We start from the raw sequence: 71,068 nt of genomic DNA on the forward strand, positions 1-71,068 counted from the left end.
TACTTAGGAATAAGACTGTAAAACATATCCAGAGTGAAAGGATGTGTGTTCTGTGGTTACAGAGGGTCTCATGGTTTAAATTGGTGATTCCCAGCTTCATTCAATCATTGAACTGTAGTTGCAAGGGACTACAAGGGGCCATCTAGTCCAATACCCTGTACTCCAGGAATCTTTTGCCTCACCTTTTACTCTGCCTTAATGGATGGTCTGGGACGCGGGTGGTGCTGTGGGTTAAACCATTGAGCCTAGGACTTGCCAATCAGAAGGTCGGTGGTTCGAATCCCGCGACGGAGTGAGCCCCCGTTGCTCAGTCCCTGCTCCTGCCAACCTAGCAGTTCCAAAGCACGTCAAAGTGCAAGTAGATAAACAGGTACCGCTCCGGCGGGAAGGTAAATGACGTTTCATTGCGCTGCTCTGCTTTGCCAGAAGCGGCTTAGTCATGCAGGCAAAATGACCTGGAAGCTGTACTCCGGCTCCCTCGGCCAATAAAGCGAGATGAGCGCCATAACCCCAGAGTCGGTCCCTTTACCTTTACCTAATGGATGGTCTGTAGCTTAGTGCCAGAGCACCTGTCTTGCATGCAGAAGGTCCCATGTTCACTCCCCAGCATCTCCAGGCAGGGCTGTCCCTCACCTGAATCCCTGGAGAGCCATTGCTGCTGGTCAGTGCAAACAGTACTCAGCTAGGTGGACCAATGGTTTGGTTCGATAGGTTCCTATTGAAAACCAGCCCTCTTTTTTACAGGACCATGAGGACTAGAATCTTACTTTTAAGGAATGGACCATAGCTTAGGGACGCAGGTGGCGCTGTGGGTTAAAGCCTCAGCGCCTAGGACTTGCCGATCGAAAGGTCGGCGGTTTGAATCCCTGCGGCGGGGTGCGCTCCCGCTGCTCGGCCCCAGCGCCTGCCAACCTAGCAGTTCGAAAGCACTCTCGGGTGCAAGTAGATAAATAGGGACCGCTTACCAGCGGGAAGGTAAACGGCGTTTCCGTGTGCGGCTCTGGCTCGCCAGAGCAGCGATGTCACGCTGGCCACGTGACCCGGAAGTGTCTCCGGACAGCGCTGGCCCCTGGCCTCTTGAGTGAGATGGGCGCACAACCCCAGAGTCTGTCAAGACTGGCCCGTACGGGCAGGGGTACCTTTACCTTTACCTTTACCATAGCTTAGTGGTGGGGACATCTGCTTTGCACACATGCTGGGAATGTCTCTGAAAACCAGTGCTGGATTTACATGTAAACTAAAGCTTAGGGCCCCACTCTCTTGGGGGCCCCCAAAAAATTAAAGGGGAAAAAACTGGATGTACATTCCCAAAATATAAGATAACAAACAAACAAAACAAAACCTACATACAGCAACAGTGCTTTGTGTTGTGTTGGCTGCTATTTGTTATGTGCAAATGGCTTTAGATACCTATTAGGTCCATAAATTACCATATAGCATATATTAAACACAAAAAACGGTGACAATTTGTTGTTGACAAAGGACAGCTGGACATATAAAGGGCCCCACTACCTTAGGGCCTCGTCAAACTAAATCCGGCCCTGCTGAAAACCCTGGAAAGCCATTGGTGTGTCAGTACTAAAGGATCCCCGCTGGGGCAACCCAGCCAGATGATATAAATAATAAAATTATTATTATTATTTATTAGTGGGTCAGGGTCCGACTCGACATTAGGAAGCTTCCTGCGTTTTCAGATGGGCTGCCCGAGGCCCGACACCTCTCCTTCTCCCAGCGGCGCCCATGGCGGCCGGCAGCCAAGGGGCGGAAAGGAGGCGGCGGTGGGTGGATCCCGGGGCCGGCGAGCCTCCTCCCCGTGGGCCGGGCTAGGCCTGGCCGAGGAGGCGGCGCCGCGGCCCCGGCTTGGCCTATAGCCGAGCGCCGGGGTTGCGATCCGGCCTTGCTTGGTGCGCCGCTGCCGAGATACGCGCTTCGGGCCGCCGCCGCCGCGATGGACCTGCGGATCCTGGAGCCCCGCGTGCGGGTGCTGAGCCTGGCTCGCAGCGGCCTCTGGCTCTACACGCACCCGCTGCTCAAGATGCTGCTGCTGCCCCAGCGAAGCAGGTGCCCCACCGGGACGGGGTGGCTCGGGGTCGGGTTCTTAGCGGCGTGTATCCGTGTCGTGCGTACGCACACTCGCGTGTACACCAAGGGGTTGAAGGAGGGAGGACGGAAAGGGGATGCGAGAGTCTCGAGAGGAGAAGGCTTCATTGAGCGAAGATTGCCGAGCCCCATTTTAGAAGCCCGCGCACGTGTAGAGGGGGGTTGTGGGAAGATGGCCCGAGGAGGCGTGTTGAGTGTTGTGGACCGTCCGCAGGGTGAAGCCCTTTGGGGAAGGGGCAGAATTGGTCCCTGTTAGGTGCGCTCACGTGCCGCAAAGGATTGGGTGCATACGGCGAAGTTGTGGGGATGGACCAAGGTGGTATATTGAACGTGTGGATTGGGGTGTAGGGGGGGCACGTGCACATGTGGTCCAAGCGGTTGTGTTGGTGAGCAAAGGAGGGTGTGTGTGTGAGAGAGAGAGAGAGCGAGAGAGCGAGAGAGCTGGACTACATTCTTCCTCTCAAGGGACTGGGTTCCTCCGTGCGTGTATATGAGTCTACTAGGAGGTTGTGGGAATGCACAAACACAAGAGTGCATTGTTTTGAGTGCAAAGTCTCTTTTGTCACTGCAGGATTGGGCCCACCTACCTGAGAGCTGTAGGGAGTGTGTGGAGCATTCTGAGTAAACCTTATTTGGGGAGGGGACTGGGTCCTCTGTGCTTGTACCAAGGGATCGTGCTGTTGAGCCAAGAAGGGTCGTGTGTGGTGGCAGATGCAATCCTGACCCCACTTGGACATAGCAAGGATTACTCTTGCTTTGCATGGGATCTTATAGGATAGGCAGGGTGCTTTGCTGCAAACTCCACTCAGGGAATTACTGAAAACACTTCTGTTTCTTTATCTGGGTTAAATGGAGTGAGCCTTCTTTGGGCAGCAGGTATCTTTGCTCAGCATCTTGTAACACAGAACGTGCTACCCTGTTTAAAACCCAGAGGACGAGTAGCTGAAGACCCAACCCTACCTCAAACAGGCAAATCTGGTCTCTGTGTGCCTCTTCTCCCAAACTAAGGGTTCAAAGCTGAGTGTTGGATGAGCAAGTAGTAATATTCCTGTAGTTACAGCGGACTATTCTTGCTGGCGTTTGAGCCCGTGGGACTCTCCTTCCTTCTCCTGTTTTTCAAAGCAAGCCTTTCAATGCCTTCAAATTGCAGGCCAAGGTTTTAAATATGTTCTGCTTATAAGCACTCCCACACTTTGTGCTTGGAGTCAAATGTGGAAAAATATGTGTTTTTTTAATTAAAGAAAAAAAAAAGGAAAATCCTCCCTTTTCTCAGGATTGAAAATGGACACCACTTTTTCCTCCTACAAAGGCTGGCAAAAACAACCTAACTAACACCCTCCGCTTACCCGCCTTGCAGAGAATAAGCAAACAATTACAGGGTGTTATTAGATCAGCCCTTCCAACTGGATCTCACAGTGGTCTGGCAGCCCCTCTGTTTCCAGTATATATAAATGCACACAGGGGCTTTCTCTGCAATTCCAGAATCCAAACACACTGGGTGGGGGGACTCTTGCAAGTGTGGAACTTCAGAAGTCGGTCACCACAGGGAAATATTTCTGGAGTTTCACACGTGCGAGAGCCCCCCCCCCCCCCCGCTTTTGGATTCTGGAATTGGATAGAAACTCCCTGTGTTGCGCTGAGTCTTTCAGTTAAAGGAGCTGTTTCTGAAACAGGAGGTACTGCCCCCTATAGGGAGTCCCCGGGAGGTGGTGTTTTAAGGCTCCTGCTAAGTGACTTAGAATCAGAATGGTAGGGTTGGAAGGGATCGCAAGGGTCATCTAGCCCAACCCCCAGCAATGCAGGAATTTTTTGCCCAGTGTGGGACTCGAATCCGTGACCCAGAGATTAAAAGAGTCTCATGCTCTGCTGAGTGATCTATCCCAGATGTTGGGAAACTGGGTATCCCTTTGTCAAGCCCATCTATCGCATTAAGAGTTTGCTGAGCAGTGAAGTCGTTAACTAAAGATGGTAATCTAAGCCTCTTATCTAAGACTTGCTAAATGATTGTCAGACTCTGGGAGGCTGGTATCGCTGGGTCAAGTTTTATCAGTTGTGTTGAATTAATTAAATTTAGTTTAAATCGGATTGTGAATGAAGCCACGATTAACTGCTACTGTTTTGGATGTTATTGTGCCGTTATCTTTCTTAGTGGGTCATGCAAAACCTGTGTTCTGAATAATGCATTTTATAGGGTGCTGAATCATCGAGTTGAAAGGCATCATCTAGTCCAGTGCAGGAATCTTTTGCCCAGCCTGGGGCTCGAACCCATGATTTTGAGATTAAGAGCCTCCTGCTCTACCGATGGAGCTATCCCTCAGGGGCACTGGGAGTGAGTTTATGGTGGCTTGAAAAAGTTTGGGAACCGCTGATCTGAAGCAAATAATTTCATTGCTCACGTTCTGGTTTCTTAGTCCCATAACCCAGCCCAGCCCAAATAGGTCACATCAAGATTTAGAGTCTCCAACGCTGCAGTTGGGGTGTGTGAAGTTAGCCAAGAAATAAAAATTCTTCAAACACCACCATTGTTAAATTTTTGGTCTCTTGACAATCAAGGGCTGTTTATGTTGCCTTTTAAAATCCCGGTACTTCCCCAAGTTCTGTTAAAATCCTCAGGATTGAGTTCTGCCTTGCATAGTATCCCTGTGCATTTAAAACTCACCCATGCATTTAAAACTCACATGGAATTAGGAGGTTTCTGTAGTGAAATAATCTGAATTTCTTCCATGCAGAGTTGCGGGGAGCGGTTTTCTCTTCTGCAAAGTACCAATGGATTTACTGTAGTTCTACAGCAATCAGAACGTTTATTTGCCATTCATAATATTTTACCTTAATTTCTTAGTATGTTACAATTTTAACTTCTCGGCTGTCAGGAGTTTCTGTTACATCTCTGAGGTTGCATCAGTGTAAACAGTGGTTTGTTTGTTTTTAAACTGTGTTTTGTTGAAATGGTACATAACTTGTAGCAACCCTCTAGGGTTTCTAAACAAGGGTCTGTCTTCCCTAGCCAGACCTGGGGATGCTGGGAATTGATGCTTCACTGTTGAACTAACATCCCTTCACTATACTGAGTCAGACCCTTTGTCCATCTAGTTCAGTATCGCCATCACTGACTGGCAGCAGCTCTCCAAGGTTTTAGATAGGAAATCTTTTGCCAAGGAGTCCTGTGTCTTCCCAGAACGATATCTGTACATTTCCAATCCTTTGGAGACTGTATGTGGTGACAGCAGTCACGAAATTAAAAGACGCCTACTCCTTGGGAGAAAGGCGATGGCAAACCTAGACAGCATCTTAAAAAGCAGAGACATCACCTTGCCAACAAAGGTCCATATAGATAAAGCCATGGTTTCCCCAGTAGTGATGTATGGAAGTGAGAGCTGGACCATCAAGAAGGCTGATTGCCGAAGAATTGATGTTTTTGAATTATGGTGCTGGAGGAGACTCTTGAGAGTCTCATGGACTGCAAGAAGATCAAACCTATCCATTCTGAAGGAAATCAGCCCGGAGTGCTCCCTGGAAGGACAGATCGTGAAGTTGAGGCTCCAATACTTTGGCCACCTCATGAGAAGAGAAGACTCCCTGGAAAAGACCCTGATGTTGGGAAAGATGGAGGGCACAAGGAGAAGGGGATGACAGAGGACGAGATGGTTGGACAGTGTTCTCAAAGCTACAAACATGAGGCTGACCAAACTGCGGGAGGCAGTGGAAGACAGGAGTGCCTGGCGTGCTCTGGTCCACAGGGTCACGAAGAGTCGGACACGACTAAACGACTAAACAACAACAACAAATGTGGTCTTTATTTGTCCATCCCTCTTGGTAGAAGCAGAACTGAACAGTCACAGTTCTATCTTGGTAATTGATGTTGACTCCTAGAAATGTGAAACAGAATAATAGAATTGTATATAGTACAGTTGGAAGGGAACCCAAGGATCATCTAGAGGCTTCCTCAAACTCTGCTCTCCAGATGTTTTTTGGCCTACAACTCCCATGATACCTAGCTAGCAGGACCAGTGGTCAGGGATGATGGGAATTGTAGTCTCAAAAATATCTGGAGGGCTGAGTTTGAGGAAGCCTGATCTAGTCCAACCCCCTGCAATGCAGGAGTCTCAGCTAAAGCATCCATGACAGATAACAATCCAACCTCTGCTCCAGGGAAGGAGAAATAGATGGAGGTCACGTTTTTCTCCCCTCAAGCTTTTTGCCGTGAGAATTGCACACGCGTCTGCTGGAATTTTGCAAGGGAGAATGGGAATGAGATAATGGGAATAACTAGAATAAGCACAGCTGTAGCTCAGTGGCAAAGCATATGCTTTGCTTGTAGAACGTCCCAGCTTCGATCCCTGGCATCTCCAGGTAGGGCTGGGGGGAGACCTGAAAGAGCGTCTCCACCTCCGTCGTTCTGCCCGGACGCTGAGGTCCAGCGCTGAGGGCCTTCTGGCGGTTCCCTCACTGTGAGAAGTGAGGTTGCAGGGAACCAGGCAGAGGGCCTTCTCGGTAGTGGCGCCCGCCCTGTGGAACACCCTCCCGTCCCTCAGACCTTGTGGGGGGCTGGACTATATTTTGAAAAAAGAAGAATGAATTCCTATGTCACACAAATAACCCAGAGATGCATTTTAAATAAAAGCACACATTCTACTCATGTAAAAACACCAGGCAGGCCCCACAAATAACCCAGAGATGCATTTTAAATAAAAGGGCACATTCTACTCATGTAAAAACACGCTGATTCCCGGACCGTCCACGGCCTGAATTGAGAAGGTGATTGGGTTGGATCCGGCCCCCGGGACTTAGTTTGCCTACCCAAGTACCTAGAGAGATGCTGCCAATCAGTCCAGACTGTGGACAGTACAGAGTTAGATGGGCCAGTGGTCTGAATGTAATAGGCAGGTTCCTGAGTTGATTTTGCCTCCCATTAGCCAGCCATTAGTTGCCCGTAGCAACTGGCACTTGCACTAGGAATGATTTGGAAACAGATGCATGTGGAATAATATATCTGTAGCATATATATATATATATATATATATATATATATATATATATATATATATGTCTCCCTTCAAAGCGCCTCCTCCCTGCCACACCTTGGGCTACTTGAAATTTCTGGGTGCTTTTTTCAAAGGCTAGCAAACACTCATGCAGTTGGCTAAAGATTTAAAAAATGCAATGCTGATTTTTCTTCTTCTGTCTTCCCAGGTGCAAATTCTTCAGCTTGACAGAGACTCCTGAAGACTATACGATCATGCTGGATGAAGAAGGCTTTAAAGGTACCAATGTCCGTCCTTTCTGTGTGTTGACTCCCAGCGTGGCATTGTTGCCGTTTCCAACAGCTGTTGATTCCGTTTAATTTAGGGTTACTTGCATGGAGCTGTGTGAAACCCTCAAGGGGGACGTTAGGGTGAAGGAAGAGCTTATACATGCCAATAAAAGAATAGTTGGGGCTTAAGTTGTTCCTTTTTCAGCCTCAGGGCCACATTCCTTTCTGGGTGATATTCCAGGGGCCACATGTCAGTGGTGGGCAGGGCCAGAGAAAAAAAATGGGTGGGAGCAATGGATGTAAGTGATGCCTTTGTAGGGTAGGCTAGTGTCTACACTCCTCCCACACCCCTCTCTCCTACATCTGGCTGGAGGTGCAGGTTTAATAAAAGATTGTTGCTAGGCAATCATGGAGGGTGTAAAGCAAGGCGGGAGAGGAGGCGGGGCCTGGGAGAGGAGGCGGGGCCTGGGGAGAGTCCCTAGTGCCAGATAGAGAGGAGTGAATGATTCCCCATCCCTGACTTAATGCAATTTTCTGGGTTTAATTTTTGTTTCTTACCCCCCAAAAAAGCCCTTTCTCCGATGCTGAAATGGCCCATCACAAGGTTATTATGCCTTTTGGGACTTAACTGGCACCTTGGTTGGAGTTTACACTTAAGAGCATTCATACGCCACTTTTTTTTTTAAATAAAAAAAAATCTCTTCGCATATGATGTAAGAAAGCTGGACAATATATCCTTAAAACAAAAATGCGTTGTAAAACCAGCCCTATAAAAACACTAGTAATATAAAGAGAAAAATAAAACTGAAATTCTGAGGCTTCCGACGCATGAATCGGAACCCAACCTTCTGGGTCAGGGAACGCCTGGACAAAAAGCAACGTGGGAAAAGGATTTAGGCCCTGCCACTGAGCCTTGGCTGGATTGGAGCAAAAGTTCATCTAGTCCAGGAAGCCCTGAAAAAAGGATGTATTTTAATGGGGGTTGGCAGACAACATCCTTTGATTGCAGACAGACCCTGATTCAATTTCTGGCATCTCCAGTCTTTTTTTTCTTCTTTTTTTAAAAAAGAAAAATATTCTTTCTTAGTATGAGATGCTGCTGGTTAGAGCAGGTGATACAGGCCTGGAGGGACTTAACACACTGATATTTTGCCGGGTGACCCCGCCCTGGACTTAATTTTGAGCATTATCGAGAGAGAGAGAGAGAGAGAGAGAGAGAGAGAGAGAGAGAGAAGGGAAAAAGAAAATCTCCCTGCTGTTCTCTGCTTTTTCCAAGTATAGGAGGGAACAGATGGAGAGCAGATGTTGGTATTGTGCGTCTGTTTTATTTACCCCATGGGGAAGAGGGAGCAGGGCCACAGGAAGGGAGATAGGAAGCCGCCCCGGTCACTGCTGACAACAGCAGCTTTTGTATAACTGCTTCCTGGATGCACTCCAGAATGGCTTTGGCAGGACATTTTTCAGAGCGGATGGAAGGTGTGGCCTTCCCAAGCTGTGATTTCTTTTGGTGTTGTTCCCATGGAAAAGCAACACACACACACACACACGCACACACACACACACACTGGTCCATTGGAGTGATGCAAAAAGGTGGCTACCTGGCTGCTTGTGTGAGAGAAGCTGGAAGGGGCCAGGCAGGTGAAGTCTTGGTTTTTACTCAGCCAAGGGATGGTTTGGGGTTTCCCCCCATTTTATTTATCTCCTATACCGCTTGATTGTAAAACAAACAAGCAGACCTCGGAAGAACTTGCAGAAAGAAGGAAACAATAAAATTACCAGTAAAAAGAAGAATATATTTTAAACAATTTTTTTAATCAGCAAAAATAGATCAAAGCACCTAACATTCTGTGTGCCGTCCATGTCCTGATATAAATGCATAAACAAAAATATTTTAAGCAGGCTCCAGAAAGAGTGCAGTGAAGATGCCTGCCTGGTGTCAAGTGGCAGGGAGTTCCAAAGTCTGGGTGCTGCAGTACTGTATGATGTATAGGCAACCTGGAAAGGCCAGGGGGGGGGGTTCCTTTTCTGGGATCTCCAGTGTTTAGCCTTCTCTCCAGGCAGTGACGGGGATTTACATAACCTTTGATAACTTGCCTCCAAGATGTTTGCTTTCATTCACACCAGATTCTCTTAAAAGGGCCATTCTGACCTCCCGCCCTCTTGGAAGTTGAGAGCAGCTGATTTGCCAGTGCTTTTTTTCCCTCTAGAAGTCTAGAGATGCAGTTTTATTCTCTGGATAAAAAGCTCTGGTGCTTTCTTGGTTGATTTTTTTTTTTTTTTTTTTTGAGAAGTCCTTGCTCTCGTTCCCAGGATTTCTACAGCCTGGTTGGCCATTGTTCTTCTGAACGACTCCATCCTGTTTCCTTGGAACAGAAGCCCCCAAAAGGCCCATTTGAAAGTAACCCTTTGCCTTCCGTTGTGCAGCAAATGACACAACAGCTTTGCTTCCCACCCGCATCGCCCCCTCCCTCCATATATAAATGTAGATATGTGGTTGTGCCTTGACACCGAAGCCAGATGCCCTTTGTGCATTTCCCATGGCACGAGAGGGGGAGCAGGAACACCTTTGACACCCTTCTGTTGAGTTCCTCATGGTCCCACCCATATCTTGTGTTGCGTCTGAATATCTGCAACAGAGGGCAAGTTAGAATCTTAAGATTCTGAGTTAGAACCTTGGGTTAAGTAAGGTTCTCATTTAGAGCATTGTGTAGTGCAGGGTTCTAAACTGGAATGCTCTTCCAATAAAGATTCAGCAGGTATCTTCTATATCATCATTATCATGATTATCAATATTATTATGATTATGATTATCATTATTATTACTATTACTAAATTTATTACCCACTCTTCACCAGCAGGCCCCATGGTGAGTTACAGCAATTTGAAACTTAAAATTAAGAACAGTTAAAACAGGTTACAGCCACAAGAATTGGGTGAAAACACACACCTCAGATTTTAACACCTGAGAAGGTCTGTAATAATAATAATAATAATAATAATTTTTTATTTATACCCTGCCCTCCCCAGCCAAGGCTGGGCTCAGAGCGGCTTACAAGCAATAATAAAAACAAGTTGAATGATTACAACTTAAAAACAAAATTTAAATACAACGCTAAAATATTGAAACATTAAAATATTAAAATGCAGCCTCATCGCAGGAGGAGAAGGAAAAGAAAAAAGAAAGAGAGGGAGGGAATCAAATTGGCTCCAAGCCAAAGGCCAGGTGGAACAACTCTGTCTTACAGGTCCTGCGGAAAGAAATCAGATCCTGCAGGGCCCTGGTCTCGTGAGACAGAGCGTTCCACCAGGCCGGAGCCAGTGTTGAAAAGGCCCTGGCTCTGGTTGAAGCTAATCTAACTTCCTTAGGGCCCGGGACCACTAGGGTGTTGCTATTTATGGACCTTGAGGCTCTCCGTGGGGCAGAAGGAAGCCATCTCTTGGATATTTGTAAGTGTTAGAACCTTGGGCTAAAGTTCTGACTTAGAACCTTGAACAGTGCAGGGTTCTAAATTGTGGGCTGCTCTTCCGATAGAGATTCAGTCTCTTCTATGTTAAGCCTTTTAAAGTTTTGCTTATGAAGGCAGCTTGCTGGAAGCTGCCGGGGCGGGGGGGGGGGGAGAGTGCTCTTGTGTTCGGTTCTTGCTTGCGGGTTTGCCACTGTGAGAAGAGGATGCTGGGCTTGATGGGCCAGTGGTCTAATCCAGCAGCCTCTTCTGTTCTTCCTCCTTGTGTCTTTTGGTCTGGTCGAGCAAAGGCGGTTCATATCTTCTGAATTAACCTCTGGAGTAGCTGAATCAACAAGAATCCTTGTTGGCCGAGAACGCCATGTACGTGCTTCCCTCCTTGACTGGGGACTGTTCCAAGCCCCTTTTTGGCTCTGCTTCATTTTGGAGAGAGAGAGAGAGCGCGCTAAAATCTCTGCATGGAGGGACAGTTTGTCTTAGGTGGGAACGGGTTTGCCAAAGGCATCAGAGCCCATTGGCATGGAAGTGGGGAGGCAAAGGGCTTGGAGTCTTGCAGTAAACTGCTGCTGCTGATTCCAAAACCTCATTGGAACTCAAAATTCTGTGAAGTTCCCTGGATCGTTTTAAAATAAGAGACAAGTTGTGTTTTTTTATTAAAAAACCAACAACTTCCATGTAAAAACTGTAGCACCATTTTGTTTATTTAATTAAAAGTCCCTCTAAACAGCTTAATATTTTTTAAACATTCCTAAGTGCTAAAGACTGTGCAATACAAAAAAAAAAAATATGCTCATTTTGGGGTCACCACCCTGTAATATTCAGTAGGATGCATTGCTGCGAGTAGAATTTCCCAGATCTACGTAACCTTGCAGGTCTGTGCAAGGGTATAAACTTGGTTGTTTGGACAAAATAAAAAAAATTCCTTCCAGTAGCACCTTAGAGACCAACTAAGTTTGTTATTGGTATGAGCTTTCGTGTGCATGCACACTTATTCAGATACCATGAAGAAGATGGTTGTTTGGGTAAGCTTTTATGTAGCTACTAGGGGCTACTGCCCCATTTGTTCTGCTTGCCAGCCCTGCCTACCTGCCAACCCCTTTGCCAGCCCCCCTTCCTTAAACCTTACCCACTTCCTTTACTGTCTTTTCACAGCTTGACCAAAGCCCCACCCCCTTTTAAAGCCCAACCCACTACTCACTAAACCACTGTGAAGTGCTTGCCCCCCTCCATTAAACAGCTCACTTGGGCCACCAGCACTGCTCACTCACTCGCTTGCTTGCCTGCCTGCTGTCCTGTTGTGACGACAGCCTTACGTTCTTATGTATATAGGCAGATAAAGAGATTTAGTTCAGGTTTTGACCTGCGTAGGCAGTTGTGTGTAATTGTAATTTTATCTGACGAACATAAGTTGTACTTCATCAGTAATATTCTATTTTTTTGGAGGGGGAAAACATGAAAGCAAATCTTGGATCTCCCCCCACCTTTGTCTTCCAGAGCTGCCCCCATCTGAGTTCCTGCAAGTCGTCGATTCCACCTGGCTGGTGCTCAATGTCTCATCCAACGGCAGCGCTTCCGCTAACCTCCAGCCTATTGGGGTCACCAAGATCGCCAAGTCGGTCATCGCACCACTGGCAGAGCACAACGTCTCGGTGCTAATGCTCTCCACCTATCAGACAGACTTCATCCTGGTGAGTCTTTTGGGGTGACTCCCCCCCCCCCATCGCCAGGGGAGACAGTTGACCATTGTAAAGGGAGGAGGCCATCTGAGGAAGGGCTGGGTCTTACTGGTCGAGCCCTTTTGTTTTCCCAAAGGCCCGAACTTCAACCCCCAACATCTCTAGATACAATTGGGACTGTGTGCACACGATACATTTAATCATAGCTGTCAACTTACAGATTTGAAAATAAGGGACCAGCATCCTCGAAAATAAGGGATCAGCAGCCAAAATAAGGGATTTTGGCTTAGCTTATACAGAAGTCCAGCACTGATGGAGCCATGCTGCTTTTGCTGCGACTGCCTGTGTTTTGTAGGGGGTTGAACTAGATGATCCTAAGGGTCTACAACTCCGACCAAAGAAGAGTGGCAGACAAAACTGATGAACGACGTCGAGGTGGCAAAGCTTACAGGCAGAATTAGAAACCAGGAAGAGGACCTCTTTAATAAAGAATGGGGAAAGTTTATATTGTAAAGAGTTACATACATTGGTAGGCTTGACAGAAAACTTGTAGTAAAAATTTGAACTATGGATGGACAAATGATTTATAAAAATAGAGTTATGAAAGGGATGCAAAGGGGGAAATCACTACATTAAGATGCTGCACTGGTTGGAGGGCATGCAAAGCAGCACGCCGGGGCTGCCGTCCTGGTGCAAGGAGTTCCATCGGCCCTTCCCTGCCCGAGATGGGGAACGGACGGAGAGAGACTCTCGCACGCCGCCCACGAGCCTGGCATGAGGCGCCGCGGCAGCCGCTGAAGCACCACCCTTTTGCGTCCCTCCCCATCCCCTCCTCTTCCTCCTCCCTCAGGCCGCCTCCTCAGCCGCCGCTGCCTCCAGCTTCCCCTGGCAGTGCGGCGGAAGTCTCACAAGAGAGGGGCTGCCTGCCCGTCTCCTCACAACGCACCCCAGAGGGGGGAAAGAGAGATGGAGACGCAGCTCATGCGCATGCTCTCTCGCGGTGGAGGACCCCGAGCCACTGCTTCCCTCCCGAGCCGGGCGAGCATGAAACCCGGGAAATTTAAGGGACTCCTTATTTGGGTGAGCAACGCAGCCAAGCAACACAGTTGGAGCCTCCCTCCTCCCTGGCCGGCAGGGAGGGAGGGAGAGGAGCTGCTTCCTTTGAAACCCAGGAAATTTAAGGGACATCATCAATAAGGGACAGCAGCGGGACACAGCGCTGGGATAAGGGAGTTTCCCGCCAAATTAGGGACGGTTGACAGGTATGCATTTAATGTGCTGTGATACCACTTTAAACCACCATGGCTTCTGTCAGAGAATTCTGGGAGCTGTGTTTGGTTGAAAGTGCTGAGAGTTTTCTTAGGAGGCCTCACATAGCTACAATTCCCAGAGCTCCTTGAGAAGAGGGATTGATTATTATTATACCACTTGGAGGATTGTTGGGGTCTCCTAATGACTCTCAGCACCCTTAACAAACCACAGCTCCCAGAATTCATTGGGGGAAGCCATGATGGTTTAAAGTGGCGCCATAGTGCTTTAAATTTTTGGTGTGAATGTGGCCGAGGAAAAAAAGACTGTTTTCTTTAGTCAAAGGACAGTGGTGGAGAATTGGTTTCAGGCTGAGGGCCGCATTCTGTTCTGGGCAACCTTTTGGGGGCCACATTCCGTTCTGGGCAGTGTCCGAGGTGAAAGTGGGCAGAGCAATGAATGTAAATTTTACTTTTGTACGGTAGGCTAGTTTCTGCACACACTCCCACCGTCCTTCTCGATCCTCCACTTTCACAAGCAAGAGGCATGATCAGAGTCTAAGGACACATTCCAGCCAGGCAGAACCACTCAAGGAGGCAGAAAGCAAAGTCAATGTGGGGTGCGGCCAAACGGCAAATAGACAGAAGGCCACACTTAGCACCTAGGCCTGAGGTTCCTAACAGTCCTAGACTGTTGATCTTTACATAATAAAAAGAGATTATTCTAAGGGCATCAGATGAGTTTGGCCAGAGCCAGAATTCGAACTACAGACTTTCAGCCTCTTGGGCCACCACCAGTGGAGGCTTGTCAATTAGGGCTAATGGGGCAGTGCCCCACCAACCTCAGCCTGCCTTCTTACAACCGATGAAGGGGGGAGACCCTGCCTGTCAGTTTCCTCCTCCTCCTCCTCCTCCTCCTCTGTGTTCCCCTTGTAGAACTCAGCCAGGAAGAAGAGGATGGGGGACAAACGCTCAAATTGGTTGGCTCTGCTTGCCACTGGCGCCACCTACTGTTGGCCTCCCTGCCTTCCGCTCTACCCATCCCAAAAGGCACCAGCTGCTGCTCTGCACCGGTGACGACTTTGGCTCTCTCTTCCAGGTACGGGAGAAGGACCTCCCTGTCGTGATCCACACCCTGGAAGGCGAATTTGATATTTACAAGGAGGTGAACGGGGAGCCGGTCCCCGCAAGCTGCGACGACGCAACCAACGGGTTCCTCAAGCCAAAGCTGGGTGAGTTTTTTTGGAATGAGAGAGGGCTGCAGTGGAAACCGCCTCTGTAACCTTATGGCCTCCTTTTGGAGGCTTTGAAATTGGATTCCTTGTCTCCATCGCCACCCAGTTTTATCAAAAATATATCAGGCCAGTCCGATGGGGACAAAGTTCATCCATTGTGTTGATGCTCAAAGGAGAAGAAAGTATCTTTTTGTTTTGCTTAGACAATAGGGGGGTTTGTGCTTTAACTTTGCAAACAGCAGCCTTGCAAACAAAGCTGTGGGAGCTGTTGGCTGATTTAAAATATTTTTTTTTCAATTGCCACTCTCTTAGTAGCATAACCAAGAAACATTTAAAACTGTGGAAACATTTAAAACTGTGGTTCCCAACCCTTTTTTTTTTTGGCCATGCCCCACCTAAACATCTTTAAAATCCTGATGTCCCCCCCAGGTGAAATATACCATATTTTTCTGTGTATAACACGCCCCTGTGTATAAGACAGCCCCTTCTTTTTTGGGACTCCAAATTGAGAAGATGGGGGGAGATTGCCCAGAGTATAAAATAACCCCAATTTTTTGGTAGAATTTTTAAATTAAAAAACCTAGTCTTATACATGGAAAAATACGGTAATTCTTATTATTTGAAAAGTGAACTCCTATTCACGTGGAGGAAACCTAAATGGCCATTAACTTGGTCTAAACAAACTTCCAAATCACATGGCACCCATGAAAGAGAAAAATAAAAGAACAAAAGGACAGGTGAAGTACTGAGGAAGAAATCACTAAGAAATTGTTGTTGTTGTAGTAATAATAATAATAATAATATGAAGTGATATGAAAAAATAGCAAATAAAGTTTCAAAACGTATAATAGAAAACCCAAATGCATAAATATAATTTTAATGGAAGCTTTTCCTGTAATACTTTGATCATTTTAATTACTATAGAATAAAATAAGAGGTACCTAACAAATTCAAAATACATTTTGAGCTCACCTCAAGATAAGTAGACTTAAAGTTAGTGAGGTCCTTGCACTTTATGCCAGCTGCAGACAGATTTTATATTAGGTACCAATTTAGTCCACTTCAGTCTCAAGTCTCCTCATTTAGTGACATCCAGTCAATTTATTTTCTTCTCGAATTGCCCCCCTTAAAAATCTACTGCCCCCCTGTGGGGCGTGTGCCCCACATTGAGAACCACAGATTTGAGACATAGAAAAATATAAAGGTAAAATTGAGCAGGCAGTTAAAAGAATCCAGTAACCCGAACTATATGGATCTGAGCAGCGCTTGAAATTCTGGCACTTGACATGTGGACTTTTAGGACTCGCCATGTTTCTGTGATTGCAAGCTTTTTTAAACATGTTCACTGGTGTTTTTATTATTATAACCTGCCATGGGGCCTTATGGTGAATGGGTGGGTTATAACAACAACAACAACAGATTTCAACGATGTTGGATGTCTCCAAATTCTAGTGCAATGAGAGAGGGAGAAAATAAAGATGGCTGTTAGCCAAATGGGCTGTTGCTGCAGGTGTTGTGCAAATGCAATTCAGCCCTGCTCCTCTGCTTGGAAATTCTCCTGTCATTGCCATGGCATTCCCTTGTCTGGTCCAAGCCAATCCCTTAGGAATTCTGCCAGGTGTCTTAACACTTTTGTCTCTTGTCCTTAGACGTGAACCCCACTGTGCACCCTGTGCAGAGCCCCCAAAACAGGTTCTGTATCCTGAGCATCTCTCCAGACTCCTTGCCTGCCATCGCCACAATCCTCATTGATGTCTTGTTCTACTCACACAGGTAAGAGCACAGCAGAGGTGTAGCGGACACCAACCATGTTCTGCTTTCTGTGCAAAGATCAAAACTTAACTGTTTGGGGGGCTTCTGGCTGCGCTCTGCCTTAGTGGAAGCAGGCTCCATGACAGCGGGGAGTTCATTGGCGAAGGAAAAACAAGGATGATTGAGGGTAATCATCCTTGCAAATTCTCCCCAAGGACGGGGGGAGTGGGCTTCACTCGGTACCTGGCTCTCGGTCTGGCATGGAATGTGGGGGGCAGGAAGGCGCTAAGTGTAAAAGCCCTTTGCCTGCCGAAAATCAATGCCACCATTAAGAAGCAGAGGTTTTCCTGTTAGACCTTAATTGGGCTAAAGTACAGGCGCGTGCTAGAAGAGATGAGATCACAAACTGCGGAACAAACCAATTGCAAGGACTTTAAGGTTTGAATTTGAGATAAGACTTCATTCGGTTCAAAGGATGGTGGGGTGGGGAGCCTACAGTTTCTTTATTTAAAGTTTTCTTCTCTACATTTATGATTCGGCAACCCTCCTCTGAATGTTAGTTCAAATTATATTTATACAAATGAGGATGGAAGAAATTGGATTATAAATATGGAATATAACATCAAACGGAATGGTGTGTATAAAAAGAGGAGGGAAGTTCTATTTTGCAAAAGGTTTACGGTGGAAACCTAGAGCTGACTCTTCGTCCTTTCTAATTTATGGAGTGAACTGAATAATGCTAAGAGGACTTGGAATTTAATTTAATTGGGAGTATTATTGCTCAGATATCTTACGCTGGAAGGAAAGATGAAAGGAGTCTGAGAACTGCCAAGAAACTGATATTGTTCTTTATTGAGTCATCTGCAGTTCGACAGACCTCTCTTCTTCCCAAGCTGAGCAGGAAAATAGTGACAACAGTTTATTTACTGGGACAGCGTGACTTTTGCAGTTGTTGTTAAAGTTCTCAGTGCAAAACAACGAAGCATGGGACGGAACGATTGAGAAAATTCTGGAAGCACAATGGGATATCAGTTCCGCCCAAGGCATGACGGATAACAGCAAAAAGGGGAAAGAAAGCCATAATATCTTACAAGGACAGGAAGAAACACCACAGACAGAATAATTCCCGCACACAGGAAGAACAAGGATATAGTTTGAATTCCTCATTTGCAATCTTATAAATCCAATTAATGTGTCAACATGAATAGATGTTGTTAATATTGCAGTTGTTGTATAACGGATCATTATTATGACCGGAATGTAATTGAAACTAATAAGATTTTAGAACGCAGAAATAAATAAAACCGTCAATTCTAGCACCCAGGGGGCCCAACTTTAACTAAATTATATAATTTGGTATTTGAATGATTGGTATTAATAATTGTAATATAAATTGGTATTGTTATAATGAAGCTATTATTGGACTGTAATTGGAAATTAATAGAAATTTATGATTACCCCACCCTCTGTTTTTTAAAAAGCTGGTCAGTTAGTGCTACTCAGTCCTTTATTTTGGCAACTCATGTGTTTTTCCCTCACCCCATTTTTCAGCCCCACAAAAGAAGCTGCTTCAGCCAGCCAGGACCTCGACTCCATTACTTTCTTTGCCTTTTCGCTGATCGAGGGGTATATCTCCATCGTCATGGATGCTGAGACCAAGAAGAAGTAAGTGCCGTCAGGTAGACAGCTTTGCTGCAGGTAGCAGGAAAACTTTTATTAAATTAAATGTTTTCTGAGAGTAGGGCTGCATTCACACGGCGGTTTATTCCATGTCCCTAACGTTTCCCTGGCTCTTAATTTCCCCATTACATTTGAGCTTTTGCATGACTCGGAAGCCGCTTCTGGGAAACGTAGCAGAACATTATGGAAATTTTGTACACATTTTTGTATTAATTGCTTTGGGGGGGGGGCTGTTTGCAACCCTGTTAAATCAGAAAATTGCAAGAGGAAAGTGATGAAATTTGGAGCAGTAAACCAGCTTGCAAGTTCTTCCTTGAGGTTTCCATGGGGGAACAAGAACAGTCATGTGCAGAAAGGATGGAGAATTGGCAACATTGAATGACGTTCATTGAATGGTGTAAATGTGTGGGATGTAATCCACTGGAAGCAGTCAAATACAACATTCCTTGTTTTCCTAGAGTGGACATTCAAGGGAATGTTTGTCCCAGCCATTCGAAACTTCCTGTCTCTCCTGGCCTAGAGCATCCTTCCTTGCATGCGACTAGTGGGTGGGCGTGACCTTTCCAGACCTGGTAAAAGGACAAGGCATCCTGCCACTCTCTTTCTCTCTTCCATTTTCCTTTCGACCTGCGAACTTCCTGGAATGAACTGCTGGCTGCCAGCTAAGCAGCCCCCCAGGTCATCTCCCTTGTGGGATAAACCTGTTAGTATAAGTTTGTAACTTTAAGCCTTATGCCTGCCTTCAGGGATCACACTGTGCTCTGCCTGATCGTAAGCAAACTTTCTTTTTATTGCTTATGAATAAGACTCTGGTGTCTTTATTCTTTTAGGAGGGATTCCAGGGGCCTTACCAGGAAAATATTAGAACACATTTCATTCTGGGCAAGCCAGATTGAATTGCGTATTGTCGTAAGAAACTCACACGAATTCGCAACTGGTTTTCTGCTGTGTAAAGGGGAATGTAAACTCTGCTAAGTGAAGGAACTTGCTAGCGCAAGTTAGGAAGGATATTAATATTAATAACAATATATCCTCTTCTGCCACCCTGAACATTCCCACAAAATGAAATTTAGCACAGCATGCCAGTATATCAGTCAAAAGTCTTACAAGTTCCAGTGTTCTGAGAGAGGGAGAAAATATCTTCGCTGTCTGCTCTTGCCTTGCCATGCATCTTTTAATAAAAAGTTCTACAGTGGTACCTCGGGTTAAGTACTTAATTCGTTCCGGAGGTACGTTCTTAACCTGAAACTGTTCTTAACCTGAAGCACCACTTTAGCTAATGGGGCCTCCTGCTGCCGCCGCGCCGCCAGAACACAATTTTTGTTCTCATCCTGAAGCAAAGTCCTGAGGTACTCTTTCTGGATTAGCGGAGTCTGTAACCTGAAGAGTATGTAACCTGAAGCATATGTAACCTGAGGTACCACTGTATCATGTTGCCTCTTACTTGACTTTTCTCTAAACTTAAAAGTCCCAAACTTTGCAACCTTTCCTCATAGAGAGACTCTGCATCATCCCCTTGATCATTTGTGTTGCCCTTTTCTGAACCTTTTACAAACTCTGCAATATCCTTTTTGAGGTGAGGGGACCAATATACTGCACACACAGTATATTCCAAAAAGGGTCACCAGCGTTGTCTATCACAAATGATGGCAATGTGAAGTGCCAGTCGAAGCATCTCCTGGTGGGGGGTGTCTGTCAGGGCAAGAATCCCCTTTCTTGCTTGAAAGCCCTGCGACAGCATCTTGTAGTTTGCCTTAGGAAATTGCCCACTGCTGTGTTCCTAGGGAATTGCTGGAATTCATGCGGTGGTTTGGCTGAGATTTCTATTTGTCGAATGGCAGTCTTGGGATAAAGGGTCATATCCATGCAGCACCGTAAAAGGACAGATAATGCACCACAGTTCCCAGGGTTATCTGGTTAAGCCGTGTGCTTTATTTATTTATTTTGGATAATTTTATTGTTTATTTAACATAATTGTTACAAAATGTAAGCAAAATGTTACAAATACATACATACATATATATTTCAAATACAGTGGTACCTCGGGTTACATACGCTTCAGGTTACAGACTCCGCTAACCCAGAAATAGTGCTTCAGGTTAAGAACTTGGCTTCAGGATGAGAACACAAATCGTGCTCCGGCGGCGCGGCAGCAGCAGGAGGCCCCATTAGCTAAAGTGGTGCTTCAGGTTAAGAACAGTTTCAGGTTAAGAACGGACCTCCAGAATGAATTAAGTACTTAACCCGAGGTACCACCGTAAGCACATATATATGAAAAAAGAAACAAAAAAGAAAAAATAAGAAAAAATAAAGAGGAAAAAAGAAGAAATAATGTTGGAAGAATTTCTTCCAAGCTTATTCTACAGATATCTCAATATGAAAATAATAAAATTTGATTGACTTCCATCACTTACACTGCACTTCCTATATACATTTTAAGCCAGATAGTATCTGTTGTTCCGTATTTTCCCCATACAATCTCACACAAATGTTCTAATCAATAAGTTTTCTTAATTTCTCATGAATCTATTCTAAACACAACCAATACCTTACATTTAATCCTTGTCTACATAGATAGTCATTTAAGCATTTCCATTGTTTCTGGATTACATTTTTTTGGTTTTTGTCTTATCAAATCGGTCAAGTTTGCTAATTCCAAGTATTTGCATAATTTATTCAACCATTCTTCTTTGGTTGGAATATAAGTATAAGCCGTGTGTTTTAAATGCGTGGTGTGGATGCGATTGTGCTGGTGTGTTGCTGTGTGCATGGGAAACTGAGCCGGAGGGCAGAAAGCACAGAGCATCACTTGGGTGTGGGGCTTTAGAAAAGGTGCCTTGTGGCCGTGACTAAATTCCCCTGTCTCCTTCTCCCAGGTTCCCCAGCGACCTCCTGCTGACCAGCTCCTCAGGGGAGCTCTGGAGGATGGTGAGAATTGGTGGCCAGCCCCTGGGCTTCGGTGAGTGAGTGCACCCTCATGTTCTGAGCTCTGCTTTTCCTTCTGGGCAGCGTTACCGATAGCTGCAGGGACGGCTGTTGTTTTTAATAGTACAAGATGCTAGCCATAAAGTACAGCCTTGCCAATTGCTCAGCTGATCGCCTGTGGCGAGTTAGAATTTCCTCCAGGCAAGCAGGCAGCGAGATCTTGCAAGAGCTGACTCTTTCTGTTCCCTTCCCTTTTAAGCCACGCTTACCTGTACCAGGTAGGGACGCAGGTGGCGCTGTGGGTTAAACCACAGAGCCTAGGACTTGTGGATCAGAATCCCCGCGACAGGGTGAGCTCCCGTTGCTCGGTCCCTGCTCCTGCCAACCTAGCAGTTCGAAAGCACGTCAAAGTGCAAGGGGAAAAGGTCAACAACTCTGGGAAATGGGGTGTGGGGCTCTGGAGGGATCTTTGCACCATGGCGCCGGATATGCTTAAGACGGCCCTGGTCAGCAGTGTTGTTTTTGGCGATTTACCTTCCAGCGGGAAGGTAAACGGCGTTTCCGTGCGCTGCTCTGGTTCGCCAGAAGCGCCTTAGTCATGCTGGCCACATGACCCGGAAGCTGTATGCCGGCTCCCTCGGCCAATAAAGCGAGATGAGCACCGCAGCCCCGGAGTCGGTCACGACTGGACCTAGTGATCAGGGGTCCCTTTACCTTTTTACCTGTACCAGGTAAGCGTGGGTTATCTAGTAAAAATGTGTTCCTTGTGCAGATGGTACAGCCTTTAGTGGGGCTATTTTAAGAGCTATTTTAAGAGCTACCTTACCATGTACGCCCTGCTCATATATATAGTTTGTATATTTTATTGCTCTAAACTGCTTTGAGACCAACATGGTGAAAAGTGGGATATTTTGTGTGTGTGTGTGTGTGTGTGTGTGTGTGTGTGTTTAAATAAATAAAATAAAACATTAAGCCAATGCTGGAATAAAACATCCAAACAATTCTGGGAGCTGTAGTTTGTTGAAGGTGCTGAGAGTTGTTTTGAGGGCCCTATTCCCCTCCCAGGGTTACAGTTCCCAGAGTGGTTTAATGGTCAATCTGTCCTCACAGGGAATTCTGGGAAATGGAATTCTGCGAAACGGGAGGGGAATAGGGCTCTCCTAACAACTTTCAGCACTCTAAAGAAACTGCAACTCCCAGAATCCTTTGGGGGAAGGGGAAACCAGGACTGCTTAAGTACCTTCATAGTACCTTAGATGTGTGGTGTGCATGTGACCAATCAGTGCTTAAGAGAAAGGGAGGATTTTTCTTACTCTTTTTAAAAGGGCACAAGTTTATCACCTGCCTTCTTGCCTCCCCAGACGAATGTGGGATTGTGGCTCAGATTGCCAAACCTCTCGCCGATGCAGACATCTCTGCGTATTACATTAGCACCTTCAACTTTGACCACGCCCTGGTAAGTCGGTCAGGCTGTCTTCCAGATTATGAGCAGCTGCCTACCTATTTTTAGGTTTTTTTTAATTATCATTTTAATGTTTTATTTAGAGGCCATGTTTGTTTGTCTTTTGAACTAAAGCAGCATACAGTCATACCTTGGGTTACAGACGTTTCAGGTTGCCGGAACGGGTTATTTCCGGGTTTCGGTAGTTTTGCATGCGCAGGAGCGCTAAATTGCGCTTTGTGCATGCGCAGAAGTGCCGAATTGCAACCCGTGCATGCACAGACGCGTCGCTGCAGGTTGCAAACGCTGTGGGTTGTGAACTTGCATCCTACACGGATCATGTTCGCAACCCGAGCGCCCACTGTATAAATTTTGTTAAATGAAAAAATATTCTAAATCCTCTTTGAGCTGTACTGCAGGGAGGAGATGCTATTTGGTCCAGCTGGTTTGCTACCCTTCCCCATCTCTTCCAGGTTCCAGAGGATGGCATTGATAACGTCACCCAAGTGCTTCAGACACGGCAGGAGAGTGGGAGATAGCCCCTTGGCTCAGTATGCACGCCGATTTCTGCTGCACCTGACACCTGGTGTTCCCTGGAGCAAGGCAGAAGCCGCTTGCCCTGAGTGTGAGCTGAGCTGTCCTTTTTTCACAGTGTTTTCTTGGAAACGTGGAGCGACTGGTGCGTCTCCCTCCAGCTGGAGGAGAGCTGTTGTTCCTTTGCTCCCAGGAGGGGAGCCCCAACCTGTGCCTTATCTAGACACTCCCCAGAACCCGGTGAATCCGTTCCGATTGCCTGCATCAGACTTTAGTATTCTCCAAACCCCGCTCTAGCCTTCCAGCCCTATCGTTCGGTCCTCGGCCTTGCTGTATCTAGAGCCAAGGAGGGAGATTCCTGCTCCTGATGGGCTCCTGGAGAATCTCTCTTTTTTGCACATTACCTGAGCTTCTCCAATAGGAAGACAAGCCTGGAACTTTTTGTTGTCATTTTTGTTGTGGTTGCTAATTTGTTGGAATTGCACAGTTTACTTCTTATTGTGATTTTTTTTTTGGATCCACAGTGCTAAGATTGGGATATAACTGGGGCCATTCCTTGTTGAGGTGGTTGGCAGAAAGCACACATTCACTCCACAAGTTTAAAGCTCTAGGATACCACTTTAAACAGTCCTGGCTTCTTCCAAAGGATTATGGGAGCTGTAGTTCATTGAAGGGTTGTTAGGAAGACCCTCTCTTTCCCCTCCCAGAGCTGCGTTTCCCAGAGATCGTTGGGGAGAGGGATTGACGGTTATCACTCTAGGAATTGTAGCTCTGGAAGGAGAAAGTGTGTGTGTGGGGGGGTGTGTCTCCTCCAATGACCCTTAACAAACTACAGCTCCCATAATTCTTTGAGAAAAGCTAGGACTGTTTAAATGGGCACCACAGGGCTTTAACTGTGAATGGTGGGACTATGGCCTAAGTGACTGATCATCGTAGAGTTTTTTTAAACTTCAGCCTTCCGCCAAGTTCCCATTTGTAGGTTGCTTGCCCAGTGGCTTTTTTAAGAACCACTGATGCACGTCCTGCACCCTTTTTGCTTTCTGCCGGGACAGTGCCCCCTGTTTTAACAGTATTAAGGTGATGCTCATTCCTCCAGATGTTCCCTCCAGATGTTGCCAGGTTGGCTGGAGCTGATGGGAGCTGGCATCTGTCAACATCTGTGCCGCCACCCCCAATGCATTAATAGACAGGATACTTCGTCCTATCTTTGAGCTGGAGGAGGGTGAGGAGAAGGACTTGAGCAAACCCCCCCTCCCCCCCCATTCCTCTATTTCATGTGGCCTTAAAACCTGAGGGTGCCTTATTGTGCTTTATCATGAAGCATTTATATACTTTTTACAAAATAATGATGTATGAAGTTAGTCACATTCCTCTCGCTCCTCCTTCCTTTGGGCTACGGGCGAAGGAGCTCATGCTGGTACCCTGAGAAATTTATCACCCTCCACCGTGTGTTTGATTTCATTTTATTTTGTGGAGGAGGGGACAAGACAGAGGAGCAGCTGGGCCAGCAGCCCAGTCAAAGGGGCACCCAGTGCCAGAACAGAAGAAGAAGGTGGGGTAAGCTGGAAAGTGGGTTGGTGGTGATCCTATTTTTGGTTGCCCCCCCCCCCCCAGAAGCTGCTCCAAGCAAGTTAAAACTGCCGCCCGTAGCTCTCTCCAGCTTATTCTGCTGTGTATGCAGATCCTGCTTGGAGAGCTTGATTTTTGGGTATTCTTTGTTTTGAAAACAACCAATGCCAAACCAGCTGAAGAACTCCGTGCTGGAGAAGGGGGTAGTCGAGATCATGCAGACCTTTGGAGCTGTTCCAGATGGCAGGTGCTTTGTAAGGAGGGTAGTGCCAAACCTGAGTTGCTGGGGTTCATCTCAAGGAAAAAGGCACCCTCATTCTGTTCTTGTTTGGGGTGAGAGCCCTTTTGTTTCCCCAAAGAGAGCCAGCCAGGTGAAAGACACTGAGGGTCCTTGCCTGCTGAAATGAACCCGCTAGGGAACCAGAGCGAGCTGAAGAATGCTGCCTCCCTTTCTGCTTTGGGGTTGTTGTTTTTTTTGGGGGGTGTTGTTGTGCTGGGCCTTGGGCAATCAGAAGTGCTTAGATGTGAGCCTTTGGCAAGTTCTCGACCTTTCCTGGGTGCTAACTTTTTGAAGCAGCTTTGAATGTAGTTTTCCTGGTTCTTTCCATCACTGGAACTTTCTAATTTGCAAGCTAGCCTAAAGGGAACCTATTCTATTTGTGTTTCTTTTTAATATATCTAAATAAAGCAGGTTGCCAGTACAGTCGAACCTCTACTTACCACCTTATGGTTGTTCCATGTGGCAACCGCGGCAAACCCGGAAGTAACCGGGTGTGCCGCCATTCGCACATGCGCGGTAATCACAGTTCACACAGAAGCTGCGGTTGCCGTTCACACATGCGCAGAAGTGGCCGATCACTGCCTACGCACAACAACACCTCTCCCAGCGACCCATTTCGACCTCCGGACGGACCTCCAGAACAGATTATGGTCGCAAATAGAGGTTCTACTGTATCTGGGCCTGCTAACCAAATGAAGTGCAACCCCCTTTATTTGGGGTAAGGTCTCACAGCTACTTCTGGTTTCAGGTTTATTTCAGGAAGAGCTTTAGGAAAAGGCGTGGCTGTCTGTCATTTGCACAACTGGGTTTCTACGGTTGCCAATTAGCTAGAGCTGACTTGGGCATTGTCAGTCTCTGCCCAAGAGCTGCACAATGTGTTTCCTTTACACTTTCCCCCTTTGTGGCCACCTTTTTGCTCATCCCTAGTCCTCTCACCTGGCGCACAGGTGAAGGGGAAGTAGCACAGCTGCCAAGTGACACTGTCTGTGCTTTCTCTAGGCCATGGTGAAGGGCTAGGTCTCAAGCAGCCCCAAAGGAGTGGTGGGAGCTGGGTAAGTCTAAGAGGGTAGGTTTGATCAGGGCTGGAGTCCTTGCCCTCTGGGTGGGCTGGCCCAAGCCCTGTGTGCCTGCCCTCCAGAGGGATGGTGTTGCCCTCATTTCTCTCCACCCACAGAGCCTGAAATAGACCCTCCCAGTCCAGGATTCCTTTGGAACTTTTGTGCCAGTTTATATAGAGAATGAAGCTTTATGCAGATGCTAAACCCAACCTGAGAACTCCTGCGCAGCCACCCAGCACTGTTGGAAGACCTCTGGCAGAACGCAAGGGAACAGAGACCCGTGATGGCATCCTTGAAATTATTTTTCAGTATTTTAATACAGGGCTGAGAATAGGTGTGATCAGATAAGGAGATCGCCTCCTATGTAGATCTCAAGAAAGCGAAGGGCTCTCATAGGGGGGTAACTCACAGCTACTGACATTCCTCATTTTGGCTGCTAGTTCCAGATTCCTGGCTCAGTTCTAAGACGAATTACCTGGTGAAACTTCTTTTCAACACTACACCAATGAAAGCCAGTTTGCGTGCCGCGAAAATGCAAAGTCCTTTACATTATTTGTGTGTGTTTGTGCGTGTGCGCATAGTTTTACATTTTGTCAATAAAGGTCATTTATTTCTTGCAAATAATGCTTGTGGCAGGTGATTGTGTCTAATCAAGGCTGGAATAACCATTCAGCAAAACAGGCACATGGTTAGGGCATCAAGGGAAGCGGGCGGCGGTGGGGAACCACAGAAATTTTCCCTTGCCAGATTTTTAACATTAACAGACACAAATTGCTCAGCCAAGTGTTCGGCTACACCCATGGCTATAGATAAAAAGATAAAGTACCTCTGAACGGTTAAGTCTAGTCAAAGGCGACTGTGGGGTTGCGGTGCTCATCTCACTTTCAGCCCAAGGGAGCCGGCGTTTGTCCGCAGACAGCTTTCCGGGTCATGTGGCCAGCAGGACTAAACCACTTCTGGCGCAACAGGACACCATGACGGAAGCCAGAGGGCATGGAAATGTCATTTACCTTCCTGCTACAGTGGTACCTGTTTATCTACTTGCACTGGTGTGCTTTCAAACTGCTAGGCTGGCAGAGCTGGGACAGAGCAACGGGAGCTCACCCCCATTGCACGGGATTCGAACTGCTGATCAGAAGGTCAGCAAGCCCAAGAGACTACAGCACCACCCATGTCCCTCGGAGTGTTCCCAGCTGAGTGTTTAGCTATGTTCTGCCTCCAGATCTGGATGTAGTAATGCTTCTGAATGCCAGTTGCTGGAAACCACAGGATGTGAGAGTGATCTTGTGCTCAGATCCTGCCTGCCAATTTCCCAAAGGCATCTGGTTGGCTGCTGTGAGGACAGGATGCTGGACTAGATGGGCCAGGGGCCTGATCCAGCGGGGACTGTTCTTACGTTGTATAGATTATCACAGCCATCCCATGTGGGATTTATCATAGTAAAAGGTTGGGATGACAGCCTTGGAAAACAGAAGCCCAAAAAATGAGACACCAGTCCTGTTCAGCAGCTGTCGGCAAGGAAAACGGGTGGTGAGAAACTGGGCATTAAAGGAACAACAACACCCGGACTTGAATTTCCTGTCAGCAGAGGAATTTCTTTTACAGCTTTTATTGAAGGACGGCTTCTTCCTGACAGGGAACAGGGCCTGTGGGAGCTCTGCAGGAGCTGTTTATGTGGTAACGCTGTTGAGACACGGGTAATAAATTTTACATTCACAGCCCAGAATGTAAATCTATCCGAGGGATGGAAGAGCCGACTGAAAAATCATCATGACGCATAAAAGACACGAGCCAAAATGTTGATACTTCTTTCTTTGCTTCCCCCTGAAGAAAGAGGATGGTATTTTCCAGAATATTCTCTGGAAATAATAATAATAAAAAATCAGAGTTAGAAGGGACCACAAGGATAATCTAATCCAAAACACTGCAGTGCAGGGATATTTTGCCCAACTTTTCACAGTCGGAATTTGGGGGGGAAAGTGAGGCTTATATTCAGGCCAATATGGTAATAATGCAACAGAATCCAAAACAATAACAACAATAATAATTTATTATTTCTACCCCACCCATCTGGCTGAGTTTCCCCAGCCACTCTGGGCGGCTCCCAATCAAATATTAAAAACAATACAGCACTAAATATTAAAAACTTCCCTAAACAGGGAATTGCACATTTGTTCAAAATGCAGTCGAAATGATTTAATTTATAATTAATTCAGCAAAATGGATGAAGTTGATCTGATGATACCAGCTTTTCAAGGTCTTATAGTCATTTACCCCTCTGGCCCTGTCGCCTCTCCTTGCCTCTTTGTGCCCCCGCTGCATTAGATGCTTTCAAAGAGCCGGGTCCCAAACTTCACCCCTGCTTTCTCTTCATCTCATAATTTATTTCACAAACTGCTTGATTGTAAAACCACCACCTCAAAGCATTTTTGGTAGACTCATTTCCTCAGAAGCTGCTGTATCATTTCTCCTGCCTTTGGAGAATATTTTCTAAAATTATGCACCTGGTTTTGCTGCTTGAAAATGAGAATTTTGAGAGGCTTTTGGGTTGTTGTTTTTCCTTCTTCCAGAGTTGAAATAGTTGGCTAATGTGAAAATGACAGGGTTGGTCAACAGAGGGAGCCAGACTCTTGCTTTTTGAGGGAATCTGTTTCTCCTTTTTATGTACTGGAGAAACACAGCTAATGTTAAGTCCAATCAGGGAGAAATGTGGGTTATGAATGAATGAATGAATGAATGAATGAATGAATGAATGTTGCTTTGATAGTTTTCCAGTGGAACGGTCTCCCACAAGAAATGGTGGACTCCTTCGTTGGAGGTTTTCAAACAGAGGTTGGAGATCCTGATAGGATTGCCATATCTTGAAGAGCGGAAAAGAGGACAGCCTGAGCTGCTGCCAGCCTGTGCCAGGAAAGAGGTGTGTGGGGCTGCCGCCGCTGTGCTTGCATGCTTCTTTCCCCAGCTCAGGCTGGCAGCAGCCACGGCATGCAGAGCAGCCCACACCCGAGCCCAAGTCAAAAAACACAACCCTCCATCCATCCATCCATCCATCCATCCATCCATCCATCCAAAATCCCAGACATTTCCTTTAAAATGTAAAACTCCCACCAGAGGGGCATGTTGGCTCCCACAATAGAAGACATATCCTTTGCTCTTTGGGCATCTAACAAGAAGTTGGGATTTGGGCTGCTGTTATTTTGATGTGTAAAAGACATTTTGGGGGGTATTAATTTTCTCATTGATTCATGTGTTCCATTTTCAGTCACTTTCCATGAGGCATCATGAAGCAATTTACAATATAATTACATATAAAACAGAAATATACACACTTAAAACAATTGCAATCTTCACTGGAATTATGTTTAGCTCTCTTAAGGGTTTCATTATTTGTGTGTTTGCTACCTGGGCTTCTTTGGAAGTACGGTGGGATATAAACTTGATTAATAAAATAAAACAAAATATTAAATATTTGTTATATTATAATATAATAATATAATAACTCATAAATATAAAAACCCATTCCTAAAATCCAAGTCAAACACCAACCGAGATAAAGATTATAGAAGGCTTCTCAAAAGAGGAATTACTTTTCAAAAATATGTGCATTAGATTTTAATTTGGATGTTTAATTTGATTTTAATGTTAGGCACCTTTCACAGTTTTCCCATACTGTGAAAGGCAGGATAGGAATGCATTCCTACGAAACTAACATGAGATAACTTTCCACCAGAGGCTAGACTGGTATCTATTATGCCTCTGAATACCAGTTCCTGGTAACTGCAGGAGGGTGGGAAACGGCTGCTGAGTTCAGACCCTGCTCCTGGGCTGCCCAGCAAGAGGCATTTGGTTGGCCACTGTGCGAACAGGAATGTCAGACGAGATGGGCCCTTGATGCAGAAAGTCTCTGAAATCTAGTTGGATGACTAATTCAGGGATGTGAACAGACCTGCCCCTTGCTGATTAAAAAGAGCAGGCCTTTTTTGTCCTTTCCCTCCTAACGAAACAGGAGACTTAAGTAAAACTACACAAATCTGCAGCGTTCCAGAAAGGACGGATGTCCTTAGCAGATGATTCCTTGGGCCAATGGAGGAACAGGCGAATGACGTCACTTGGCGTATTATTGGGCTGGCCGTCACACGTACGATGCTTCCAACGGCCCTTGCCCTGAGGTCCTCGCTCGGCTCTGCCTCTGCCCTTCGTGACTGGAAAGTGGCAGGATGTGACTACATACTGGGATAATCCCTGGTAACCTGGAAGAAGGCTCCACCCAGAGCTACCAGATCTTTGATGCTGCTCCACATCACTGCCTCCACTGTATGGCCGTGAATCACGGAGGCATTCCTCAGGTCCCTACAGGCTGAAGTCACGTGGCACATTATCCCTTCGGATGCCATTCCACTCATGCAATGGAGTCGCAGGGTGCATTTCTAACAAAGGGGACACGAGGCGGCGCACGACCACACTCCTCAGCAAGCTGTTCTTTATTCTGAAAATCGGCTCCTGCAAGGGGGACCTGCTGCAACAAAATGTTGCACCGTATGCCTTTGCCCCCGCAGGATGCAGCCCTATTTTTAAAAAACTGGGTTTCATTTTTTAAAAAATGAAAGTGGTAGTTTGCATTGTTATTGGTTTCTATTCTAATATTTAGAATCCTTCCCCCACCCTTCAAAATTAGGAAATATTCCAGGAAAAATAAATATGCTTTATCTGAGTACACAGAACAATCCCGAAGCCATCTTGACTCTCTTAATGACCCCAGATATTTCCTCTGCAGTAGAAGTATCTCAGAAAAAAAAAACTTTCCCAATAGTTCCTTTTTGCTTTCAGATCCTTCAAATGCTGTCAAAAGAGCATATTTTGTGTATGGATAGGGGAGGTCTGCTGTGACAATGGTTTCAGAAACTAGGGTATTTGCCAAAAGACAGCCCAGATCATCAGGATACTGAGCATTATATTGACAAACAGGAGACAAGCCACACTCTCAAATTTCTGTTCTACACCGCTTCTTTCTGTGATGCTCATGTGATACTTTTGGGTGGTCTTTGGTTAAGGGGTTGGGCAATTTCTAAAGCCTTTAAAAGCTGTTACACACCTTTGTTTAGGGTCCTCACCTCCTTGCAGGGTGAGCGGGGCAGGGGCGGGAAACCTTTGTTGCAAAAGAAAAAAATAAAGATCTTCCTTGCTTTTCTTCTACTGTTTTCTGTCTTCATCCATTCTTCTCAGACAGATAATTGACGGGGAGTGGGGAGACTGAGTCCATTCACGAGCTGGGCTGTAAAAGCCAACCCAGACATTTCGTACACTGAGTCAGACCACTGGTCCACCTAGCTCAGGGGTCAGCAACCTGTGGCCACTGAGGGCTGTTTAACTGGCCCCCGAACCGAGCCACCTGTTTGACGAGTCCCCGCATGCTGCGCTAAACCAATGATGGACTTTTCGGAGCTTTCTGACCTGACTGGAAGAGTCCGCGACCAGAAGGAGGAGGAATAGTACCAGAAGGAATGGATGAAATTCAAAGACTATTTAGACTATATGCTAAGATAATTTAATTGGAAAAAACTTGCAAATACCAGATAGGCTTAGGATTTAAATATGTGATGTTAGAGAATAATATGTTTAAAGTTAAAATGAAAAGAAAGAATGATGTTAAGTGATTAAGTTAATTTGATGAGAAATTTGGTTTTGGAAAACTGTTACAATGATATACACTGAAACTCAGCCAGGGGGATTTGAGGAAGTCACTTAACAATATTACTAAGATTGGATTAAGTACAGCTAAGATTTATGTTTGTTTGTTTGTTTGTTTGTTTAAAAATTCTGGAAAATCAATTTAAAAAATTGGAAAAAAATAAAAATAAACCGGTGCGGCGACAGAAATCGCGTCTGCACATGCACAGACACTTGAAATTGCGCATGTGCACAATCCGGCCCATGGAGAGATCTCCGCGGAACTTGACCAGCCCAGGCAGGTAAAACCTTGCCGACCTCTGACCTATCTCAGTGTTGGCAACACTTACAGACAGCAGCAATCCAGAGTTTGGGATGGGGGGGCTGGTGGGTTAATCTCCCAGCCCCCTGGGCCATTTCCTTCCCTCTCCTCCAGCCATATTGAACACAGCTGGGGTCATGCAGAAGACCATGGCATTCACGTGGCAATGTTTCCATCTTGGCAAGCAGTTTTCGAACTGCCCAGCACCGCCGGGGACTTGCTTCGGCAGGGCAACTCTTGAGAAGTTCTAGTGAAGCTTAAGGCTGCCTCCCTTGCAATGCCCTCCTGCTTTTTCCCGAATCATGAGGCCACAGTGACGTCTATTGAAGAGCAAGTAAGATTAAGAAACCACAGACCGTGATAGTCTACAGCCAACCACAGAGGCTATTTTTAAACCGAGTTCTGTGTAAAGTGTTTCCTCTTATCCTTTTCCAGTGAATTTAAGGGGCAAAGCCAAGGCCCTTCCAAGCCGGGGAGAGCCCCTCAGAACTCCCCCCCCCCCCAGTCATTGCTACGCCAGCAGTGGTCTGGGATTCCCCAATGCCCACTCGTCTTTTTTTTAAATCTCGCTTGGGTGAGACAAATAATATTCCTTTTTTCTCACTGTGTCCGGCCAGCTAGAATGACGTGGAAGTTCAGATCTCCTGATCTTTTTTTAAAAAAAAGAAATGCATTTCTGTAAAAGCAGTGGCAGGGAAGGGAAGGGCTATGGTGCTGGGGCACAATTTTTTTACAAGTTATTGATTCTAAGGGTTTTTTCCCCGCCGAAACTCTCCATAACTCAGTTCCGGCACACCTCCCCATTGTAAGAGAACAAAGGAGGCAGCATTCATGGTGAGTTCCGGAACCTCTTTCTAGAAAATAATAGCACCGCCTCGTATCCGTTTCTTATATTAAAATATTTATTTTTTTAACTATCATTTTTGTTGAAGCTTTAAAATGATAAATGGAAAAAATTACAGAAGGAAAAGAAGATACCAGAAGAAAATCACTACGCAGCATCAGGGCAGATATGGAACATGAACGCAGCCTAAATATTATTGTGGCTTAAGAAACACGCCTGCCTATTTGAAAAAGAAAATGACACGGCAGTTACCAATATGATGAACGTGTGAGGAATCAAGCAAAAATGTTAATCTTAATTCCCTTGCTTTCTTATCAGGTGTACACCATATGAACAGAGATGTCATAAGAATAAAATAAGATAAAATGAAAGAGCATGGATGCGTTGTATCTTATTGATTGTATTTTCCTGTAATCCATACTGCAGCATACCGTATTTTTCGCTCTATAACACGCACCTGACCATAACACGCACGTATTTTTTAGAGGAGGAAAACAAGAAAAAAATATTCTAAACAAAACAGTGGATGTATGATTTTTGTGGTTCATGCTGTGGCCACAGACATGTGATCTGACGGTGAGTTTGGGGTAGCCCAATGCAAAAATCCTGAGGATCCATGTGGATCCATGCTTTGTAACCACGTTTTTGCGCCATTGCGGCCCCAGGAAACAGTGGGTGCGTGTCTGTTTTTTGGTGCAGACTGTAGCCATGGACATGCTGTGTGATCTGATGGTGAATTTGGGGTGACCCAGTGCAAAAATCCTGAGGATCCATGTGGATCTGTGCTTTGAAACCACGTTTTAAGTGGGGAGGGAAGGAAAAGCACTCAAGGGACAAGGAGCACGCGTGGGGTGTGTGGAGAAGGAGCTTTTCGGGGAGCTGAGTGGGGAGGAAAAGAGCACTGTTGCTTTAAAGGTATACTTAAGGTATTTGCCCTGTGACTGGGGTTTTTTCCATTTAACAGTTTGCAGCCTGTTTCTTCCGCTCCTTGTTTTGAGGCAGAATAGATTTGAGCAAGTGAGGAGGACTTGGATTGCAGGGGATTCGCCATTAGCTGTGTAAAAGTGCTCCTCCTTGCAGCCTTCTACTTTGTTTGTACATGTGGCTACTGGTATCAGGTTCAGTTTGAGTGATAAGCAGCCACCAGCAGCAATAGAATGGAGAACAAAAAGGCGATAGGGGCACTAGGACCCAGACAATGCTCAAATCTATCCTGCCTGAAAACAGCTGAGAAGCGGGGGATTTGCCTAGTTTTCCCCTCTCCCTCATCCCGTGCCTTCCCCAGCCTTTTTCTTTTACTTCCTGGTTTTCACTGTGCTCCTGGCTGAGAGCTCCAGGTTGGTTTTTTTTTTGTTTTTTTTTTTGCTGCTGGTTGCTTAAATTTTATCGTTCCTGATCCAAGCCCTTCTGTGCCCTGCTGTCCCTCTGCAGCCCCATTGCTCCGTTTAGAGAGCGCGCGGACCTTTGCTAGCTGAGGCTGCAGCAGCTGTTGCTGGCTACTTTAAAAATGCCTGCTGGCTTTGAACCGCCTGCCTCCTCCCGGCTCGCTATGGCTCCCGTCTGTCCCTCCTCCCGTGTAAGCGGCTGCTGCCCGCTTTGCTGCCATGGCTCTCCTTCCCTCCCTCCTCCTCGGCTCCTCCCCCTCCTCCTGGCTGTAAAGAAAGCAAAGCTAGAGCCGTGTAGAGCGTGTAAGCGGCTCCCACTTTGCTTGACTGACGGCAGCCATGGCTCCGATCCAGTGCATTCGCTCCATAACACGCACAGGCATTTTCCTTTACTTTCTAGGAGCAAAAAAGTGCGTGTTATGGAGCGAAAATTACGGTAAATTGGACGGAACATCCATCCATAGGATGCCTTATTCAAACCACACTTCATAAAATCTTTCTTTCTTTTTTAAAACTAGACCCCCCCCTAGAGACATTCAGTTTAAGGGAAGTTTTTTTCTAACAAGGCTATCTGGTAGATCCCTGAATACCAATAGCCCAAATTAACTAGATCGAACGTACAGTGGTACCTTGGTTCCCGAACAGCTTAGTTGCTGAACAAATCAGATACAGTGGTACCTCAGGTTACAAATGCTTCAGGTTACATATGCTTCAGGTTACAGACTCTGCCAACCCAGAAATATTGCCTCAGGTTAAGAACTTTGCTTCAGGATGAGAACTGAAATTGTGCTCTGGCACCGTGGCAACACAGGAGGCCCCATTAGCTAAAGTGGTGCTTCAGGTTAAGAACAGTTTCAGGTTCAGTACAGACCTCCGGAATGAATTAAGTACTTAACCCGAGGTACCACTGTAGTTCAAGGTGGCTGTCATATCATCTCTTGGCCTTTTCTTCCCCAGAATAGATATACCCAGATCCTTCAACCATTCCTCACAAGGCTTGGTTTCTAGACTCTTGCTAATCTTAGTCATATGTCTCTGCCCACTTTCCAGCTTGTAACTAGCTATCCTTCTTAAACTCTGGTGCCCAGTACTGAACGTTTGATCTTGATCCGGAAAAAGCTAGAATTATTTGGCTCTGCCTGTCATTGTCTCTGGCTCCACCCTGTTTAACAACAACAACAAGAACGACAACGACTTTATTATGTGTACCCCACCATCTGGCTGGCTTCCAACATATATAAAAACATAATAAAATATTAAACTTTTTTGAAAAAAACTTCCCTGTACAGGGAAGACACCTTCAGATGTCTTCTAAAGGTTGTATATTTACTTATCTCCTTGACATCTGATCGGAGGGCGTTCCACTGTTTGGGCTCCCTGTGTTCCACACTATCAGTCCCAGAGAACACCAACCACCACTGGAAAGTTGAAACAGCTCTAGAGGCCTGTCAGCATAAAAAGGTCTTCAAGGGATGGCCTTAGGTTAACAGTGAGGGATGTGAATCTCTGCTGGGAAGCTGACATGCGACTAGCAATGCTAAACGCCCAAGTTAAAGCCCTTTGGGCTTCTGTAACATTGATGGTTGTGGGGTCCCTCCCCCACAAAAAGAAACACATTTTCTGATCCATATTGGTTCAAAAGGCCTGAGTATCCACTCTAGTGGGAAGAGGTGGGACATCTGCCTTGCATGCAGAAGGACCCATGACATCTCTTGGTTGAGTTGGAACTCCATATCGGAAACTTGCGGGGAGCCGCTGCCAGTCAGCAAAGTTTTTCAGCAGGGGGCCGGTCCACTGTCCCTCAGACCTTGTGGTGGGCTGGACTATATTTTGGGGGGGGGAAATGAACGAATTCCTATGCCCCACAAATAACCCAGAGATGCATTTTAAATAAAATGACACATTCTACTCATGTAAAAACACGCTGATTCCCGGACTTCCTGCAGACGGATTTAGAAGGCGATTGGGCCGGATCCGGCACCCGGGCCTTAGTTTGCCTACTGAGCTAGATGGACCAATGGCAACACTTTGTTCTGAGGCTGCTTCCTAGGTTCCTTGCATGCTGAGAGCAGATGTGCAGGGCAGCATGAATTCTCACCCCCAGCAAGATATGCAGGGTGGACCCTATGAGAAAGCATTTCAGAAGCGCATGCAAGCAGATACGCAAGTAACGGACTAGGAACATTCCTCAGAAGAAGCAGGTTGTTGCTTAGACGCAACCACAATAAGTGATGACGTCGGAGCAGAGGAAGCTGTTGCCAGCCTTCCATAGAGGCCCAAAGGAAATGCTAATAATTATTTCAGATTGACACCGGAGCACAAAGTAACTCCATTCCTGAGAGGAAATACAGTTGCACCTTGATTTTCGAACAGCTTAGTTCTCGAATGATTTGGCTCCCGAATGCCAGAAACCTAGAAGTGACGGTTCCGGTTTATGAACTGTTTTTGGAAGCAGAACGTCCAACAGGGCTTCTGATTGGCTGCAGGAAGCAGAAGACACGTTTTGGTTTCTGAACATTTTGAAAGTCAAATGGACTCCTGGAACGGTTTCTCTACAAAAACTCTACAAAAGAATACCCTAGACCCTAAGAAAATGATTCAAGGCAATTGATGGCATCTTACCTGAGCTTTTCCGCAAGGTCCCAGCGGTATAAAAATATAACATTAAAATAATAATTATAATGATTAATTGAATTTATTTTTATTACTTTTTTGCCATGGTAAGTCACTTTGACAGAAAACATGCATACATATAGGAGAAAATACATTAAAACTCTCCAGGGAAACATCCCACCAAAATTGCTCTGCCCCCTCAAAATGGGGGGGGGGGGCTGAACCCCATCCCAGCGGACACTGGGGGGGGGGGACATCAAGGCCTCAGCCCCATAGAGTTGGTGTGCCTGCAAGAGGGTCAGTGGGAAAGTAGGTATTTGATATTTGAGAGCTCAAGTCATTTGGGGGCTTTAAACACAAACCTGCGCACCTTAAATTGGGCTCCAAGGGAGCTGCTTTAGAAATTCTAAAAGGGAACCTCGGCGAACAGTCAGTCAAAGTTGTACTGGCCATATCAATGAAGCTAGGAATGCAGGAGGCTTCTATGAACTAGGTCAGATTGTCCACCCTAGCCCTGGCACTATCTAATCCAGCAGTGGTTCTCCTTCAGGCAGGTGGGCGGGGGAAAAATATTTTCCCCCAATCCTCCTTTTAAGTATTGGATGCCAAAGGTTGAAGCTGGAATCCTTGGCATGTAAGCTCATGCTTTGCCACTGAGCTGTAGTCCTTCTCATTAGCAAGATGCAGAAGGAGTGTCCCCCACACCCACCCACCCACCTGGATGGCAATAGAGGGCAACTGTCAAAAATGCTGCAGAAATGCAATCTCTGTGTGGTAGATAAGCCAGCTATGTCAATATCAGCCCTCGAGAGACCCTGCAGTCATTAAACGTGACAAAAATCTAATCACAAAGCATCAAAGGGGGTCGTGGTGACTTGCTTGAGGCATAGTTGGGTGCTCCCAGACTGAGCCTGCTGGAAAAAATGATGATCCCTTGTGGAATGCTAAGGGACTATGGGTTAAACCACAGAGCCTAGGACTTGCCGATCAGAAAGTTGCCGGTTCGAATCCCCGCGACGGGGTGAGCTCCCGTTGCTCGGTCCCTGCTCCTGCCAACCTAGTAGTTCGAAAGCACGTCAAAGTACAAGTAGATAAATAGGTACCACTCCGGCAGGAAGGTAAATGGCATTTCCGTGTTTCCATGCACTGCTCTGGTTCGCCAGAAGCGGCTTAGTCATGCTGGCTCCCTTGGCCGGTAATGCGAGATGAGCACCGCAACCCCAGAGTCGGTTACGACTGGACCTAACGGTCAGGGGTCCCTATTACTATTACCTAAGGGATTGTTGGGAAACAAAACTGCCAATATCATAAGGCCATTATACAAATCTACGGTACATCGTACAAATCTCTGGTGAGTTCCGGCAGCCACCCTTCAAAAAGGACATTGGAGGTGGAAAATGATGGAGGAAGGAAAAGTTGTAGCACTGGGGATTCTTTTAGTCTAGAAAAAAGGTGATTAAAACATGACATGATAGAAGTTTATAAAATTATGTATGCTTGCATGGAGAAAGTGGGTAGAGACGTTTTTCCCTCTCTCTCAAAACACTGCATGGCCAATGACCAGGGATGACAGAAGGAGAAATGAGAAAATGTCCCAATTCCAATTTCTCTCAGTTTCTCATCCACCCCCCCCCCCCAGTCTTAAGTTTAGCTCTCCAGATGCCCATATCAGTTTGCAAAGCAATTTCCCCAAATAGAACAGATTTTTTTTGGTATGTTCTTTTCATTAATATATGCATTTTAATGTGCATTCTACCCAACTGTATGCATTTTTTGTACACATGACTTGGCTGGAGAGCTAACTGCGTAGCAAAATTTGGAGAGGTTGCAATATTTTGAAGATGGCTGCGTTTCAGCTTGCAACAGTGTTCTGCACATTTGAAAGGTTCGCTTTCGAGGGGGGAGTTGTACTCCAGAACATCTGAAAGGTTGGAGAAGTCTAAATCTACAAAAGACAGGACACAAAAGGAAAATGGGTTGGGAGGGAGGAGGAAATGAGCAAGCTCAGGTACAAAATCATAGCTGCAAGATCTTCTAAGGAGCACCTGGGGAGGAAAAGGTCAGGAGAGGAGGGGAGTCAAATGCTGTTGTTCCCTCTATTGTGTCAATGTAGTGGCTTTCCATCCCATATATGCCAAGCCAGCAAAACGATGCCCTGATAGATAAAAGAACTGTTTGCCATTGTGGCAGGGTTGTCAGAAATTTCATGAGTATATAGACGGCTGCCTAGTCAGAATGGAAACAGACCACAAACCGCCGGGGAGTCTTTTTGTTGCATCTCTCACCTCAGCTTTACCAAGTCTCCCAGTGTGAGATTCTGAAACTGCATAGAACCAGTCCATGAGTCAAAACAACTGTTTGGAAAAGAGATCCCGACAGCAGATTTGCTGTCTTGCAGTTTTTAAGAAACTGGACCAGTGGAGGAGGAACACCTACCTGCTTCCGCCATCAGGCTGGTGGAAATGTCAAAGCAGACAGTAGCGTTGCACTCATTTCCCCACAGTACAGGCAGGAAAGCTCATGCAGAGGCGATGGAGGAGGACTCCAGATTACCTCAAGGCAGCCCTGTTTAGGGAAGCTTTTAATGTTTGATGCATTACTGTATTTTAATATTTTGTTGGGAGCTGCCCAGAGTGGCTGGGGAAGCCCAGCCAGATGGGCGGGGTATAAATAAATTATTATTATTATTATTAAGCATCCATCCTCATTTGTTTGCAGGGAGATTAGATGAAGTTAGCTAGTTAATGTGCATTCACTCTGGTTTGTTTGCAGGGAGGCTAGCCAAACATTGTGTCAAAGCAAGTGTCACCCTACACTTCCCAGTGCATAAAAACTTTAAGAAGAGCCTGCCGGATCAGGCCAATGGCCCATCTAATCTAAGCATCCTGTTCTCACTGTGGCCAACCGGATGCCTGTAGGAAACCCGCAAGCGGGACCCGAACAGAAGAACTTTCTCTGCTCCTGTGATCGCCATCAACTGGTATTTAGAACCATTATTGCCTCCAACCATGGAGGGAGACCATAGCCATCATGACTAGTAAAGGTAAAGGGACCCCTGACCGTTAGGTCCAGTCGTGGCCGACTCTGGGGTTGCGGCGCTCATCTCGCTTTACTGGCCAAGGGAGCCGGCGTACAGCTTCCGAGTCATGTGGCCAGCATGACTAAGCCGCTTCTGGGGAACCAGAGCAGCACATGGAAACGCCGCTTACCTTCCTGCCAGAGCGCTACCTATTTATCTACTTGCACTTGCTTTTGAACTGCTAGGTTGGCAGGAGCGGGGACCGAGCAATGGGAGCTCACCCCGTCGCAGGGATTCGAACCGCCGACCTTCTGATCGGCAAGTCCTAGGCTCTGTGGTTTAACCCACAGTGCCACACGCGATCATGACTAGTAGCCGCAATTAATAGCCTTATCTTCTTCCATGATTTAGTTGAAAACCATTCAAGTTGGTGGCCAACAGCAGACAGAGAGACGAGCTCAGTCTGACTCCTTACGTTTCTCCGAACTGTTTCCCTTCAAGTTGATTATTCTAAGAACTTAAGAACTGGGGTCCGAGTTCCTTGTTTTCCTCTCTTCTCCCTTTTTCCTTTTGTGTCAGTTTTTTAGACTGTGGGCCTTTAGGCAGGGACTGCCTTGTTTGTTATTGATCTAACGTAAAACTGCTACAGGAGCCTTTTGGGCTGAATGGCAGGGTAGAAATACTTTAAAATAAGTAAGAACTGTCTATTTGTTGTGGTCTGTTACCACTTTGAGACGATGCGACTATAAATAACGCATGCAAGCGCTGTAATAAATCACACCGAGTCTATATTTGATAATATAGTGGGTAAGTTGAGCTTAGACAATGGGTCTCAATACAGTGCTTTTTGGACTACAATTTCCATCAGCCTCAGCTAGCATGGCTGTTACGATGGGCGCTATAGTCTAAATTTGACATGCTGGCTGGGATGATGGGAATAGCTGGTCCCTTGGTTGGCAAAAGTCAACCACTGCTTTGAGCTATAACCGCCTGCCCACCCCCCTGGTTTTGACACCAAATCATTGGATCCCTGCTACCATGAGAAGTGGGGTTGGGTAACCCAGTTAGACACTGGCAAGATAACTGTCTTGGATAGCTGGCACCCAGGAAACACGATGACCTTGAGGAACTTAATTCGAAGACCCGGGGGCAGGATGTGTTTCCTGTGGGAGACCGCACATTGAGAGACTCATTGAGGCTGGTCCACAGCGCTTCTTCTTTTTCTCGTGTTTTTTTTCCTTCTTCTCTTTTCTTTCCACCACGCAATGTCACACCCTAAAAGCAGTGTTTGGCTAATCAGCAAGCGGGGTGGGGTTGGGAGGAAGAATCAACTTCCACCTTCATTGAGCCATTCGTGAAGGAAGCAGTGGCTGGCGGAACAACCCCGTGGCGGTCTGAGCATGGTGTTGAAGCCCCGGGTGATTGCCGTTTGTCTCGGTAGGTGGTGAATCTCGCTCTCTCCTTCCTTTCGCCTGGGATGCTGGCCTATTCTGTGTCTTCTCTTTTCCCTGCTCTTGTTCAAGTTCCTCTTTCCATGTGTGCTACTCAGTTCTAACAGTTATTTTGTGTTGGTTTGTTAATGAGGTGACAAGACAGAGCTAGGCAGATAAAGGGAATGGCTGAAGTACAGAGGGTTGTAGCCAAAGCTAGTCCTGCACAGAGCAGACCCACTGATATTAATGCGCCTAGGTTAGCCATGTCCATAAATTTCAATGGGTCTACTCTGAGTAGGACTGGCATGGGGTACTGCATTGTTTCGTTCCCAGCATCTGGTCTGCTCCTCTGTGTGTCGTGGCTGTTTACCTCTAAGACGCTGGAAACAGAATCCATGGGGAACCAGCACTGCGCCCAGCTTTTGAACGCACCTTGACCACTCTTCCCCAACCTGGTGCCCTCTAGATGTTTCGGACCACAACTCCCATCAACCACAGCCAGCAATGCAGATATATATATGGAAGCTCAGCGTTTTCACACCCACAAGTGCCCAATCAGACAAATAGCAGCTCTCTAGGGTTTTAGGTGCAGAGAGGGGGACCTTCTGCATGCAGAGGTATTTAAAGCACATTTCTCCCACCCCACAGAGAAACCTGAGAACTGTAGTTCTGGGAATTCTAGCTCTGCGAGGGTAAACTATAATGCCTGGGATTCTTTTGGGGCAGTTGCGTGCTTTAAATCTATGCTATGTATGCCGCCACTGTTTTTAATTGCCACTTTTGCTTTATTTGCAAGCGCAAATTATTCCAGTAGAACAATCAGTATGTGTGTTACATGTATATTACACACATGTACACACACACACACACACACACACACACACATGTGGTGTAGTGGTTAGAGCATTGGACTGGGACCTGAAGCTCACTGGGTCCAACACTCACTCTCAGCCTAACCTACCTCACAGGGTTGTTTGGATAAAATATGGGGAGGAGGAGAACAATGGTGTACATAACCTTGATCTCCTTGAAGGAAAGGTGGAATATAAAAGGAATATATATACATACAAGGGATGCGGGTGGCGCTGTGGGTTAAACCACAGAGCTTAGGACTTGCTGATCAGAAGGTTGGTGGTTCGAATCCCCGCAATGGGGTGAGCTCCCGTTGCTTGGTCCCTGCTCCTGCCAACCTAGCAGTTCGAAAGCACGTCAAAGTGCAAGTAGATAAATAGGTACCGCTCCAGCAGGAAGGTAAACAGTGTTTCCGTGCACTGCTCTGGTTCGCCAGAAGCGGCTTAGTCATGCTGGCCACATGACCCAGAAGCTGTACGCCGGCTCCCTTGGCCAGTAAAGCGCCGCAACCCCAGAGTCGGCCACGACTGGACTTAATGGTCAGGGGTCCCTTTACCTTTACCTTTATATACATGTAATATTTACATACATGTAATATTTACATACATACATGCATACAACATGCATCCACCAACACACATCTTGAGACCTTAACCCATTATTCCTTTGCAGAGAAATGCCAACCTGCTTTAGAAATATCTAATGACCCCCAACAGTGGGCCAGCCAGAAACTCTTATGCCAGAAACTCTTATGCCGTGGCACCCTAGGGCGCTTTGAATGATGGTCAGGAGTGCCGTGGGCAACACTAGCCTCTGTCCTTTTTCTTCCCTCCCTCCTCTGACGCCCTCTCGTGTCCCCAAAAGCTTGCACGACTCTTCCTTGCAACAGCCCTGGCTACAAACTCTCCAGGAAAATGGTGCCTCGGGGGCTGGTTGCCAGGAGCTGAGGTGGCCTCGGAGTAAGCAAGCAGGTGGGCAAGGGAGCCCAGCCAGCCAGTCTGCCAGCCCTTGCTGTCGGGAATGGACAGACAAGTGGGAGACCGGGCAGGCAGGTGCTGTGCTGGCTTTTCTTGCCCTGGCAAGGCCTGCCTGGGAGCTGAGTGCCCGGTTCTGAAGGGGAGCCTTTCCGCCATGCAGGCCTTGGCAGCGCCCGCTGCTGCCACTGCTGCCTCCCAAGGTAAGGTGCTGGCCTCATGTTTACCTTTGCCCAGTCTCCTTTGGGCCACTAAGGCTGGGGGCATCCTCTTCCTAAGCCCCTGTGGGGCAGTGTGAGGAGGCATCGCTCTTTGGGGCAGAGTGGGAGATTAGCTCAGAGACCAGTGACAGTGGTGGCAGCTGCCCAGAGGACTCCCAAGGAGAGGGGAGAAGAGAGGAGGCTGAGGGAACGCTCCATGGGGGGGGGGTGTTCAGAAAAGGTCGAGGGGCTGCAGGCAAGGGGTGACAAAACTGGGCTCCTGAGCCCCACAGGGGTGCCACAGAAAGTTCAAGGGAGCCGTGGACTCAAAAAGGTTGAAAGCCTCTGCTCTTGTGGATAAATTCAAAAGATTGCTTGGATGATGTTGTGCTCATGGAGGAACAATGCTTGCCTGATTATTTTTAATGGCAAAAGCTTCTAATTTTTGTGCAAAATGCATTTCCATATACAGTGGTACCTCAGGTGAAGTACTTCATTCGTTCCGGAGGTCCGTTCTTAACCTGAAACTGTTCTTAACCTGAAGCACCACTTTAGCTAATGGGGCCTCCTGCTGCCGCTGCACCGCCGGAGCACGATTTCTGTTCTCATCCTGAAGCAAAGTTCTTAACCTGAAGTACTATTTCTGGGTTAGCGGAGTCTGTAACCTGAAGCGTATGTAGCCTGAAGCGTATGTAACCCGAGGTACCACTGTATCGTTGAATGACTCGCAAGTCTGCTTGCCTTGGGAGTTCAGAGACAGCCGTCTTCCGTGGACCCTGCCTGTCTCACTTGCTCCTTGTTCCTATCTTCTCATCCAGTCGTGGTGACCCCACTCCTTCTTCTGGGTGTGACGCCGGTGAATTCCAGCTCCAGCTCCTGCCAACTCTGCTTTGCTGGTTCAGAGACCCTCCTCCAAACAAAGCGACTGGTTATGTCGATGAGGAGGCCTGCACGGAAACTCTACAAGTCCTATGTAAGTAAACTGGGATTTATTCACTCGGACATCCTACAAGGGGATCTAACAGAGCAATGTCTACACAAAAGTAGGGGTGTAAGAAGGAATCACTTGCTATCCTACCCCTGCATTCCTCACATACAACTCTGTTTACATTCTGCTGCAGTTTGCCTTCTGCAAAAACGATGTTATCTGCTCCGCTGCGGCGGAATTACATAATTTAGATCATTTGTGTGCTCAGTTAGTTACATAAGATACACCTCTTTACCCTGACTTACGACACTTGAGATGGATATTTTTAGAACCCACTTCATTTCTGGTGTTGTAAGTTGTTTTCAACATGCAGTTTTAGTTGTTGGGCTTCAGGGTGAAGGGCAGGCTGTTAATATTATTCTTAATTATTATTCAGTATAGTGGGTCATCTTCTAATTTTGCACGAAACACATTTCTGTATGCCACTGAACGGCTCCAAGCTGTCTTCCATTGTCATAATAATAATAATAATAATAATAATAATAATAATAATAATGTTGTCATTAAGTTATTCCACCACATCAATTTCAGTGCCAATGAAACAATGCAAGTGTGTTGGTGGTGAGGAATGTAATCAAACAAATCTTGTTTTTCGGACTGAAACCAAACTGTAGCAATTTCCACTCCCTGTTTCCATCAGAATTTCCCCACACCCCTCTTCAGAAGTCAGTCCTATTGAATTCAGTGGGGCTTACTCCCAGATAAATGGGGTTAGGACTGCAGTCCAAATCACAGTTCCCCAGTCTGGTGCCCTCCAGATGTTCTGCACTTCCAGAAAAGCACCAGAAAGAAACATTTCTTTGGCAACCAATAATACAGGTAGCTGGGTTTTATTTCAACCCTGCGGACAGGATACTGGGTTGTAGTCAATGTTAGTCCCCCTCAGAGTAGACCCATTGAAATTAACAATATTGACAGACATAGGTACATTAATTCCAATGGGTTTGCTCCAAGTAGGACTAGCATTGGTTACAACCCACTGGATGCAGCAGGCCAGAACATACAAATCAGAGGAGAATGGATTAGGAGGAGCAAGAAGCCACTACTGTTGCCCTCCAGAATCTGCCGCCAGAGGCGGTTGGCTCACTTTGCCTAAGGATAGGGCCGGCCCTGCTACTTCTGTTCACTTGCATGCCCGCACAAAACTGTCAACGTATGCAACCCACACTTGTGTTTTGACACAAATCTGTGGGACAGCCTGGCACTGAAGGTCACATTGTGTCACACCACAACAGGAAGTTGCTATTCTATGACATACTTCCTACTGCCCTTCCTGTTTGCCTGTTGCTGCTGCTCATTCCAGCAACCCGTGGTAGAGAAATCCTGCCCTCTTCAGTTTTTTTTTGCTTTGCCCTACATTTTGGCGATATCAGCTGTTTGAATCAGTGATGGCTGGCGCCCAGTGGGATTGGTGTAGGTAGGAAGACAGCACAGTCAACAGCAGGTGGCGACAGAGCCAACAACAGGTGGAGCCAACTAATTCTAGTTTCGTCCCCCACTGAGGACTCAGCTATACAGCTGCGAATAAAACGTTTTAAGCGTGTTTTGAGTGCAATATACAATGTGACACTAGATGGCGATGGTGAGCCGTATGGAAAATTCAATGTATTTTTTAAAAGCGCATTTTCAGAACGGTTTTTATCTGTGTGTAGATTCCACCTGAGTCCTACAAGGGCAACCCTGAGACTAAGGCCACATTCAAAAGCACTATGATACCACTCAGACAGACACAGCTTCCTCCAGAGGATTCTGGGAACTGTAGTTTATCAAGGGCAGGGCCAGCTGAAGACATTTTGCTGCTTAAAGGAAAAGAGAAAATCTGCCACTGCTGCCTATATCTCTGCTGCCACCTGAGGTGACTAGGTGGCCCAGGAAAGCCCTGGCACATTGATGGTAGCGGGGAAGAGAAAAGGAGGCTGAAGGGGAGTTGGCGGTATTGGCCTTGCTCTTGCCACGTGGCGGCGAATGACACACTCCTCTGAGGGCCTTCAGAGCAGCAGAAGAGGAGAAATCTAATCTAGGCAGGTGGCTACAGAGGCTCCTCAGATCTGCTGTACACCCAGCTGTTCCCAGCCTGCCGCCTGAGGCAACTGCCTCAGCAGGTCTAATAGGTGGGCCGGCCTTGGTGAAGGATGATGAGAGTTGTTGGGGGACCCATATTCTCTTCCCAGAGCTACAATCCACAGTGGTTTAACAATCAGTCCCTCTTCACAGGGAACTCTGGGAATTGTAGATCTGAGAGGGGGACAGGGAGCTTCCTAACAACTCTCAGCACCCATAACAAACTACAGGTCCCAAACCCCTGGATTGGTTGCAAATAAGCAGGGAGACAGGCGGGTGCTGGCTGAGGACAGACTGAAGTGGAGAGGGAAGCACCCTATTTGCCTTAATAGAATAGAATTATAGAATTGGAAGGCACCATGAGGGTAATCTAGTCTAATCCCTTACAATGAAGGTATCTTTTGTTGAATGTGGGGCTCGAATCCATGACTCTGAGATTAAGGGTCTCATGCTCTACCAGCTGAGCGATCCACAGGGCTGTTGGTTTGAATTAAAAGACATACACAAAAAATGGCTTTTTGAACTTTTTTATTTTGAATTTTTGTTATAAACAAGAGCACGTAGGCACCGAAAAAGCAGGTAGGTAACAAAGAAAACGGGATGCGGGTGGCGCTGTGGGTTAAACCACAGAGCCTAGGACTTGTCGATCAGAAGGTCGGCTGTTCGAATCCCCACGGCGGAGTGAGCTCCCGTTGCTCGGTCCCTGCTCCTGCCAACCTAGCAGTTTGAAAGCACGTCAAAGTGCAAGTAGATACATAGGTACTGCTCTGGCGGGAAGTTAAACGGCATTTCCGTGCGCTGCTCTGGTTCGCCAGAAGCGGCTTAGTTATGCTGGCCACATGACACGGAAGCTGTACGCTGGCTCCCTCGGCCTGTAAAGCGAGATGAGCGCTGCAACCCCAGAGTCGGCCACGTCTGGACCTAATGGTCAGGGGTCCCTTTACCTTTAACAATGAAAAAGCAACGTAGAGTTGCAGGATGAAATATAACAGCAGCAAACCTGCACGCCAAATTACAATAATACTTCACTGAATATCAGGTGGGATTTAAATACCGCCACCGTAGTGAAGAACAGGAAGTCAGAGGGATATTGGAAGATAATATATTCAAAGAAGCGAAGCCAGTCTTCATCAATATGCCAATAATTGACATGCCTCTGATTTTGTCTCTAGTTGACCCATATGGGCTTGATGCTAGATGTGGACCAGCTTTGCAGCACGACGCCAGTTCCCTGGTTCCCAGATAGCAATATCGCTAGGAAACCGCAGAATCTTATGCTGCAGGAGTTGTACAGGACAGCACTCTGTTTGAAAGACTCCCTCTTGCTCATCAGAGAGCAGCAAAGCAGACTGACTGGTCCCCATGAGGCGTTGCACCGCCAACTGGAAAAAGCCCAGCAGCAAGTGAGTGGCCTGGTCACCAATACTCAGTGCACCCTCTGCCTGCAGGGCCTGACTCTGCCCGCCGTCACCCTCCCAGCGAGACCCACGGACCCATCGGCCTTCCAGCAAAAGATTGACGGCTGCCGGGTGCTCCGGAACTACTCCAAGCTGATTGGCGGCTTGGCAAAGGCCTTCAGAAAGCACCTAGCTAAAGGGAAAGGGGCAGAGCGTCAGAAAACGAGAAACAGGACTAAGCCGGCTGCAGCTTTCTGACTGACTCATCAAAAGCGTGTTCTTTTTCAAAAAGGAAAAGAAACATGGAATTTCATCAGCCTCCCCCGAAAGACAATAATAACTCAGAAGGCATCTGCGTGCAAGACCAGCCCAAATGCAGAAGCGGTGCCCTCAAGACATGAAGAGGCCTTTGGGTGACTTGTTTCAAAACACAGATTATGGCCCTTTGTTGCTGACTTAGGGACACAGTGGACTGCCTTATAGCGCAGGCCACCTAGCTCAGTATTGTCTACACTGACTGCCAGCAGCTCTGCAGTGTCTCAGACTAGGTCTCTCCCAACTTTACCTGAAGATGGCGGGGACTGAACCTGGCGTCCTCTCCATGCGGGGCAGATGCTCTAACCACTGAGCTAGGGCGCTTGTTCTTCAGTCTTGCCTCACAGCTTTTGTTTCCTGTCTCCAGGCTCTGCGCAGTACAGGCTGCTGCCAGGCCTGAGATCCAGAATTCAAGGAGAGTGGAACAGAAGGCAGCATTAAGAAGAGGAACAATATAGGGGCAGAGATTTGCTGCCTTTTGCTCAGCTGGCACTTTGCACAAAGGGGCCTCCTATATTTCCTGCTGAGGAAACGTGTGTGTCGCCGACACAGAATGTACTTTGCACAAGGACAGGGACACTCTGGCCTTGGGAACTTTGCACATGGACAGGAACACTTTTCTCTTGGTTGGTATGCTACACTTTGAAACGATATCATCTATACACATGGGCGTAGCCAGGATTTTTGTTAGAGGACAGGCTTTTGTTAGGGGTGGGCAGAACCTCAGATTTGTATTTTTTATTGAGTGGGGGGGGGCAGCTGAATTAGGGAGCGAGATAAGATTGCACAAATTATAAAATGGGGGGGGGGGCAGCTGAATTAGCATTTGAAGGGCTGTTGCTGTTTTGATTGCAGCAATAGATCCCTGGGAAGGATCCACTTCAGAGGTTACTCCAGGGCATCAGCAGAGGCCAGCTGAGGCTGGCTGTCCATCATAGCCCAATGATTTTCCCGCAGTGATTCAATATCCCCTGCCTGACTAAATCGCTGCATGTTGCAGAAGGAGCAGAAGCCCCACAGCTGACGGCATGTGATTTTGACAGGCAAATGCTCTCTTCCCTTTGCTAGGCAGAAGTTGTTTCTGTGATCTAAAGGGGGGGTGAGCAGGGCTCACCCATTCACCTGTTTACTTCCAATCCAAGTTGTGGCTTTCCCATGGGAACGAAACGGCAGCTAGTCGTAGAACCACAGAAAACTATAGGGCTGGAAGAGGACCTAAAGGGTGATGTGGTCCAGTCCTCTGCAATGCATAAGAGAGAAAGGAAAGGGGCTACATTTGCCGCCCCCTCCACAAAAAAAGGTTGGTAAACTCATGGTTGCAGGTGACACTCTTTGGACCATGTCTCAGGCTGCAGTCAAGCTGCCTACTCCCATTGGAAAACCATCACTGGAAGCTGCAGAAAACTGAGCCAGCTTTCATTTGCATGGTCCCTCCTCTTCATCTCCATAACTCCACCCCCGGGTTCTATTTTCCTGGTATGTCACTGGACCGTGGAATCTACACCTTTCAGGAGGTAGATGATGCTGGGAGTTGCCTGTGGCATATTTACAACAGGGGGATTTTCCCAGTGTAGAGCCACTGCCCCGGGGAAAAAGTTTTCAGCACTAAGCCTTAATGAATCTGTCTTGCCTGCAGCAAATTACCTGTAGCCACGGCTTTACTCAGGGTGACTCCCCGATGAGGAATGTTTGCAGCGCTTTGGAATTTTCAGTTCTGAGAAAAGGCAAGTCAGAGGTGACATAATAGGCATTTAGAAAATTCTGTGAGAAAGTAGACAGAGAAAAGAAGTATTTCCCCTGGCCTCGAACTCATGGACAACCGGTGAAGCTGAGTGTTGGGGAGATTCTGGACAGATAAAAGACAGGACTCATTCGTGCAGGCACATATCTCATTTTAGTCCAAAAGCCCGGAGAGATCTCCTTGGGCGTGGTTTTCCTTTTAGGGGGCGATATACTGCCCTCCCTTATGTGTTGTGCTTTCATAATTAAAGGCGGGTTTATCTCTGCCTTTACCTGGAGGTTATAGGGATGTGGGTGGCGCTGTGGGTTAAACCACAGAGCCTAGGATTTGCTGATCAGGAGGTTGGCGGTTCAAATCCCCACGACGGGGTGAGCTCCCGTTGCTCGGTCCCTCCTCCTGCCCACCTAGCAGTTCGAAAGCACGCCAGTGCAAGTAGATAAATAGGTACCACTTCGGCGGGAAGGTAAACGGCGTTTCCGTGTGCTGCTCTGGTTCGCCAGAAGCAGCTTAGTCCTGCTGGCCACATGACCCGGAAGCTGTACGCCGGCTCCCTTGGCCAATAAAGCGAGATGAGCGCCACAACCCCAGAGTCGGCCACAACTGGACCTAATGGTCAGGGGTCCCTTTACCCTTTACCTTATACTGCCCTCCCTTACGTGTTGTGCTTTCATAATTAAAGGCGGGTTTATCTCTGCCGTTACCTGGAGGTTATGTGGATGACAATCTGCTGAGTTATATTCCTGTGTAAGAATCATTTTGGAGGAAATTTCCCAGATGCAGGCACATCTGGAACTCTCTGCCACATGAGGCTGTGATAGCCAGCAACTTGGTTGGCTTTAAAAGAGGATTGGGCAAATGCATGAAGGATAACAATATTGTGCATGACCATAAATGATCCTGTGCTCTGCTTCCACAGTGCAAGGCAGTAAGGCTTCTGAATACCAGTTGCTGGAAGCCCCAGAAAAGGAGAGTGCTCAGGACCTACTTGCCTGGTTCCCAAAGGCATCTGGGAGGCCACTGTGGCTACAGGAGTCTGGAACAAATGGGCCTGATCCAGCAGCCTCTTCTTATGTTCTTACATAGTGCCTCCCAGGAGCTATGCACAGGGATGACGTCCATTGTTGTTGTTGTTTAGTCGTTTAGTTGTGTCTGACTCTTCGTGACCCCATGGACCAGAGCATGCCAGGCACTCCTGTCTTCCACTGCCTCCCGCAGTCTGGTCAAACTCATGCTGGTAGCTTCGTGAACACTGTCCAACCATCTCGTCCTCTGTCGGGCTGATTTCCTTCAGAATGGATAGGTTTGATCTTCTTGCAATCTCAAGAGTTTCCTCCAGCACCATAATTCAAAAGCATCAAAAGCATCAATTCTTCGGTGAATGATGTCCATAAATAAGTACAAATCTACAGCTAAGCTGCTACAGATCAGAGATTTCAACACCCTAAGTTTTTTGGGGGTGGGGTGGGGGAGGACAGCTGCACTGTCATAGAAAATCTTTCAGAAATGTCACCGCCACACCTGAGTTCTTCTGCAGGCAATTGGACATGGAGAGGGTTGACTGAAGATATTTACAATGCATATATATTTAAATTAATATGCTACTGGGTTGCATCCAAGGCTAGTCCCAGTGAGAGGAGACCCACTGATACCAGTGGAGGTAAGATATAGTCGTGTTCATTAACTTAAATGCATCTCCTTTGAGGAAGACTGGCTTCGGAGACAACACACTGCCTTTTTATTTTTAGACTTTCAGCAGCCAATGTGCAGTATATAGAATTCTTTCTATTTCCGATGTTAAGGTTCTATTATTTATTGAAACTTCACTTTTAGGAGAGCACCTTTGCACTGGGAAAGCCTATTTAAAACGTTGCAGTCAATATTTATATAACATGTACATATTTGTAAAAGTTAACTTAATAACACATTGCTGTCCTGCAGATGGGACTTGTTTTCTCAGGTTTATTTATTCTTCCAGAGTGGATGACGTATGTTTGTATAAGTAAAAGCATTCAGCCTTGGTTGTATGAGTGTGACTTTGTGGAATGATAATGTTCCACCTGCACTGACCTGTTTTCTGATATTAATATAAATCTTGGGGTTTTTTTTGTATTTTCATAAAATAAATAATCTTATGATTTGCCATTGTACATCCAGTTTCACTTATTGAGTTACTCGCCTTTGAGGTCAGGTGGAATATAACTACAGTGGTACCTCGGGTTAAATACTTAATTCATTCCGGAGGTCTGTTCTTAACCTGAAACTGTTCTTAACCTGAAGCACCACTTTAGCTAATGGGGCCTCCCGCTGCCGCCAAGCCGCTGGAGCACAATTTCTGTTCTCATCCTGAAGCACTATTTCTGGGTTAGTGGAGTCTGTAACCTGAAGCGTATGTAACCTGAAGCGTATGTAACCCGAGGTACGACTGTATTTTAAATAAGCAAGCAAATAATTGTCTTCTTTTTTTTTAAAAGGAACTTCAGCAATGGCTCCATATTTACAGCCCAAGACCCAATGCCAAAGAACTGGCTGTTAGTTTTCAATTGAAATGTGCAATTCAGATAATGTGAAATACAGAGTAAAATAAAATTATGCAGAGCACGTAGAGAGTGGGCATAGAAAACATTTTTCTCCCTCTCTCATAGCACTGAAGCTTGTGGACCTTCTAAGAAGCTGAATGCTGGAAGATTCAGAACAGATGATCGAAAGGTCTTCTTCACAGAAAGCATAGACAAACAGTGGAACTCACTCCCATAAGGGGGCAGTAATGGCCACCAACTTGCAGGATTTTGAAAGACAAATTCATGGAGGAGAATCATAGAGTTGGAAGGGACCCCATGGATCATCTAGTCCATGCCCCCTGCAATGCAGGAATCGTTTGCTCAACATGGGGCTCGACCCTGAGATTAAGAGTCTCATTCTCTACCCACTGAGAGGACCACCAAAGAGGACCACCAATGGTTACTAGCCATGGTAGCAATGCCTTACCTTTACAGTCACAAGGGAGATCATTGCTTTTGAATACTAGTTGCAGGAAGCCTCTGGAGGGGAGAGCGCTCTTGTGCTCAGATCCTGCTTGTGGGTTTCCAGCAGTCATCTGGTTGGCCACTGTGAGAACAGGTTACTTAGACTAGATGGGTCATAGGCCTGATCCAGGAGAGCTCGTCTTTATGTTCTTGGAGTTACATGGGAACATAGATGGCTGCTTTATACGTCAGACCAATGAACCATACAGTTCAGTATGGGACGCAGTTCCATATCTATCTATCTATCATCTATCTATCTATCTATCTATCTATCTATCTATCTATCATCTATCTATCTATCTATCTATCTATCTATCTATCTATCTATCATCTATCTATCTATCTATCTATCTATCATCTATCATATCTATCTATCTATCTATCTATCTATCATCTATCTATCTATCTATCTATCTATCTATCTATCTATCTATATCTCTATCTATCTATCTATCATCTATCTATCTATCTATCTATCTATCATCTATCTATCTATCTATCTATCTATCTATCTATCTATCTAACTATCTATCATCTATCATATCTATCTATATCTATCTATCTATCTATCTATCTATCTATCTATCTATCTATCTATCATCTATCTATCTATCTATCTATCTATCTATCTATCTATCTATCATCTATCTATCTATAAATCTATAAATCTATAAAGGTAAAGGACCCCTGACAGTTAAGGCCAGTCCGGACGACTCTGGGGTTGCTGCGCTCATGTCACTTTACAGGCCGAGGGAGCCAACGTTTGTCCACAGACAGTTTTTCCAGGCCATGTGGCCAGCATGACTAAGCCGCTTCTGGCGAAACCAGAGCAGCGCACGGAAACACTGTTTACCTTCCTGCTGGAGCGGTACCTATTTATCTACTTGCACTTTGACATGCTTTCAAACTGCTAGGTTGGCAGGAGCTGGGAGTGTCCTGTTGTGCCAGAAGCAGTTTAGTCATGCTGGCTGCATGACCCAGAAAGCTGTCTGTGGACAAACGCCAGCTCCCTCGACCTGAAAGCAAGATGAGCGCCACAACTCCATAGTCGCCTTTGACTGGACTTAACCATCCAGGGGTCATTTACTTTTTTTTACAGTTCAGTATTCTTAACACTGAGCAGCAGCAACTCTCTTAAGGTTTCAAAGAGGTGTCTCTCCCAGCCTTACATGGAGATGATGGGGATTGGACCTGGGACTTGATGCATGCTTGGCAGATGGTCTACCAATGAGCCACAGCCCTTCCCTTAAGATACAGGGACATAGGAAGCTGATTCCAAGCCAGGGCAGCTGAGTCATCTAGCTTAGCATCATACAATGACTGGCAGCAGCACTCTAGGGTTTCGGGGGGGGGGTTGTCTCCCAGCCCCACCTCAAGATGCTGAGAACTGAACCCACGGGAGACTTGTGGGGAAAGATGCAGAGAGGTGAGGAAGCGCAGGAGAGCTCCAGCTCTTTGCATGCAGAAGGTCCCAGGTTGGGCTGAGAAACCCTGGAGAGGTCACTGCCAGTCAGTGCAGACAACATTGAGTTAGATGAACCAATGGCCTCATTCAGTAGAAGCATAGGAGTCACCTCCTAGGAGCTATGGGGGCTTCTACCCCCACAATGAAATATTTCAGGGGGCCGGGCCTCCACAAAGTTGATGGGCGTTCCTATTCAAATGGTGTGTGTGCCCTTTGTCATGTGATTGATTATGCAAGGTCAGGCTTACCTGGGTCCCCACAATATTTTATTTCATTAGAAGGCAGCTGCCTATGTTGCCTAATTTGGTAATCATTTGAATTCTGCATATATTTGCATACAAAGGGGGAGAACACACACCACATTTCCGTAGTTTCCAGATGATGAAGGTCTGAGTCATAGGAGGCAAGCTCTGATATTAAGCACAACTTTGATATGTTTATATCCACTGGGCAGGTCACAGAGAGGTTGGGAGGTTGAAGGACATTTTTAGTTGCTCAAATGGTTTTTAATCAATTAAAACCTAAAAACCTAGTCCGCTTAGTGCAGTGGTGTCCAAACTTTTTTCAAAGAGGGCCAGATTTGATGAAGTGAAGGGTCGTGAGGGCCAACCAAAGTTGTTGACCTTTTTTTTAGGATTGAAGTTGTTAAGGGTTGTTTTAGGATTCTACCCCAGAAAATAAACTGCCACAGGGGCTGGATTAGGCCCCCAAAACTGACTTTGGACATGCCTGGTTTAGTGGCTGCTGTGGAATCCCTATTACAAAAAATTTGTAACTGAAAATTCTAAGTGTTAAAGAAAAACTTAAGAAGCATTTCGATTAAAAATGGTTTTTTCTTTTGCAATTAAAATTCACTGACGAATTCAATGACCATTTCCTGACTGATCAATTCACTGACCATTAAAATTCACTCACCATTTTATTTGATCAAATGCTTTGTAATCTAATGAAGTCTAATCAACTCATTAATGTTTAGCTCTGCTTTGGTTAATGCGGGAAATTAGCACAGAGGATAGCTCAGTCGGGAGAGCATGAGTCTCTTAATCCCAGGGTTGTGGGTTTGAGCCCCACAATGGGTGAAATATTCCTGCATTTCAAGGGGTTGGACTTAGATGACCCTTGTGTTCCCTTCCAACTATGATTCTATGATCAGCCAAGGACCTAGGAATGGCTGAAACTCTGTGTGAATGTGGGTTGTGCATTGGCTACCATTTTAATAGGTGAAATGGTCCTGAGTTTCCCTATATACGGTATTTCACTGATTCCTCATTCTGTGACTGCTGGAGATTTTACTCATCGAATACTCTCACTTCTGAGATCTCATGTCATGCATTGCCCACACACTCTCAACCATCTCTTGCACTTACTCATAAGGACTAGAAACTTGCATTTTTAAAAAGGAAACAGAATTCTGTGGCCAGTCGCACATTCTGGGTTTTCTCTGCAACTGCTATAGAATAATAACACAACCATGTTGACGAGTAACCATGAGAGGAACTGAAGCCTGTAGCAAGACCCCTGAACCTGCTCAAATCAATATATAAAAATATATCTCCCATGTGACAAGCAGGAGCCTAGAAGGTGGAATGCAGGTGTGAAGGCAACCCACCCAATTTTGTGCAATGCTGTGTGGATAGGGAGCACCCACACTCCGATGTGCTTTTTAAGTCCTGATCCAGCAGATGCTATGCACATTTAAGCAGCCACATTCATGAAGCTCTTCACTGGATCAGGGCAAAGCTTTCCCATAGTTTCAACAAATCAGTGATATCTTGCAGGTTAGTTTCTATTGGGTCATCTGGCTGTGTTTCCCCAGCCACTCTGGGTGGCTTCCAACAGAATATTAAAATACAATAACCTATGAAACATTAAAAGCTTCCCTAAACAGGGCTGCCTTAAGATATCTTCTAAAAGTCTGGTAGTTGCTGTTCTCTTTGACATCTGGTGGGAGGACATTCCACAGGGTGGGTGCCACTACTGAGAAGGCCCTCTGCCTGGTTCCTTGTAACTTGGCTTCTCACAGTGAGGGAACCGCCAGAAGGCCCTCGGCGCTGGACCTCAGTGTCCGTGTAGAATGATGGGGATGGAGACGCTCCTTCAGATATACTGGACCGAGGCCGTTTAGGGCTTTAAAGGTCAGCACCAGCACTTTGAATTGTGCTCAGAAACGTGTTGGGAGCCAATGTAGGTATTTCAAGACCGGTGTTATGTGGTCTCGGCGGCCGCTCCCAGTCACCAGTCTAGCTGCCGCATTCTGGATTAGTTGTAGTTTCCGGGTCATCTTCAAAGGTAGCCCCACATAGAGCGCATTGCAGTAGTCCAAGCGAGAGATAACCAGAGCATGCACCACTCTGGTGACGCAGTCCGTGGGCAGATAGAGTCTCAGCCTACTTACCAGATGGAGCTGTTAAACAGCTGCCCTGGACACAGAGTTGATCTGCGTCTCCATGGACAGCTGTGAGTCCAAAATGACTCCCAGGCTGCGCGCCTGGTCCTTCAGGGGCACTGTTACCCCATTCAGGACCAGGGAGTCTATGTGGCTTGGGCCCTTGCTAGCTGAAAGATTATATCTTCCCAAACTTTGGTCTCCAGCTGTTTTCGGACTACAGCTCCCATCATCCCTAGTTAGCAGGACCTATGGCCAGGGATGGTGGGAATTGTAGTTCAAAAAGAGCTGGAGACCCAAGTTTAGGAAACCTTGCCCTACAGGAACCTGCCCTGGTGCCACGATCCTTGGGTGGGCATATTCGCTCTGTCTCCTAGGCATCAGAGGCACAACTGTTGGTGACCCGAGAGAGAGAGCCTTTTCTGTGGCTGCTCCCAGATTGTGGAGTTCCCTCCCAAGGGCAGTTAGACTGGCTCCCTCTCAGGCTCAGATCTCGCTGCTGGGCTTCCCCCTCTGGTTGGCCACTGCAGGAACAAGGATGCTGGACTAGACGCGCCATGGGCCTGATCCGGAAGCCTCTTGTTCTTATGCCCTCGATTTTCCATTATGTTCGGAAATTTTAGGTGGCCTCGCAACCATCTCCATCTGGTTTAAGCTATCTCAAACGAGATTTGCCTCTGTTTCACAATGGCGTTTGCAGAAATATCTCCCTCCCTGATTTCCAAACCTCATCCGGTAACTTGCAGCAAAGGGAGGTGAGAGGTGAGCTTCGCTCCTCTTGAGGAATGCCTGCAGCAGTGGCGGAAACGGTTGCCAGATCCTTGGGGTGATCAGAGATCCAGCTGGAAGCCTTTACCAGGCAGGGTAAAGCCCGTCACTTACAGGTATGGAGAATGACGCTTTCTATGGCTCCTGGTCACAGTGGCTGTGTTCTCCCTCCACTGCTGGAGACAGTATGCTTCCAAGAGCCTGAGAATTAAAAGGAGGGAGAGCACTCTGATCTTACTACTGGGCTTCCCATGGGAACACCTGGCTGGGCACTGTGAGAACAGGACACTGGACCAGATGGGCTACTGGCCTGATCCGTATGTTCTTCTATCAGGAACTAGGAAAAGTTCAGAAAGGGATAGAAAAGGAGAACTGAGAAAGTCTTGGGTGTCCAGGTACACCCTATAGGGAGGGTGGTGTGGCAGTAGAAAGCATACCCTCCAACATTTCTCCGATGAAAATAGGGACGTCCCATTCCATAATGATAATTTTAACTATTTATACCTCACCCATCTGACTGGATTGGCCCAGCCACTCTGGGCACCTTCCAATATAGATAAATAGATAGGTAGGTAGGTAGATATAGATAGATAGATGATAGATATAGATAGATAGATAAACACATAAAACATTAAACACCCTTCCCTATACAGTGGTACCTCGGGTTAAGAACTTACTTTGTCCTGGAGGTCCATTCTTAACCTGAAACTGTTCTTAACCTGAGGTACCACTTTAGCTAATGGGGCCTTCTGCTGCTGCCGCGACGGCAGAGCACGATTTCTGTTCTCATCCTGAAGCAAAGTTCTTAACCCGAGGTACTATTTCTGGGTTAGCGGAGTCTGTAACCTGAAGCATCTGTAACCTGAGGTACCACTGTACAGGATTACCTTCAGACGGCTTGGGGGTCGGATAACTCCATACCCTCCAGCATTTCTCCAATGAATATATGGACATCCTAAGGAAAAGTGGGACATTCCGGGGTCATATCAGAAACCGGGATGGCTTCTCTGAATCAGGGACGTCCCTGGAAAATAGGGTCACTTGGAGGGTCTGAGAAAGTGATCTAAAGTGACTTACAAACAACCAATTAAAACCCAAAAAAGCTTTTTGATCTGTTTTATATTTGTGTTATGGTTCTCTTTTGTAGGATGTCTTGAATATCTAGATTAATAAAATAAAGTTCATACAGCCGTACCTTGGTTAACAAACGCCTTAGCAGTCGAACGTTTTGGCTCTGAACGCTGCAAACCCAGAAGTGAGTGTTCCAGTTTGCGAATGTTCTTTTGGAACCCAAACATCCTGCGGGGCTTCCGCGGCTTCTGATTGGCTGCAGGAGCCACGCCCCCAGATGCATACCACACCCCCGCCTGCTCTCCACCCCTCAGTGCCGAAGCATGAAGCTCCACCACTGTTCAGGACTAAGAACCCTGCTGAATGAGACCAATGGTCTATCTAGTCCATCTCACAGTGGCCAAACAGGTGCCCCGGCATACTGCCTCCAACAGTGGAGGTAGAATACAGCCACTTGCCTGCTGTAATCATAGAATCGTAGGGTTGGAAGGGACCACAAGGGTCATCTAGTCCAACCCCCTGCAAATGCAGGAATCTTTTGCCCAACGTGGGGCACGAATCCACAGCCCTGAACATTAAGAGTCTCATTCTCTCCCGACTGAGCTATCCCTATGGGGCTGCAATGGTGTAAGGCGAACGAGAGCCTCATGGAGTCCAAAAACCCCCCTGAGGCATCCACTGTCTGGTCATGAGATCAAAGACAGTCAGTCGTTCCCCTCTCACCGGACCAGCCTCTGGGCACAGCCCAGGATGGAGAGCAAGAATCAGCTGGATCAGTGAGTCAGTCTCTCTTGGAGGGCTTTGCTCTTCAGAAGGCAAGTGGATCTGAGCTCCTTTTGCCCTTCTACCCCAATTTGGTACAATAAGGCGGGTGGCCTAACCAATGGATTACCCATAGATGAGGCTTGTGGCAGCCCCAAGAGGTGGATTCTCAAGAAGGTCTTGGAAAGATAAAAGAGGGTCTTCTCTAAAAGAAGGAGTTCTTCCGACATCTTGCTTTGAAGTGACTCAAATTACACATCCGGCTTCAACGGAGTGTGAATCCAAGTGCCGTTTGACATCTCCTCTGTTTCTCTGCTGATCTGAGTTCCATCCAAAGAGAACACTGGAGAGTAAGGTAATGTTTTGATGCAATCCAGCAAGGCACTGAATGGTGTTGTGTGTGCAGAATAGCTCAGTTGTTGCTGTGTTTGGGGCGCAAGCTACAAAAGATACTGAACAGCTGAAGTGAGAGCTTTGACTAGACTTACATTTTTGTTGGCAGTGGGATTAAGAATGTGCACTAGGCAGAGGTCCCTGCCACAGGAACTCCTTGCCACTGGAATGTTTGCATGCTCTTATTGTAGGAAGACAGGGAAATTTGAGTTAACGGCACCTAGGCACTTTTTCAAGGCACCCAGTCCCTGAGGCAGGCGTGGGAACTTCTCCCGAAAGTAGCACTAGGCCCAGCATAGGTTGTTTATACTTCATGCAAATGATCTTTTTCCAATGGATAGAAAGGGGACCCTGGAAAAAGTGTGAATGGATTTTCCTAGGGTTCCCACATATAGATGGGAAATGGCTATGTATAGTGAATACTTATCTACTTTTAAAAATTTTCACCTATGATCCTTTTCTTTTACTTCTTTTTTTTGTTTTGTTCTCCCCCCCCCCCTTTTTCTGATATCTTATCTTTCATTTCACTCCTTTGTTGTGAATAGCATTTTATAGAGGTATAAATAACTGTAAATATGAAAAGAGGCAAAGTATTCTCTACTTTTTTCCCTTGGTTATATGTATTTTCTTTTTTCTTTGTATTTTCTTTTGTTGTAAATGTGTATGTTTTCTAATTTGTACTTAATAAAAAATATTTTTTTAAAAAAAGGAAATTAATGGACAAGTTGGTGACTTCTATTAATTTCAGTGGGTCTACTCAGAGTAGGACTAGCAATGAATACAAACCATTATCTATAGCTCTGCTAATGGAAATACAGTATGCTACTCTGGAAGAAGGGTTACAATTTAGAAGGATTACAATTACAATTGCGGGCAGCAGATCAGGGATGAGTGGATTCTAGGGGTTTTCAGAAGCTTATCTGGGGACTCAGCTACATTAGTTAAAAAAGAAGCGTTTTAAATGCATTATAACACTTTGACACTAGATGGCGCTGTGGAGTTCCGTCTTTCAGCAACCTGATTTCCCATTATGAGGTTTTCAACGCGTTTTCCTGAAAAGTTATTTTGATGTGTCTAGATCCAGCCTTAGGACTCAGCTATACAGCTGCAAATAAAAAGTTTTAAGTGTGTTTTAAGTGCAATATATAATGTGACACTGGATGGTGAGCCTTATGGAAAATTCAATGTATTTTTAAAAACACTTCAAAGCGATTTTTATATGTGTCTAGATTCCACCTTAGTCTCCTCAATGAACAACCCAGTAATGGCACAGAAACCTCCCTGAAGCTTCCCTTGCTCATGTCAAAATGTGGATCAATAAGCCCACATTTCCCCTCAGATATTCATTGGAATATTTTTAACTCAGCACATTTGACCCTATATTCTTTCACCTGATCTAGATTGAGCCATATTTTAATAATGGCTTGTCAGACCATTTGCCCTGGGTGAACCATGGACATCATTCAACATCTTGCTATCTTGATACTAATACCCACATAATACCTATTCTGCATTTGTAAAGAACTCAGTCTACACTTTGGAACTCCCTGCTTATTGATATTGGGCAGGTACCTTCACTGTACAGTGGTACCTCAGGTTAAGTACTTAATTCGTTCCGGAGGTCCGTTCTTAACCTGAAAATGTTCTTAACCTGAAGCACCACTTTAGCTAATGGGGCCTCCTGCTGCCGCTGCGCCGCTGGAGCACGATTTCTGTTCTTATCCTGAAGCAAAGCTCTTAACCTGAAGCACTCTGTGAGCCAGTGTGGTGTAGTGGTTAAGAGCGGTAGACTCGTAATCTGGGGAACCGGGTTCGCGTCTCCGCTCCTCCACATACAGCTGCTGAGTGACCTTGGGCCAGTCACACTTCTCTGAAGTCTCTCAGCCCCACTCACCTCACTGAGTGTTTGTTGTGGGGGAGGAAGGGAAAGGAGAATGTTAGCCGCTTTGAGACTCCTTCGGGTAGTGATAAAGCGGGATATCAAATCCAAACTATTCTTCTTCTATTTCTGGGTTAGCGGAGTCTGTAACCTGAAGCATATGTAACCCGAGGTACCACTGTACCCTTTTCAACAGCTGCTTAAAATAGTCTTGCTGTTCAGATGTTTAGAAAGCTGGTGCAAATTTTAATCTATTTTTAACTTTTGGAAAGTCTCAAATTACTGTTGTCGATTTTGCTTATCGGTAATTTTATCGTTTTTGTAAACTGCTTTGAGGATTGTTTTTAACAATAAAGCAGCGTATAAATTTTATGAAATGAATAAATAAATGAGTATTCCTTTGGCACAAGCATTTCTGCTTGCTGGATGGAAGGATCCAGTGTCTCCCACCCCCAGCTGATTTAAGGTGGGGGCGATGGGAGGAGGAGAAACTGAGAAGCCCTGTTACCCAAACAGGAGTCCTTGCACAGAGTTTCCTGCCAGCTCTATTATTTAGCTGAATGCAGTTCTGGGTGACCCAACCCTCAAACTTTCTGCAGTGCATACAGCTTCAGGAGCAGACTATCTGATACGTAAAGTGTTCGCTGAGAGGTAGAACGCCTGGGAGGCAGGCCTGGCATGGAGGTCAGACTTTGACCTGGGAGATCTGTGTTCGAATCCTCCTAGAAAGCTCACCAACTGACTTAGAACTCTGTTCAAACAGATCCTAAGCTAGGTGTGGGGAAAATCTGTAGCTCTTCAGACATTGTTGGGTTATCATTCCTGTGCTGGCTGGGGGGCAATGCTGGGATTGTAGTCCAATGAGTTCAGGAGGGCCAGAGTGCCCCCCCACACTTTCCCCAAGCCAAGGGAGTAAAACACTTACCGGTAGTTTCTGTTTCTTGGCCTACATAAAAGAATCCCCCACAAGAGATCATTCCTCCTAGCCAAAAGGCCACGCAGATTTGTATTGTGTTCAGGTCTCCAGCCCAGAAAATCCCCTGTGGGGCTGGGTGGGGTTTGGGGAGACATTATTGCTGCAGAGCAATTCCCTGGATAGTCAACTCTTGCCCCTGCTTACTGCTTAAACACCACGGACAATCTCAGCATCTTAGGACTGTTTCAGCTGCGGAATACCATACCTTTGCTATAGGGTAGACTAATAGCAAACAGAGAATTAAGCCTTCTGTAGCCAAAATAGTCCCATCCACACCCATAAGAGAGGTATCCACAAGTTTTCAGCAGAACAAGGAGAAATCAAGTTTGGGACCAGTTTACCTGCAAGATTTTCTTACCTCATATTTCTCATTCCGGCAGGTGCCTTCACTGTACTTTCAGTCCCTGCTCAAAGCATTTTTTTAGGCAAAGCCTATCCACACATGTAGCATGTTGCCATTTGTTTTAACGTGTGTGGTTTTTAGCTTCTCGTGGATATCAGTTCTTTCTCAGAGGCATCAAATACAGTGGTACCTCGGGTCAAGTACTTAATTCGTTCCGGAGGTCCGTACTTAACATGAAACTGTTCTTAACCTGAAGCACCACTTTAGCTAATGGGGCCTCCTGCTGCTGCCGCGCCGCCGGAGCACGATTTCCGTTCTCATCCTGAAGCAAAGTTCTAAACCTGAAGCACTATTTCTGGGTTAGCGGAGTCTGTAACCTGAAGCGTATGTAACCTGAAGCGTATGTAACCCAAGGTACCACTGTAGCTGTTTTTAACCGTTGCTGTTGTTTTACTGATCATTTCATTATTTCCTTTTTTGTAATCTGCTTTGGGTTTTTTTAAAAAATCAACCAAGCAATATAAAAATTCCATGAAATAATAATAATAATAATAAATAATAATAATAATAATAATAATAATAATAATAATAATAATAATTTATACCCCGCCCTCCCCAGCCAAGGCCAGGCTCAGGGAGGCTAAGTAAATAGATATTCCATTTCAGAGCTGTAGATACAGAAGGGGTGGGGGCAGCTACCCACTGCCCACATAATGCAAGAGATATCATTCAGAGTTCGAGGATTCCATCCAGGCAAAAACACTCAATGAGGGTGTGAGAAGAGAGGCTGATGAGGGGGCGTGGCCTGGTGAATGAGGGGGTGTGGCCTGGAGAAAGATGGAAGGGCCAGTTAGAGAGGCCTGGAGGGCCGCATATTATGATTATTGATTATTGATTAAATTTATATACTGCCCTTCTCCCAAAGATCTCACATCGGTTCACAATGTGGGCCTGAGGTTCCCCTTCCCTGGTGTACACACTTGTTGAATGTTGCGTGTGAATCATGAGTGTATGGCTCAGCTCTTTGTGTACATAGGTGCACACGGTTTGTAGACATGCCCTTTAAGTCACACTCAGAGAGCAGATCCATTAAACGGGTCTGCTCTGAGCAGGACTAGCATCGGAGATCACCCACAAAAAGATCTGTAAAAGCACACACATGCACAAAGCCCAAAGAGGGTGAAATGCAAAAAAATAGCCCAGTGATAACTGAGCATGCTCAGTAGGCATGGAATGCTGTGTTGGGGAGGGGCGGAATAGAATGGAGTGTCCTGGGGGAGCAGATGGTTGAGATCCTATTTTCAAGGACCTCCTAGCCCTAGTCTAGTGTGATGTCCTCCAGATATTGTTGGATAACAACTCCCAGCAGCCCTGTCCATTGCATACCCTCCAACATTGCTTTGATGAAAATAGGGACGTCCTATTCAATTATTAAGGGACGCGGGTGGCACTGTGGGTTAAACCACAGAGCCTAGGGCTTGCCGATCAGAAGGTCGGTGGTTTCGAATCCCCACGACTCCTGTTGTTCGGTCCCTTCTCCTGCCCACCTAGCAGTTCGAAAGCACATTAAAGTGCAAGTAGATAAATACCGTAGGTACTCCTCCGGCAGGAAGGTAAACGGCATTTCCATGCACTGCTCTGGTTCGCCAGAAGCAGCTTAGTCATGCTGGCCACATGACCTGGAAGCGATCTGCGGACAAATGCTGGCTCCATTGGCCAGTAAAGCGAGATGAGCGCCACAACCCCAGAGCTGTCCGCGACTGGACCTAACAGTCAGGGGTGCCTTTACCTTTTCTTCTATTATTATTATTATTATTATTATTATTATTATTATTATTATACCCCTGCCATTTATACCCCAGCCACTCTGTGCAGCTTCTAACATATATAAAAGCATAATAAAACATTAAGCATTTAAAAAACTTCCCTATTCAGGGCTGCTTATAAATGCCTTCTAAAGGTTGTATAGTTACTTATCTCCTTGGCTTGGGGGTTGCATAACTCCATACACTCCAACATTTCTCTGATGAAAATAGGCACGTGCTAAAGAACAGTGGGGATGCGGGTGGCGCTGTGGGTTAAACCACAGAGCCTAGGACTTGCCGATCAGACGGTCAGTGGTTTGAATCCCCGTGACGGGGTGAGCTCCCATTGTTCAGTCCCAGCTCCTGCCCATCTAACAGTTCGAAAGCACGTCAAAGTGCAAGTAGATAAATAGGTACTGCTCTGGCGGGAAGATAAACAGCGTTTCCATGCGCTGCTCTGGTTCGCCAGAAGCGGCTTAGTCATGCTGGCCACATGACCCGGAAGCTGTATGCCAGCTCCCTCGGCCAATAAAGTGAATTGAGGACCGGAACCCCAGAGTTGTCCACGACTGGACCTAATGGTCAGGGGTCCCTTTACCTTTACCTTTAAGGAAAAGTGAGACATTCCAGAATCAAATCAGAAACTGGGAGCACTTCTGTAAATCCAGGACTGTCCCTGAAAAATAGGGTCTGTCGTTGACCATGTTGGATAGGGGCTGATAGGAGTTTACTCTTATTTATTTTTACATTAAGGCCTCCAAGGATCTCAAGGTGTGGCCTACACGCTTCTCCCCACCCCTCCATTTGACGCTCACACAACAACCTTGTGGGGTATGTCAGACAAAGAGAAAGTGACTGGCCCAAGGTCACCCAGTGAGTTTCAGGGCCCAGTGGACATTTGAGCCCTAGTCTCCCAGGTCCACTCTAACCACGGCACCATTGCTATCTCTCAGTTCCAGGCTCTTTCTATCTTCAGGTGGTATTCAGACCCATACCCACAAACTGAGGCTGTGCAACTGGGAGGTTTTGCGCAAGGAAACCACTCTCCCAAAAGATAAAGGAAAGTGAAGTGTGTATGGGGAGAGAATGCGCTCGGAAGTGTGCAATAGTGTTTAACTTTGGCTCAGTGTGATCTAACCGTTGCAAACAAAGCTGTGGCCCAAAAGATAAGGAAAGCAAGATAGGGAAATTCACTGGGAAGTGTGAGATAACACTCAATGTTGACACAACATTATCTAACCTCCCTGCACACAAATCAGAACAAATGTGAATGTACCTCATCTCTTCCAGGCAAATAAAGAGGAACGAATGGTCCATGTGCCCTCAGGCTGGTGTAGAGGGCTGTCTCGGAAAACGATGTTGTATATATAAAATGCCAAATCGTATAAAAAGTGGTTCTAGTCCTTGTCAAAACCACTGAGCTTAGTTTTCTCCATTATAGTTACATTCCAGAGTGGTACCAAGCATCCGGTGTAAGATTTTGGGCAAAAGGATGTCATCGATTGCCTAAAATGGGAAATTCTCGCCCATGTTGATTCAGAAAGGAAATGTCAGCTCGGAGCAGCCCTTGTCTGAGAAATCTAATTGAAATTCACCATCCCGTCCTGTCTGCTCCTACCCCTCATACCGGGAAGAAAGGATGAGGATTTGCGCAATCACAGCAAACAGGGAAAAGTTAGGAGACATTCACTAGCATCCCTGCCATTGGAAGGTGAGCAATAAAGAGAGGTCCCGGGTCAATCCCTGGCATCTCTAGGTAGCGGAAGATCATTTCCCCATTCAAAACATAGGAAAGCTGCTACTAATTCCCTGTAAGGACGACAGAGGTCAGATCCACACCATAAATTAAAGTCACACGGCTTCCCTCAAGGAATCTTGGGGAATGTAGTTTGTAAAGGATGCTGGAATTTGTAGCTGGGTGAGGGGCAATGCTACCCCACTGAGCTACAACCAATGCATTTTTTTCTGGGGGGTACGCAGGGGTATGCATACCCCTAAACATTTTGTGAATCGAAATCTGGCCTCATTGAGGGGCAGTGTTTCAGTATGAGTAGGAAAATGAGAGTACCCCTAAACATTTTTTTTAAGGAAAAAAGCACTGGCTACAACTCTTCCCTTTGGAATCCGTGGCCTCATTCTGAGCACACATTTCCAGTGGGCTAGTGCAGGAACACAGTTCTTTCTCTTCTCTTTGATGTTAAATATTCTCCTTTATGATTCTGGAAGCGGCAGGGAGAGTACCTGGGGGAGGGAAGGATCCCCCCTCTGTGTATGAGCAGGAATTGGGCAGGGCAGGTCTGCAAGAAATCAAGAGGGAAGATGATAGAAAATAAAATTTCGTCATGGGGCCAAATAAGCCCTCTGCTCCTCTGACTCCCCATTGTTGGCCAATATCCCCGTCTAGACATGAGTGAAAGTGTAAGGTCATGAGATGACTGTCAATTTGAACTTTCGTAGAGGAACTTCGAGGCTTCCTAAGAGTTGCACATTAATGGGCTTCACTGATTAATCAACTATAGCTTTGGTTGATTAACTGGGGGAGGGCTATTTTAATTAGTGTGTCTGTTTGTTTCCACACGAGACTTCACTATGAATTTGCAATCTGTTGCTCACTCACTTTCCAGAGCATCGGGATGCAAGTGATGCTGTTTATAGATGGCATTTATAGATATGGTTGCAATGTCAAATTGTTATATTCCAGCGTTTGCAGTGTTGTCCTCCTGTTTGCCAGCCTGCCCACCAGCTCTGGCTTGCAGCAATTTTTTAATATAATTCAACGAATTTGCAGCATCAGCAAGTTCAAAATAGTCACTACTGAGGCTTGTGGGGGGCGGATTACTGATGAATAGCTCCTTCTTCCGTCAGTTTCTGTTCCTCGCCAGAGTGGAACTGGGACGTCAGTTTCATGTTTCTGTTCATTTCCCCCTAATATTCCTTCTGCGGCACAAAAAACAAAAAATAATCAATAACTCAGGGATTACATTTCAGATCAATGCTGCTGGTTAAGGCGCAAGTCATCATTAATACCTCACTGTGCTACACTAGGGACGCGGGTGGCGCTGTGGGTTAAACCACAGAGTCTAGGATTTGGTGATCAGAAGGTCGGTGGTTCGAATCCCCGCAATGGGGTGAGCTCCCGTTGCTCGGTCCCTGCTCCTGCCAACCTAGCAGTTTGAAAGCACACCAGTGCAAGTAGATAAATAGGTACTGCTCCGGCGGGAAGGTAAACGGCGTTTCCGTGTGCTGCTCTGCTTCACCAGAAGCGGCTTAGTCACACTGGCCACATGACCTGGAAGCTGTACGCAGGCTCCCTTGGCCAATAAAGTGAGATGAGTGCCGCAACCCCAGAGTCGATCACGACTGGAACTAATGGTCAGGGGTCCCTTTACCTTTACCTTTTGTGCTACACTAGGAGCAATTAGAGGAGCAGAAGTCACAAGGGAGAAACTATTAATTAACCTTGTAAGGGACCTTCTGAGGAAGCAAGCCTAGATTGCTCAGTTGGTTAGAGCATGGAGCTGGTAACGCCAAGGTTGCTGGTTCCCTTTTGGGACAGCTGCATATTCCTGCATTGCCGGGGGTTGGACTAGATGATCCTCAAGGTCCCTTCCAATCATACCATTCTATGATCTCTAATATAGAAGGATCTTGGTTGTAGGGAGGGGCACTGCCTTTTAAAAAGAAAGAAAGCTATATGAAGTTCTGTGTGGAACCATCACCAGCTGATTGTGGGTAAGGATGCAGTCTGAAGAAGCAATCTGAATTATGGGCACACCCATTGCTCTTTGGACGCGAGATGAGTTCTGCTGGGAATGGCATTGGGAATGACAACAACAATGTTAAAAGACAGCCTTTCCTGCTTAACAGTTAGAAATAGCTGGCACATAATAAATCCCCTGTTCTCTTGTACTTCTTCCACGGGACAAAAGTCAGCTTCTCAACATGAGGTTTCGTTCAATGGATATTGACGTAAATTTTAACGTTGAAAGGATGACTAGTTTATATTCAGATGATTAATTCAGATTAAAAATCCCCAGAAACCTTTTAAGAGAGAATGTCTCCTGAGCAGTTTCGTTTCAGCTGCAGCCCAGATACTGCCTGCGTCGGAATGATCACATTTTCTGTTCTCGAAACTCACTTCAGGTAGAATTTGTTGATACTGGATGCGACTTCTCTTTTTTTCTCTCTCTCTCTCTCCCAGAGGCCTGCTTCTTCTTTTTGGTCATTCTCACCAGAATCCCCTTCTGGCCTCAGAGTTCAAACCTCAAGATTTCCACAATGCAACGGAATTCCTGAGTTTTCAACTCCGTTGAGAAACTCTGGTCCAGATATTTAAACATCCCATTTCTTACATCGACATCACACTTTATAGCAGGAGGGCTGGTGCAGGGAGACCATTACCCCCTGATGTTACTGAACTATAACTCCCCACCACTCCTAGCAAGCACAGCCAATGACCAGGGGTGTTAGGAGCATAGCTGTCAACTTACAGATTTGAAAATAAGGGACCAGCAGCCAAAATAAGGGATTTTTGTTCGACTTCTGAGCCCCTCTGAGCCAAAGGCAGAAAGCCCAGCCAGCAGCCAAACGAAGCCTCAAGCAGTGGTTCCCACAGCGCAGCAACCCAGCAAAAGGGATGCAGCAAGGAAAACCACCATCACCTCTCCGCTGGGAAGCGCTGAGCAAAGGCGAGTCCCCAGGCAATGTGGCCGATTTGATCGGCACAAGGCATGCAAGCTCCACCCCCAGTCATTCTTAGACTCCTTATTGGGTGAGCAACGCAGCCAAGCAACACAGTTGGAGCCTCCCTCCTTCCTGGCTGGCTGGCAGGGAGGGAGGGAGGGAGAGGAGCTGCTTCCTTTGAAACCCAGGAAATTTAAGGGACATCATCAATAAGGGACAGCAGCGGGACACGGCGCTGGGATAAGGGACTTTCCCGCCAAATGAGGGATGGTTGACAGCTATGCCCCTGATGTTACTGAACTATAACTCCCCACCAGCCCTAGCAAGCACAGCCAATGACCAGAGGTATTGGGAGTTGTAGTTCAGTGACATCTGGACTGCCAAATATTCCCCACACTTGCTTTATAGCAAGGACAGGGAACCTCAAGCTGGGGTGTGGGTATGGGTGCAAATGCATCCCCTTCCAGGTTTCTGTGTCTGGCTTTTGGAACACTTCCCAGGTCATTCCCCCTTTCCTCAGGTGACACAACTCATGGGCCTTGCTTCACAACCTGAGAGTTTTTGGCTAGCTGAAATGATATTGTCCAACCCTGATGACGTCTCTTACATGCTGGCCTACTGGCATACAAGACACAAGTGGTGCTGTGGTCTAAACTATTGAGCCTCTTGGGCTTGCTGATCAGAAGCTCGGCAGTTCGAATCCGCGCGACGGGGTGAGCTCCTGTTGCTTTGTCCCAGCTCCTGCCAACCTAGCAGTTCGAAAGCACGCCAGTGCAAGGAGATAAATAGGGACCGCTGCAGCGGGAAGGTAAATGACGTTTCCATGCATCAAATGCGGTTTAGTCCTGCTGGCTACATGACCTGGAAAGCTGTCTGTGGACAAATGCCGGCTCCCTCGGCCTGAAGCGAGATGAGCGCCGTAACCCCATAGTCACCTTTGACTGGACTTAACCATCCAGGGGTCCTTTACCTTTTTTACCTTTATGGGGGTAAAATTTACATCCATTGCTTTGCTATGCAATATTGTGGCCTACGATCCTTCCAAGTCTCTTGCTCCACACAAATTAGCCGTGGCAGTATAGTGGTACCTTGGGTTACAGACGCTTCAGGTTACAGACTCTGCGAACCCAGAAACAGTACCTCGGGTTAAGAACTTTGCTTCAGGATGAGAACAGAAATCGTGCTCCGGTGGCGTGGCGGCAGCGGGAGGCCCCATTAGCTAAAATGATATCTCAGATTAAGAACAGTTTCAGGTTAAGAACGGACCTCCAGAACAAATTAAGTTCTTAACCCGAGGTACCACCGTATAGTGGTTAGTGCAGACCCTCCAAGTGTCCTTATTTTCCAGGGACTGTCCCAAATTTACACAAGTCGTCTGTTTCTGGTTTGATCCCAGAATGTCTTATTTTTCCATAAGATTTCCTTATTTTCATTGGTGAAATGTTGGGTGGGGTCCCTATTTTCATCAGATAAATGTTGGAGGGTATGGTC

General features: G+C 46.4%; 2 protein-coding genes across 2 annotated transcripts; both read left to right on the top strand.

Moving 5' to 3' along the window:
- Window positions 1–1,758: 1,758 nt before the first annotated feature.
- On the top strand, window positions 1,759–26,833 carry CASTOR1 (cytosolic arginine sensor for mTORC1 subunit 1). The gene is made up of 9 exons (XM_083717595.1): window positions 1,759–2,061; window positions 7,291–7,361; window positions 12,310–12,503; window positions 14,838–14,970; window positions 16,623–16,746; window positions 18,277–18,390; window positions 21,282–21,364; window positions 22,692–22,786; window positions 23,245–26,833. Exons 1-9 carry the CDS (start codon window positions 1,949–1,951, stop codon window positions 23,308–23,310), a joined length of 993 nt encoding a protein of 330 aa, XP_083573721.1. The 5' UTR covers window positions 1,759–1,948; the 3' UTR covers window positions 23,311–26,833.
- Window positions 26,834–41,348: 14,515 nt separating this feature from the next.
- On the top strand, window positions 41,349–50,722 carry LOC310834207 (leukemia inhibitory factor-like). The gene is made up of 3 exons (XM_083717718.1): window positions 41,349–41,499; window positions 44,340–44,494; window positions 47,743–50,722. The coding sequence occupies exons 1-3, from the start codon at window positions 41,463–41,465 to the stop codon at window positions 48,223–48,225; spliced, it is 675 nt and encodes a 224-aa protein (XP_083573844.1). The 5' UTR covers window positions 41,349–41,462; the 3' UTR covers window positions 48,226–50,722.
- The last annotated feature ends 20,346 nt before the right edge of the window (window positions 50,723–71,068 follow it).

Source organism: Podarcis gaigeae, assembly GCF_964106915.1.
Source record: "Podarcis gaigeae genome assembly, chromosome: 16".
Taxonomy (NCBI): domain Eukaryota; kingdom Metazoa; phylum Chordata; class Lepidosauria; order Squamata; family Lacertidae; genus Podarcis; species Podarcis gaigeae.

Coding starts and splice junctions, on each gene's coding strand:
- LOC310834207 (XM_083717718.1), top strand. CDS start 41,463: ATGGTGTTGAAGCCCCGGGTGATTGCCGTTTGTCTCG. Junction 41,500..44,339: donor GGTGATTGCCGTTTGTCTCG/GTAGGTGGTGAA, acceptor CTTCTCATCCAG/TCGTGGTGACCCCACTCCTT. Junction 44,495..47,742: donor GGAAACTCTACAAGTCCTAT/GTAAGTAAACTG, acceptor TTTTGTCTCTAG/TTGACCCATATGGGCTTGAT.
- CASTOR1 (XM_083717595.1), top strand. CDS start 1,949: ATGGACCTGCGGATCCTGGAGCCCCGCGTGCGGGTGCTGAGCCTGGCT. Junction 12,504..14,837: donor ATCAGACAGACTTCATCCTG/GTGAGTCTTTTG, acceptor TCTCTCTTCCAG/GTACGGGAGAAGGACCTCCC. Junction 16,747..18,276: donor GTCTTGTTCTACTCACACAG/GTAAGAGCACAG, acceptor CCCATTTTTCAG/CCCCACAAAAGAAGCTGCTT.